The sequence below is a fragment of the Larimichthys crocea genome, unplaced genomic scaffold (assembly GCF_000972845.2).
Source record: "Larimichthys crocea isolate SSNF unplaced genomic scaffold, L_crocea_2.0 scaffold374, whole genome shotgun sequence".
Taxonomy (NCBI): domain Eukaryota; kingdom Metazoa; phylum Chordata; class Actinopteri; family Sciaenidae; genus Larimichthys; species Larimichthys crocea.
This window is the reverse complement of record NW_020854910.1, coordinates 64,297-135,409: the sequence shown is the minus strand read 5'-3', so window position 1 is coordinate 135,409 and position 71,113 is coordinate 64,297. Positions and strand designations below refer to the sequence as shown.

General features: G+C 42.4%; 4 protein-coding genes across 9 annotated transcripts; 1 reads left to right on the top strand and 3 right to left on the bottom strand.

The window, feature by feature from the left end:
* Positions 1-1,606: 1,606 nt before the first annotated feature.
* LOC113745017 (uncharacterized) lies at positions 1,607-4,985 on the bottom strand. The gene is made up of 4 exons (XM_027276399.1): positions 4,862-4,985; positions 4,058-4,675; positions 3,617-3,916; positions 1,607-3,295 (listed from the first exon to the last, which is right to left on the bottom strand). The coding sequence occupies exons 1-4, from the start codon at positions 4,940-4,942 to the stop codon at positions 2,243-2,245; spliced, it is 2,052 nt and encodes a 683-aa protein (XP_027132200.1). The 5' UTR covers positions 4,943-4,985; the 3' UTR covers positions 1,607-2,242.
* A 13,667-nt stretch (positions 4,986-18,652) lies between these two features.
* LOC104937814 (trichohyalin) lies at positions 18,653-21,050 on the bottom strand. Of its 2 annotated transcripts, none has more exons than XM_027276396.1 (4): positions 20,916-21,050; positions 19,706-20,599; positions 19,444-19,591; positions 18,653-18,704 (listed from the first exon to the last, which is right to left on the bottom strand). In XM_027276396.1, the coding sequence occupies exons 1-3, from the start codon at positions 20,961-20,963 to the stop codon at positions 19,469-19,471; spliced, it is 1,065 nt and encodes a 354-aa protein (XP_027132197.1). In that variant the 5' UTR covers positions 20,964-21,050; the 3' UTR covers positions 18,653-18,704; positions 19,444-19,468. The 2 variants fall into 2 exon arrangements, with proteins under 2 accessions (XP_027132197.1, XP_027132198.1); XM_027276397.1 differs by having other exon boundaries at positions 19,706-20,445; positions 20,916-21,029.
* Positions 21,051-27,102: 6,052 nt separating this feature from the next.
* On the bottom strand, positions 27,103-39,128 carry LOC104937813 (chloride intracellular channel protein 4-like). Of its 3 annotated transcripts, XM_027276388.1 has the most exons (7): positions 36,653-39,128; positions 30,496-30,605; positions 30,253-30,378; positions 30,005-30,111; positions 28,964-29,145; positions 28,821-28,879; positions 27,103-28,280 (listed from the first exon to the last, which is right to left on the bottom strand). In XM_027276388.1, exons 1-7 carry the CDS (start codon positions 39,038-39,040, stop codon positions 28,277-28,279), a joined length of 2,976 nt encoding a protein of 991 aa, XP_027132189.1. In that variant the 5' UTR covers positions 39,041-39,128; the 3' UTR covers positions 27,103-28,276. The 3 variants fall into 3 exon arrangements, with proteins under 3 accessions (XP_027132189.1, XP_019119136.1, XP_019119137.1); XM_019263591.2 differs by having other exon boundaries at positions 27,103-28,879; XM_019263592.2 differs by lacking the exon at positions 36,653-39,128 and adding an exon at positions 31,514-31,892 and having other exon boundaries at positions 27,103-28,879.
* Positions 39,129-40,542: 1,414 nt separating this feature from the next.
* rcan1b (regulator of calcineurin 1b) lies at positions 40,543-56,466 on the top strand. Of its 3 annotated transcripts, none has more exons than XM_010754124.3 (5): positions 40,543-40,713; positions 40,973-41,125; positions 52,569-52,742; positions 53,049-53,208; positions 53,934-56,466. In XM_010754124.3, the coding sequence occupies exons 1-5, from the start codon at positions 40,639-40,641 to the stop codon at positions 54,116-54,118; spliced, it is 747 nt and encodes a 248-aa protein (XP_010752426.2). In that variant the 5' UTR covers positions 40,543-40,638; the 3' UTR covers positions 54,119-56,466. The 3 variants fall into 3 exon arrangements, with proteins under 3 accessions (XP_010752426.2, XP_010752427.1, XP_010752428.1); XM_010754125.3 differs by having other exon boundaries at positions 40,571-40,879; XM_010754126.3 differs by lacking the exons at positions 40,543-40,713; positions 40,973-41,125 and adding an exon at positions 48,813-49,967.
* Positions 56,467-71,113: the final 14,647 nt, after the last annotated feature.

Here is a 71,113-nt window from a genome sequence, read left to right as displayed (position 1 = left end):
GAAACTTTTTAGTGGGCACCAGAAACTTTCTAGTGCGCACCAGAAAGCAGACCAACTGCAGGTAACTGTCCAACTGAAGGTAACTGTTCAGGTAGACCATACAAACATGACTGTTCATGAACTAGTGCGTCTTTATTTTGATCTAGGGCTTCATTACAAAGACATTGTTGCATTACTTGCAAGTCGCCATGGTTATATCTTGTCTGAAAGACATCTTAAACGAATTTTGAAGTTTCATGGTCTGTTTCGACGCAAGGGATACTCCACATTGGATCGTGTTGTTAATTTCATTCATGAACAGTTACAAACATCTGGCCAGCTCTGTGGGTACAGGTGGATGTACACAAAATGCAAAGAGAATGGACTACACATCAAGAAGGAAACAATACGCTTAATCCTTAAAGAACTTGACCCAAGAGGAGTTGAACTAAGAGGAAGGAGACGGCTCCATCGCCGCAGCTATTTTGCAAAAGGACCCAATTACATTTGGCATTTGGATTCATACGACAAACTGAAACCCTTTGGTATCTGCATTAACGGCTGCATTGATGGGTTTTCCCGAAAAATAATTTGGATGAATGCATATACCACCAGCAGTGATCCAAAAGTCATTGGAGGCTACTACATGGAGTCAGTCCAGAGATTAGGTGGGTGTCCACGGATTGTCAGAGGTGACCGTGGCACAGAGAATGTTAAAGTCAGAGACTTTCAACGTTTTCTCTGTCGAAACATCCACGATGGCTCTGGTATTGACAGCTACATTGAAGGGGCAAGCACAGCGAATCAAAGGATAGAGAGTTGGTGGGGCTTCCTCAGAAGAGAATCAATGGAATTCTACATCTCCCTCTTTACTGACCTGAAAGACCGTGGTTTGTTCAGTGGTACATATTTGGACAGAAATCTAATTCAGTTCTGCTTCATGGGCATCATTCAGGTAATCTAGAATTGTCATAATATTGTGTTAAGCCTATTTTAATCATAAAAATTCTTCTTTACATAATATCCAACAAGCAGGTTACACTGTAGCCTATGTCAATACTGCATGTTCCTGCGTGTCCCGTCATGTTGCTGTCCTGTTCTAACCACTGTCATCCATATGGAGATTTTGTTAAATAGCTGTCAACAGTCTCAGTGACAAAGGCTGGGCATCTAACTTTCTGCTGTTCAATATTTTACTTCCAATAATTTCTCTTAGAACTTCATCCAGAATGTAAACATTCATCATAATTTAGTCATCTCATCTCATAACTTACCTAAGACCAACATGGAAAAAAATGCTCATCACTTCAGTTGTTTTCTTACTCTGTAATATATACCCCTTTTCCAGGACGAATTAGATGAAACCATTGATGTATGGGATTCACATGTCATCAGACCATCAAAGAATGAAAGGGTACCCAGTGGTCGGCCCCGAATCATGTACATGTTCCCAGAACTCTACGGGAGTGATGACTGTGTTTCACCAGTGGACAGAGCCGATCTGCAGTTGTGTCGGCATGATTGCACATTTCGACAAACAGTGCCATGTGACCCAGACATCTACAACATCTGCAACTTTCTGATGGTAGAGTCACAGCTGCATCTTCCAGATGATGCTTATCAAGCATTGGATTTGTACCTGCATTTAAGGAATGACATAACATCGGCTCTCTAATTTGAGATGGACTCTTTGAGTCTATCCAAAGTGAATACATGATCCAGTGATTACATAAATGTTCTGCAGTCCACCATGCTTTATTTTACCATTTAAGTTGTAATGTTTTTTTTTCCAGGAACTAAGACATTTTGCATTTACAACAGTATACAAAATAAGGCAGGAAAAGGAACTGAATCAACACAATACTATGCTCTGACAGTAACTGTTACAATATGTTTTCTACATGAGGCTTCAACAAAAACAGCCATTTGCAGTTGTACTGTGTATAACAAAAGGGGTGTTCAGCTATGAGACCCAACCTTTCCGACTTTTTAAAATCAATAAAGTTCACTTTTTTGTTGAACGAAAGCAAGATATACTCAAGATATATAGCAAGCTATGCTGACATTATAGGTTAAAGCAACATCTTAAGCACTGAAAAAAAGAATAAGATAGATGAGTAAAGAAAATTTAACTATTGTAGTAGGAGTTACTGTTAACTGGACTTCTTTCAAGCAAGTTGGTTCCTTTTTTACAGAAAATAAGAAAATAACAAGAACAGCAAGAACCTGAAACTGTTAAAAGAAAAAAAAAACTGTACATTCACTACACTATATCCATGGTGAAGCAGTCACCACACAGGAGATTGTCAAACTCTTGACGAAACTCAGGGTAAGAGCTGTAGGTGCACGGCAATTCAAGCACTGCTCCACATGTGTGTGCAACTGGCCTCCGACTCAAACCAGAGAGTCTGTTAAAGGTGAGTTCAATTGTGTTTTCGCACAGCACAGTGGATCCAGTGCAGAACCGCAAGAAGGTCTCCAGCTTTCTTTGATCAATGCTTCTTACATACCGAAGCAGGTGGTTAAGGGCTGTCTGCTCTTGGGGAGTAAGGCTTTCACAGGATGGCTTAATCATCTGGGCCACTTTCCTGTTTGTTGGCCTTTTAGATTTGTAGACCTCGATTATACTGTCCTTTGATTTAAGTTCTGGAACAGCATTGTGAAGAACTGAGTGGAAACAGTCAATTATGAATTTTTGCTCTTGAAGAAGAGCTTTGTGTGCAATTTTTACAATGGTGGCCCGTAAGTTGCTTTTAGGCGGCAAGCAGTGTGAGCCCATTCTTACGAAGACATCCAGTAGGTCCTCTTCCACAGTTTCATCAATGCTGCCCTGTAGTGCTTTTTCAAGTGATGCACGCTCATTCTGTGAAATAAATCTGGAAAAAGACATAATCAAGAGTTCTTCATCCACTGAATCAAGTCCTTGACAACAGGCAAGAACAAAAGCTGGAGACAATCTGATGGGTAGAATTTTGTGGTCCTGGTATCCTTTCAACCACACCCTTCCAAGAGCTTCCCACTTCCTTTGAGAAAAGTCTGGCCGTAGTCTGGGCACTCGCTCATCTTCCCCCTCACACTGTTCCAAGAAACATTCCCAGAATGCAGAGTATGCTTCTCTTGACACCCCATTACTGTCCACAGCTTTTTCATTTGCAAACTCAATTTGTAGATCACTGTGTAGTACTGTTGGTTCCATGAAAACCTGAAGCATGTCATCCACTATGTTTACTCGTCTTAATGTCACAAATAGTTTGTTGTCCTTAGGGTCTGGTGATGGTGGAAGGCTGCTTGACAATTCATCATTCAGTGTAGAATGCTGAAAGATTTTTAAAAAAGGATTAATCAGTTAATCAGTTACAATTGATTTTTTTAACTATTAAAATAATCAAAAAAATATTTTATTTACAAATATACTTATATGAATGTATTTATATTTACATTTACTCAATATATTAGCTACCATGCATTACCATACATTTTCATTTTGAAATTTTTGAATAAAAAAATAATAACAAAATATATGACAGAATTTAAGGTGACAATTTGACACTGTTTTGGTACATTTTATAGAGAGAACAGTGAATGGGAAAAATATCAACATAAATCAATAATGGCAGTGATGTTTTTCTTACTATACCTGAATACTGTTTAAGTGATGTGGATTCCAGGGAAGGGTGTCATCTTCGTTATCACCATCATCGCCAAAACCAGGACCAAACTGCACTTCAAAGTCCTCAAGAGATAATTGGATAGCAAGGGCAACATCAGACTCGCCACTTAACACTTGGACAGTTTCTTGACTTGACACAGACGCCGAACATTCAGTTCCTGATTGTGAATCATGACTGCCAAGGTCATTGTCAGATGGGGGATGCAGGACATCTGTGATACTGATGTCAGGGGTTGCTGGTCTTGAATGGCTAATTGGTTCTCCTCTCTGTTGACAGAAAACAAACAAATAATAATTATTATCTTATCTTTAGATACTTCTTTATATGCATAACAAACTTCAAGCAATCATGTAAACTATTGCATTCATGTATAGAAATGTACTGACACCAAAGATATAATGCATTACCTTCGTTCTCTCATCTGTGGACTCGACATCTGATGCGTCGGAGAGAGCAATCACAGTTTTGGAGGTGGTGTAGACACGGATCATCCGAAGTTTAGTCTGATCGTAGAGCTGGCCCACAGTGATCTCTGAGGGCAGTATATTGTGACTGTAGTCACGAATGTCAAACTCGAAATCTTCAATGGGTCCTTTGGACGAACGTCCATTTGGAAAGAACAAGGTTTTCCCAATCTCTAACAGTTCCCCCATAGTTACTGATTTTTCTACTGTTAAGTTCCGTGTTCCACCTCCATGTCTTGTTCTGATTTGACGATATATGCCGCTCTGTGTAGAAAAGTGGAGCCATCCCATTTCAACTCGGCGAGTAACTTTGGCAGCATGTTTATTGCCGATACGGTGGCCTTCCATGTCTGGAGTTCTGGCAGGAGTTCTCTGTTGTTCCCCTAGCCTGTCTCTTACTTTCTGCATTAGAGCAGACCTCACTGTCTCCACTCCTCCGGAGGTTTCATTTGCCACTGCTCTTTGACGACAAAATGCTCTCAGTGCAAGTCGGTCCCCATATCTTACGATATACTTTCCTAATTCTTCATCTGTCATGATGCCTATGACGGTGATGTCGATCTGTAGAAGCAATGCAAACATCTTACCTCAACCTACATTAAACTTAAACTACATTAAAATGACATACCTATCAAGAAAGATAGCAATGTATGCTATAAGATAGACAACACTAGCAATGTAACGTAGCCCACTTTAAGGCTTACTTTAAGACTGAAAGAATGTCTAATGTTAACAGTTAATCTTCACCTTATCATCCTGGAGTTGTTTAATTACACTCTCAGCAATGTCCCTACTCCTGAGAAAAGCAAACACATCCTCTGCTGCCATGTTTCACGTGTGCAGCCGACTGCTTCCAGTTTGAGGACCAGAACGTTTCTAGTGCGCACCAGAAACGGAAGTGTTTCTAGTGCGCACCAGAAAGTTTCTCGTGAGCACCAGAAAGTTTCTGGTGCGCACGAGAAAGTTTCTGGTGCGCACGAGAAACTTTCTGGTGCTCACGAGAAAGTTTCTGGTGCGCACTAGAAAGTTTCTGGTGCGCACCAGAAACACTTCCATTTTTTTTCTTTCACCATGTCCCTTTAGGGGCTCCGTAGATTCCTCTTCCGGGGAAAGGTGTTTTGTTTTCCCCAGTTTTTTCCGGGGGGGCTGAAGAGAGAAAAACAATAATTGATTGACATGATTGAGTACTTTGGCCTTCGGCTAAATGATTACGGCACTGTATCACACTAGTTATCTTCTCACCTCAGCGGGGGCGTCTGGTGACAACAGCCTCCTTTTGGCCGACTGCTGGGGCCGGGCGGGCTTATCCTCCTCCTCCCCGGGGTCCTCCACATCTAAGGTGGTGGCCATGGGTGGCTGAGGGTTGGTGGCCCTCAGCCTAGCCAGGGCGGCAATGGCCGTCGCCTTCTTGGCCCTCTGCAGCTCCTCGTCCTTTCTGCGGCCGGTGATGTCCCTGTGGCTCTTTAAGTGCTTGACCACATGCAGGACGAGCATCCTGCAGCCAGGCATGGGGCAGGGTCCCGGGGGGATGGTCACACGGCCAGTGGCCAAGTTGTTCAAAATGGCCCTCTCCTCGGGGGTTGGCCACCATGTGACGCCCTCGGATGTGCTTTGCCAGCATGGCAAGCACCTGCCACACACGGGGCAGATCCCGCCTTCTTTTGATTTTGTCATCTTTGAAATTAAAAAAAGAAAATATAGATTCACTGACCAGGAAACTGCAGTCATAAAAGTCACCAACACAAAGTTCAGCCCCAGAAAACATTAAAACAGTTAAATAATGCATATTAAAGTCCCGTTTTGAGAAACACCGCCTCGTGATGTTAATACGCTCCAGACGACCTTAAAAAAGCCGGTTATCTGACGCTCAACCCGACAGTCAATTGGGCATAAGTTCAGCCTCAGAAAACATTAAAACTGTTAATAATTGCAATATTGGAGGCAGATAATGCATATTAAAGTCCCGTTTTGAGTCAGAAACACCGCCTCGTGGTGTTATTACGCTCCGTAGAGGAGCGCCAAAAAAGCCCGTTATCTGACGCTCAACCCGACAACCCGACAGTCAAAGTTCTGCCTCAGAAAACATTAATTATATAATTAATTATATAATTAATATAATTAACATTATTAACAGTTAATAATTACAATATTGGAGGCAAATACTACCTTTCACTTGCTTCGATTCAAATAGACGGACTTCTCCCGATCACACTCTCTCGTCCTCTGACCACACTTCCGTTACGCGCGCGAAATAAGCACGTCCTTAAAGCATGGTCAGGGCGTGTCAGTGCGCACTATTAGCCCTCATCACTGCCTGACTCAAAACCGGACTTTAATATGCAGTATTTGCCGAAAATATTATGATATTAAGGATTAATTTTGTGGCACCTAGGGTTTCTTCATTTTTTGGGCACCTTTAAAGGTGCCCCAAAATGAGATTTCGAAAGACCCTTTAAAGGTGCCACAAAATGAAAATGCGGAAGAAAAGAAGAAAAAAAAAAAGGCTAACCGCCCATCCCCCACACCCTGAACTGTCAGAGAGGGACACCTCTCTGTACTTTTCGGGTGCACGTTGAACTTTGAACGCATGTCTGATCAGGGTCCCCGTTTTCACCTAGGGTCCCTTTTCTGAATCCTTCATTTTGGGGCACCTTTAACACCCTTTTTTGTTAATAACTCGTCAAGGCTTTAAGTTGGGAGGCTGAAATTCGACTATGTTGCATGCCGTGGAGCCCTCTCCTGGGATTTTTTGGTCCCGTCGCGATCGCATCACCGTAGAGCTAGTTGGCTTTGCCTGAGGCCTAGACACTCGGGACTCTGGGAGCCTGATCTAGGCCTCAGGGAGGAAAAGCACAGCTAGTTTCGTGCGGTTCGGTGCGTTTTTGTGGCCGCGGCGAGGGCTCGGATTCGCCTAACGGTGCGCCTTGCGGGCCCCGCCCATCGAAAAGTACTGGGCCGACGGGGCCGGGACTGACGTCTCTCCGCTCGTCTGGCGCCCCCGAACAACATACTAAAAATTCAGACCCGTGCGACTTGTAGAAGTACATGTCCTCCAACACCTCCACGCAGGTCAGAGGGTGTGCGACTGCATAAGCCTGACAGGACCCCGATTCTCAGGACTGGAGACGGGGCAAAAAAAATTCTAGTGAAAAAGGCTAGCATGTACCTCGTAGCGAAAAGTGTGAGCATGTACCTCGTAGCTAAAAACGTTAGCATGTAGCTTATAGCGAAAAAGGCTAGCATGTACCTCGTAGCGAAAAATGTGAGCATGTAGCTCGTAGCTAAAAACGTTAGCATGTAGCTTATAGCGAAAAAGGCTAGCATGTAGCTTATAGTGAAAAACGCTAGCATGTAGCTTATAGTGAAAAAGGCTAGCATGTAGCTCGTAGCTGCCTCGACGTTGGTCGGACAGGGAGAGAGAGAGGGAGCGCAACACACGCAGGCACGTACACCCTGACGGCGCCTGATTGGTTACCTCAAATCATGTGAACTCCTCATGTCACCTGAATCTCTCACACTTCTAGAAAGGCATATTCATCACATTTGAGATGAAACAAAATACGTTTTTAACAGACCTAAATAAACATGTGTACATCATTTATTTTTTATTCTATTTATTTGCATATTTAAATCTCATTTATTTTTTATTCTATTTATTTGCATATTTAAATCTTATTTATTTCTTCTAGATAAGATCATTTTAATTAACCCTATTTATTTATTTATCTGTCACATTAAAATATGAACCTATCTATTTATTTCACCAATAACTGAGATGACCTGGACTACTTAGAAAAAGGCCTGGTAACCTGGGTTACATTATACTTTCATAATACCCAAACAACACGAACCTGAATTGTGCTCAGTTCCGGCCCTTGACATAAGCATAAGCTTGACCCCTGTGAGGGGGTGGGTATGTTTGGTGCGGGACTGTTTTTGTTAAACCCTGCTCTTTATGTTTGTTAAAATAAGAATTCATTGTTTTACTCTGTGATCAATATCGTATGTACCTGTCTGAAAAATCCCCCTAAAAATATTTGAAATAAAACACTACAAAATCAAGACGGATAGCAAGCATCAATTCTAAATATTTTAGTGCAAATAACAGCTGAAATAAGTGCCCTTTTTTAAAACACAGGCGATACGAGGCAGATTCAATTCACAAACAAATTAACTTAAGGATATAAACGAAAAACTTAAACCTGTTCAATGTCGACTTTCAAGATGGCTGCCATGAGCATGGCTGTGTAGTAAGTGAGCTCCCACAGGCTAACGGTTTAAAGTCCGCTTAAACTCGATAGAAAGGGCATTGAAAGTAATGCAGTAGTTTAAGTAAACGCGGATAATGGGCGGAAGAGCTAAACCCAACAAGAATACTGATAAATCCAAAGGAAATTCAAGTCAAACTCAGAAGCCAAATTCCAGCATGCTAGCTGACAGCAACACAGACCCAATCGCTTCACTTCGGACCGGCATGGAAGGTATCAGCAAACAGATCCAGGCCTTACAGAACGAACTGAAAGCTGATCTTAAATCGTTTAAAGAAGAAATAACAACTCAGGTGAAGCGTGAGATGTCGGATCTGAAAGCAGATATAGACCAGAAATTTGCGACCGTCTCTAACGACATACAAGAACAGAACGAGAAAATTGATGCTATCCTGACTCGAACCGAGGAGGTGGAAGCCTGGAGCTCGGAGGCTAATACAGTACTCCTAGAAGTATTGCGAGAGCAGAGTAAAACCAGAGACAAATTAGAGGACTTGGAGGCAAGGTCTAGGCGAAATAATCTGAGGATATACGGAATTCCAAAAGACACAGAGAAAGGACAGACTCTTGCGTTTGTGAAAGAGTGGCTTAGCACTGAACTGTCAATTGATACAGACCTCCAAATACAGCGAGCCCATAGAGCTCTGGCTGCGAAACCGAAAGCGGATAAACCCCCACGGTCAGTGATCGTCAATTTTCTTCAATACAATGTGAAGGAGCTGGTTTTGACCAAAGCATGGGAGAAGAAAATTATTAAAATCGTGAACAGTCGGATATATTTCGACCATGACTACAGTGCTGGGGTATTGCAACGACGTAAGGATTATGTGAACGTGAAAGCAGCTCTCAAAAACAAGGCATACGCTTCCAGACACCGTTTACAAAAATGCATATTCACTTGGCCAGCGGGAAGAAAACCTACGAAAATACACAGGAGGCGGTGGCGGAGCTACGCAGGAGAGGAATAGAAGTCGACAACTTAACGAGAGAATCAACAGGTGTGTCCCTACTGGAGCGGCTACAGTCTACTGAGGTCTCATCTTGGCACCGCGTTGAAGGAGGCAGGGTTGCAGCGGTGGCAAGCAGACGGGCCAAACAAAAGCTGCAGGAATTTCAACACAACTCCAGGGGGAGAGGACATAAGGAGAAGGACTGAGTAATGATGTTTGGTTGGCAATTAGACATACATTTCAAAGGGTGTTATTCATAAGTCTACTGCTTGGGTTGGGCTTCAAAGACAATGTAGAGATAAAGGGTTAAGCTTTTTTTATTTTGTGGCTTGGGGGTGGTATTCAATGAACTCAACTAGCATGAGTAGGTCATTCCCCTGTGGATGGACTCTCATTGCTGGGTGGGGGCCCTTTCCTAGTGAAAGGTTTTTTCCCCCAAAACAAAAGAGACGTCAGCGTGTCAACTATAAGCTATACACTTCCATCCTAGCTCAACGATTACAAACAATAATACCAGATATTATAGATAAGGATCAAACAGGTTTTGTTAGAGGACGTCAAACTCAAGACAACATTAGGAGAGCATTACTTATAATAAACAGAATTAATAAAAACAAATTACCAACAGCATTGATAAGCTTGGACGCTGAAAAAGCATTTGATATGGTCAATTGGGAATTTCTTTATATGACTCTGGGAAAATTTGGATTTAAAAAGAAAATCATACAGTGCATTAAAGCTATTTATAATGAACCCTCAGCAAGAATAAAAGTCAATGGCTCTCTTTCAAGTAAATTCACTCTACAGAGAGGAACTAGACAGGGATGCTGTTTAAGTCCCATCCTATTTGCTATCTATATAGAACCTCTAGCCCAAATGATCAGGGAGGATTCACTATTGAGCGGAGTAGAAATTAATAATAAAGAACATATAATAAGCCTGTTTGCAGATGACGTATTGATATATCTGAATGACCCAGTTAGACACTTTGATAGACTACTACAGACTTTGGAAATATTTGGTGATTATTCTGGATACAGACTCAACATGCTAAAAACACAGACACTCTTATTTCACACCATACCTTCACCAGAACTGAAAGAACATAAATTAAATTGGGAGGCAAAATCTCTTAAATATCTTGGTGTACATATAACAAAAAATCTATCTGAACTATACAGTAGTAACTATTATAATGTTAATGATACGATAAGATCAGATATTGAACGCTGGTCTATGTATCCCATGGATTTAACTGACAGGATAAATGCAGTTAAGATGAACATCCAACCCAGATTATTGTATTTATACCAGTCACTCCCATTACAAATTCCCCAAGCTCAGTTTATAAAATGAGGTAAGTTAATATCAAGATTCATCTGGGAGGGAAAGAGACCTAGAGTGCACTTTTCCACACTCCAGTTACCCAAGCACATGGGAGGACTGGCACTTCCAAATCTGAGGGACTACTTTTATGCAGCCCAAATACGTCCACTACTGAATTGGTGTAGTACCAACCAGTCCAATCGTACATTGGTGAAAGGGAGATTCCCCCCCAAGCCAGGGAAGAGATTGACCCAGTAACATCTTTTACCCTAGATATATGGCATTCGGTTGCTAAACAATTGAAGTTTGATAAGGGGTTAAGTCTTCTAAAATGGATTGCCTTTGATGAGGAATTTATTCCAGGAACCATGGATATGACCTATAGACAATGGGTAGATATGGGCATAACTGCAATATGCACTATTATTAAGGAAGGGAGTATGAGAAGTTTCCAGGAAATGAAAGATATGTTTGGTCTAGGAAATGCAGACCTATTTAGGTATCTTCAAGTGAGAGATTACTATGTAAAGAAGATTAAAAAAGATGAGGTACATCACCTAATTAAAGTTCTTACAACATCTTATAATAGACATATTCTCAAAGCAATCTCCATCCTATATTCATGTTTATTGGAAGGTAGACAACACTCTACAGATAATGTTAAAGCTAAATGGGAAAAAGAACTGGATGAGGAGATTCCAGACGAGAGTTGGCTTGGAATGTGGAAATGCCATCAGACCACAACACAGTCATATAAATGGAGAGAATTTGCGTGGAAAAACCAGATTCGCTTTTACATTACTCCTCAAATCACGAGTAAACAAACTTCACAGCAGCAACAATGCTGGAGAAAATGCGGAGAAATGGCACCACATCATACACATATTTTTTGGAGCTGCAAGAAGATAGAACCATTCTGGAGACAGGTGCATTTAGTTCTGTGTGAGACTCTGGGTTACAGTGTTCCATTTACATGTGTGATACTATACTTGGGGCACCTGGAAGGAAATGTGTCTAGAGAAGATCAATATCTGGCTAAAATACTTCTTATTGCAAGTAAAAAGACTATCACAAGGAACTGGATGAAACCAGATACACCAGATAATGAGCAATGGTTGTCTATTGTTAAAGAAATACAAGGGATGGAAATGTTGACATATAAATTGAAACTGAAGGAAGAGTTGTATAAAAAAAAAACTGGGCGAAATGGAAAAAAGATGTAAACATTTAGTTTTGCAGATGCTAAGATAGGTGATTTTGGTCGTCCCTCTTAATAGGCCCATCTTTATTGTTCCTTTTTTTGTTCGTTGGTTCTTCACTATGTTTACTACATGCATACGTAAGATATACAGTATGAGAGAATATATTTGTATAAAGATCTGCATGTATTTGTTGTAAAATACCAATAAAAAATAAAGTTATAAAAAAAAAACCTGTTCCATGTCCTTGTTGCGCGCGAGAAAAACCAGCATATTTACTTTTTGAGGTTTAAGAGAGGATTGGAGTGGAGTTACAATATTTCCAGCGGCACTGAAAACTCTCTCCGATGGTGCACTTGTTGAGCAGATGCACATGTATTTCGGCCGACTTTGGAGAGGAGAGGAAATCTACTCTGGTTGTCACGCCACCATGCGAGCGGGTCTGCATTGGAGTCGATGGGATCCTCTTGGAGATAGCGTGTGAGTTCGGTGTCTGCTCGAACTCTCTTGGGTATGGCTGCAAAGGTGATTGTTTGTGGCTTCAGCAGGTCTCCCAGGGTTTTTCTTTTAGCCGCTGGTGGCATCACTGTTTGTGCCGACGACTGCTGTACAGTAGCTGACGGTCTTCTTCCATATCTAATATCTCCTCAATTAGCGCTCTCTTTGCCTCCTCCGTGTCTTGAGTGAAACTCGAGCAAAGGCTTCAGCTACTCCAAGTTGTCGGCTGGCACCCGCTGTTGCACGACTCGGTGTGGGTCTTGAGGGCGGTGGCAGCCTTGCGTCTATAGCGGGATGGTAGCTTGCTAGGTGAGACCTTAAATTTGATGTGTTTCCTCGTTTTACTTGAATTCTTTTGAGGCAGATTTGACAAATTGCCTCATCTAAATTAGCTGGTCCCCCCTTTTCATTTGGCTGAAAGCCGAAATGCTCCCAAAGGGGTGAAGTTACATTTGGCTTTGGAACAAGCACAGCTGCCATCTCTCCCGCTTTCACTGTAATGTGTCTGGTTACCTTGGTTATGCGGTGTCGGCGGTGGCCCAACATGCACTGCGGTGGGTCTCATAATATCGCGTGATTCATTTTTGCGGTTACAGCCCTAGGTATATGTTTACTGACATTGCCGGTAAACCCGTGTGTCTCATTTCTGGAGCTAATGTGGCTGTAATTTAAGGATTTAATCTAAGACGGCACTATGAGACAAAACATCAGGATAACCTGAAAGACCTGAATGCAGAGCAGAACATACAGAAAGCAGAAGAGTTAAAGAAGAATCTGACACTTCAGCAGGCGTTTTTTACCCGTGCAAAATCACAAAGTGAAGCACAAAGTTTTATCGAGGCAGAGGAGATCACCAAATCAGCCAGGCCATTTACCAAGGGAGAATTTCTGAAGAGCTGCATGATCGAGGCGTCGACGTCTTATGTCCAGACAAAAAGTAGATACTGGCAAATGTAAGCCTGAGTAGAAATACGGCTGCTGATCGAGTTTGTGAGATGGCCACTGATTTAGGAACACAGTTGAGTGAAAGAAGCACAGACTTTATTGCATACTCTCTTGCTGTGGATGAAAGTAATGATGTGACTGATACTGCACAGCTGGCCATCTTCATCCGTGGAGTGTGTAAATGACCTTTAGTTTGAGTATATATTTCTATAAATGTGTTGTGCTTACTTATTCATTTTCTGAGCTCTCGGTGAAGGCCAGGTTATTATTTCTTTAATTATAGCAGACGTTAAATTCTGGGCTTTTCTTTTGAAGGCTTCGCGCTGAAAACGAAAAATCAAAACATCCGGACTTCTTTGGTGGTGAAAAAGTGTGTCTGCCTAATACAAGAAAATTAGTTCAATTAGCACCTGGCTGATTCAGGCACAAGGTTCGTTTTTATTACTCTTTATGTGATGTTTACTGTCTAGAGTTTTGGTGCTTTTGAGAGTTCCATACTTTTCAAGATGTGTTTTGGCTAGCGTGATTAGCATTAGCTGACCGATCGTGTCGATCTATATTAATTGGTCTGTTAGTGCAACAAGATGTGTTTGTGTGTCTTATGTAATCTTTGATTAACTTTGGTTAAAATGTGATTTTCCATGATTGTTGCTGTAATTGTAGCAGTTAAAAGAATCATAATTTCATTTAGTAAATCTTGTAAGGCTATGATAAGTTTATTGCTATAAGGAAAAGTAACTTTATTTTTGTTTTGTCCTTTTCATAGCTCTTACGGTGTGTTCATATTTGAATACGGTTCACAAAATAAAGCAATATGAACCATCAGTTAAAGAGTACGACCATCATTCAGCCGGGGATGCTACAGAGTGGACTCCAATTTGCGCGTTACAGAGGAAATAATGGACATTAAATCGATGCACGGGACAACGACTGGAAAAGACATTTTTGAAAATGTATGTCAAAGTGTAACCGACATGAAACTGCCCTAGGACAAACGTATTGCACTTATAACTGATGGAGCAATGGCTATGCGTGGTGAAAAAAGTGGACTAGTGGGAAGGAAGCGAGTAAAGATGCAGGAGGAGAACTGTACTGGTGAGTTAATGGCATATCACTGCATCATACATCAGGAAACACTATGTGGAAAAGTCCTGAAGTTGGACAATGTAATGAGCACTGTAACACAAACCCTAAACTTTATCCGAGCTAAAGGTTTAAATCAGTTTCAGTCCTTTATGCGGGAGATAGATTCAGAGTTTGCTGACATTCCTTATCATACAGAGGTGCGTTGGCTAAGTCGGGGAAAAGTTCTCAACAGAGTTTTTGAGCTCAGCAACGAAATCTGTCAGTTCATGGACAGTAAAGAAAAGGACTCCACCAATTTTAGGGATGAAAAGTGGAAATGCCAGTTGGCATTTCTGGCTGACATAACAGCTCATCTCAATGCCTTAAACCTCCAGCTCCAGGGACGTGACCGCATGATCACTGACATGTATGACGCAGTGAAGGCATTTCAAGTGAAGCTGCTTTTATGGGAGACACAAATGCACCAGTGCAACTTGCCTCACTTTCCCTGTTGCCAAGTAATGTTGAACCAAGTCGGCACAACGGTGTTCCCAAATACGCACTTTGCTGATAAACTGAGCGCACTTTGAAGAACAAAAAAATAATTTTGAGTTTCTTTGCAACCCATTTGCCATAGATGTGGAAACTGCACCTGTACAGATTCAGATGGAGCTGATTGAGCTGCAGTGTAATGGCATACTGAAGGTAAAGTATGACACTGCAGGGCCCGCACAGTTTATTCACTCCATTCCCGCAGAAATGCCCCAGCTCCGTCTGCATGCAGCTCGAACCTTGTGCATGTTTGGTAGCACATATCTGTGTGAGAAGCTCTTCTCAGTGATGAAGACTAACAAAACAGCACACAGGAGTCGTCTCACTGATGAGCACCTGCAGTCCATCCTGAGAATCTCCACAACACAGGACCTCACACCAAACATAAACAAACTTGTTGCCAAAAAAAGATGCCAGGCGTCTAGCTCTGATAAAATGACATGAGAGCAAAGAAAGATGAATGACTGTTCATATGTTCATATTTTGAATTTTTATAATTTTGACAGGATATATTTTTATGGAGAGCAGAATCTTTTGGGATATTTAAAATTTAAGTTTATTTTTTTCTATAAAATGACATAAGAGTAAAGAAATTTGAATGTTTTTTTCTTTTAACGTTTACATTATTTCTAACTTGAACCTTTTTTGATATATTTTTATGTTAAGTTATTTAAGGTTTAAGTTGATTTATTACAGAATAATATTCTTGTTTGTTTTTATTCATATTTATGTTCAAAAAAGTTAAGTTTTAAAAGTTTAGTTTTAGTGTGTTCAATAACTGTTTATCCTGGTCGGCCCGCGACCTAAAGTGTGTTTTGGATTTTGGCCCCCTGTGCAAGAGTCACAATAACATTGTCAGCGAAGAGTTATGTTCCTGTTTTCCTATCTGGGTTGCTTTCAGATCGCCACTCTGTCTTATCATTTGTGCCAACGGTTCAATAAATATTGTAAACAAGGTAGGGCCAAGGCAGCATCCTTGACAAGTTCCTTGCTGTAGGCTAAATCTATCTGTTAGATGTCCATTCATTTTTATCCTTGCTTTTGGTCTTGGTAGAGGCCTTGGTAGTACTGCGCTCAGTCCCTGTTTTTGATCCATTATGTGTAGGACACGCCTAATATTATCCTGAGTCTGCCAACCTAACTGATCCTTATCTATCGAGTCAGACATAACATTTTCAAGTCTTTTAAAAATGATTGAGGTAAAAATCCTTTAATCCACGTTTAGATCGAGATGAGTGAACCTGCATCAATTAGGTTTCTGGTCATATGTAGCGATTCAATCTCATCACTCTTAAGCATTAAAAACAGAACAGCAAAAACACATCAGGAAATATTATATGAAATATTGTTGAGAACATCCACATTAGCACAGCAGGGGAGGCAAATAACATTCATGTGGGTACCAGCTCATTTAGGAATACAGGTGTAGGTGCCATATATGCTGGGATGTTGATGTTTATGTTTGTGTTGGACTCAGCTGTCAGTTTGACACCTTTCACGCATGTCACAGGGGGTGTGGTTAAGGTGATTGAGTGATTGAATGAATGGACGGCATGGAGAGGGGGTGAGTAGGGAGAGCGTATTTTTTGTTGACCGCGTAATTTAACTGCAGACTGAGTTTTAGAACGTCTTGCATTGCCTTGCCTGGATTTGTCTGTTTTGTTACGCTGGAAATAAATACGGACACAATCGAAAAATACGGAGATGGCTTTATTGTTTGTGTACAATGCTCCCTCACTTAGCCTCTCAGTGACTTCGCTTTTCGTTTGGGGTCACTGTAACAGGGGAATGAAAAAGCAGATCTAATGGCAAAGGAGGCAGCAAAGAAAGAGGAGGTGGAAATGAAAGTAAAATTATCAAAAGCAGAAGGGAAAAGTTTAATATGGAAAGAAATAATGAATCAATGGAAACAATATTGGAAAATCCAGGAAAAGGGGAGACATTTTGTTACGACCATATTAAGGGGTATGAAAGAAGTAACATAAAAACCAGATTTTAACGGTTTTTAAACAAAAGTAGTTTATTAAATGAAAGTTTTTAGATTGTTTTAACAAAAGGAGGTGAGGCAAAAGGGAACTAAGGGCAAGCAAGTGCTGATAAACGAACAAACAAATATAACAAAAAGAGAACTCTAAACAGAGCCTATGTTATCTTACTGGAAAACCAAAACGAGAAAGAAAACCTCACTAACTAAGTCTATCTCTAGATAACAAAAACACATCAAAATCAGCACTCTTAATCTAATGTGGCTAACAGAAATCTTCTACGTGTAATCAGTAGCTATAAACTAAACTAAACCCTGCCCAGTCCCAATAAACCAAACACAAAACCTCCAGGTACAACACACAAGCAAACGACCGAGTATCATCAGATACGTATAACTAGGCGAGCTCACGAACACAACAACGAGTGAAGCCGCCACGATGCTCGGGCGGCTGTGGTTTAAATGCCCGGTGATGCTGCTGCGGGGGGTGCTGTCATTGGCGGCGCGGGAATGATGCCGCACCAATCCTGGCCCTGTACAGCTGACGACATGTTGTCCCCGCCTCCATCAGTTTGGGGCCAACCAGGGACCAGGAACCGCACACCTGTATTTACCTATTGGGAAGAAAAAAAACACTACACACACACATGCGTGGGGCGAGACGGCGGCAGCCGTAACACATTTATATAAACTACAAGATGAAGTAGGTGAGGTGGGGTGTTGTGGAGGTATCAGAGTGGAACAGGTGACAATGAGCAGATTAAGAATAGGGCACAGTAGATTAAATAGCACACTCAGTATATTGGGAAAACATCTAACTGGTCTATGTAGCTGTGCAGAGAGAGACAGTGGAGCATGTGATGGTTGAATGTCATGCATATGAAAGGGAGAGGAAGAGATGATGGCAGGGTTGCGGAGGACAGGAGCTTCAAAAGTATAATAGAATGTGGGAAATGTAGAGAAGGGAGGAACATCATACTGGGATATCTGGTTTTAACTGGGTTAATAAAAAGAATTTAAAAAGGAAAAGAAAAATGAAGTAGTAAAGAAGTCCAGAAGAGGGCAGTATATGCAACTATAAGGAACACAGAGCAGCAGGTTGTGGGAAGTTTACCTTTGTGTCATTACCATAGCTCAATCCACATATAATTCACTGTGTTTAACCAGTCTTCATACTCTTGTATTTAGTCTGTGTATCTGTGTTTTGTGTGTTCAGGCATTTAGCAAGCGGACTACGAGGCGGACTGGCCCCGCGTCCCGTGCCGTGTGTCTCCGCCCACACCTGAATATAATGAATCAATAAATGTTCATATGCGTGCTTCTTCAATAAGTGCATGCATATGGGGGGAACGGCCAGCCCGTCGTTACAGTCTCATTTACAAAGACAGGACTAAACAAAGACTATGTGCTACCAGAAACTGAATTTGAATATTTGAATTGCTTAACTTGAAGAATGGCTTCATTAAAAAAACTGCATTTGAACTGTACTGTGATTTGAAATTGAATTTATTAGTTTGGAACTGAACATTCAGTTCTCATTTTCTTTTTCAACCAATCTGTATGACATATTCTAGCCAATCAAGGGACTCTGGGGTCTGTGGGGGAGGGACAACAGAGAGAGAGAGAGCTGTGTGCGTCTTCTGTCTCCTCTTCTCCTTCTGATTGTCTCCTCTTCTTCTCCTCCTCGTCTCCTCTTCTTCTCCTCCTGATTGTATCCTCTTCTTCTCCTCCTGATTGTCTCCTCTTCTCCTCCTCGTCTCCTCTTCCTCTCCTCCTCGTCTCCTCTCCTCCTCCTCCTCTCTCCTAGATTTAGTGTATTGTAAAAGAGATGTTTCAACTGTTAGAACAACCTTACCACCTGAAGCATGGTTGGATTGCTGACATGTTGTATTTCTTCATCATGGCCATATTGGACATAATGTTCCCAGCATTAAACAACATATTGATAAACTATTTTGGGTTGGGGTTTGCCTGGCTTAGTTGATTATACAAGTTCAAAGGAATAGTTTGACATTTTGGGAAGCTTACAGTTAGATGGTCAGATTGATGCACATCTGCAGGTTGTAGTGTGTGATGACGTAACACATAACACATATTGGTACAACAGCCAAAACCTTCATCACGGTAAGAAGTGAGGCCAATGATGATTTGTGTTTGTGTCCTGTACCCCTCTGTAGGACTCTGGAGCAGATGCCCCCCCCCCCTGACATATGTCACATGACATTGATGTGTTCAGTCTTCATATTTTTTCATCCCCATTGGTCAGCTACACTGTTTAGATGGATAGATGCTGACAAAATAACTTTGTGGTCCACTTGTGCATTTTGTGCATATGTGTTTTAAAAAGGACACATGTGTAATGTGTTGGCCCAAAAGCTGTGTTGGTGGTCATAAAGTTAATGGTGACATTTAAAAAACATCAGATTTGGACTTTTCGACTTTTCTTTCCCATTCCAGCTTCCCCTCGGTCACCTTTCAGTCACAACCATTTCTAGCTCAAATTCATTTTCAGGAAGGAGAGCTCCGATTGCACACAACCTACCACTTTATGTCCCGTGCATCACTCCTCATGAGAGAAGTGGAGCAGTCTCCTCTGATGAATCCGCTGTTTTGATGCACCATCTCCGCCTCCTAAGCTTCCAGCGTCTCTTCCACCACTGCTTTCTTTTCTTCTTTTTACTGCCAGGCCCCTGAAAGCACAAAAATATATGTGTTATTTTTATTCTCAAGACCATTTTCAAGCGATCTAAAACTCCAACAAACCAAGAACAGAAGAAGAAAGGTGACAAGATGAGACAGCTCACCTGAAGCTCTTTGTTGAGGCGTTGGATCTCGTCCTGCAGTGTGTCCGTCCTCTGTCTCCACTCTCCTTCCTTCTGGAGCCATGTCCTCTCCAGCTCATTGGTTCTCTCCATCTCCTGCACTCTTTTCTGCCAGCCTTCCTCTTGTTTACTCAGTGCTCTTCTGTACTTCTCCTCCAGAGTGTTCAGTTGACTTTCCCATCTCTTGCCATGCTGGTGGAAGTCTGACTTTGTGTTCATCGTGTTGTTGGTCAAGCTGTGAATCAAGCGTCCCTTCTCCGCCACCTCCTCCTCCAGCTGACTTATTCTCTGGGACTTTTGTTCAGATTCCCTCACAGCACCCTCCTCTCTGACCCGAACCACCTCGCTCCAGTAATGGTCCATGGCAGAGATCCTTGCAGCAGTCTCTTGTCTCTGCCTGTAGAGAATGTCTTCAACGGAGCTGATGTTTCTGTCCACTTGTCTCCTGCATTCAGAGAGCTCTTGTGTGGACTCTCTCACCTCCTCCTCCAGCTGCTGGTTGCGTGACTGAGCAGCCAACCACTTGTTCTTAAAACTATTAATTTCCTCTTCCATTAGCTTCACCTTAGCCTCCACCTCTTCCTTCTCCTTCTTGGCCTCGGTGTGAAGGCTTGTCAGCTGCTGCAGAGCTTCATGGTCGCTGAGCTCCTTCAGAGTCATCCTGGCATTCTCTTTCCTCAGGCTGATGTTCTCATGGGTCAGCTGCTTGATTGTGTCCTGAGCTGAGAAAAGAGCTTGATGAAGAGAGTGCACGAGCGAGTTGGGAGTCTTTGTAAGGTATCTTCCCTTGTGACTCTGCTCTACTTGTGCACGCTCTTTGCTGATCACAGTTGGATATAGTGGTGCACTGCACAAGCCAAAAACTGGCTGAGCACACTGCAAGTTGAAAGATAGGAAACATAATCATCATGGATGTAATGGGTGACTGTCAGGAAAAATATTGCCCTGAGCTCATATTTTTATATTTTGTCAGAAATCACAACCAAAATTCAGGTTTATTTTTATATTTTGTCAGAAATCACAACCAAAATTCAGGTTTTTCAACAATATTAATGTTAATCTCCTACAGTGTTGATGTATAAAAGCAAAAGGAAAGAGTAAAAAGAGAGAGACTGAAGGCACAGAAAGAAGGAGGTGCTTTGAAATGTCACAAATATCCTCTTAAACAAACATATAGACAGAAAATTCTTACCTCTTCTTCACTTTCTACGTCTGAATACATATTGTATGTGGGATACATTGATGTGTTGTTTCTTGTGCAGAAAACAATGTGTCTCTGTTCAAGTTGTGTGTAAGTGTGTAATGTGGTGGATTTTGGAACTTGTGTGTTCTAGAATCAGATTTATGCAAATGAGGGATCCTTTTATGTTTCCTCATTTGCATAAATCGGAATCTAGAACAAAGTGTTTATGCAAATGAGGGAACCCTAATTTGCATAAATCTAGAACACACAATTCTGGACAAGTCTAAGATACTTGAGAAAGCTGTAGCTAATCAGCTGTGTGACTTTCTCCATAACAATAGTCTATTTGAGGATTTCCAGTCAGGATTTAGAGTGCATCATAGCACAGAGACCGCATTAGTCAAAGTTACAAATGACCTCCTAATGGCATCAGACAAAGGACTCATCTCTGTACTTGTCCTGTTAGATCTTAGTGCTGCATTTGACACCATTGACCATCAAATTCTTTTACAGAGACTGGAACATCAAATTGGCATCAAAGGAACCGCCCTAAGCTGGTTTAAATCGTATTTCTTAGATCGATCTTTGTTCACGTGAATGATGAATCCTCCATGCATACCAAAGTTTGTCATGGAGTCCCACAAGGTTCTGTACTAGGACCACTTCTATTTAGTTTATATATGCTTCCTTTAGAGAACATTATTAGGAATCACTCTATCAATTTTCATTGTTATGCTCACGACACCCAATTATATTTATCGATCAAGTCTGATGAAACCAATCAATTAACTAAACTCCAAGCATGCCTTAAGGATATAAAAAGTTGGATGACCTACCATTTTCTTGATGTTAAATTCAGACAAAACTGAAGTTCTTGTAATTGGACCCAAACACCTCAGAAACTCTCTTCTAGAGACTTAGTTACTTTAGATGGGATCACCCTGGCCTCCACTCCACGTGTAAAAGAATCTTGGAGTTGTCTTTGACAGGATTTGTTCCTTTAACGTCCATATAAAAACAAATTCGAGGACTGCATCTTCCACTTACGTAACACGCTAAAATCAGACGCATTGTCTCTCAAGCGGATGCAGAAAAACTAGTCCACGCATTTGTTACTTCTAGACTGGACTATTGTAACTCTTTGTTATCAGGCTGCTCATAATCATCATGGATGTAATGGGTGACTGTCGGGAAAAATATGTCCCGAGCTCATATTTTTTTTTATTTTTGTCAGAAATCACAACTAAAATTCAGGTTTTCCAACAATTATAATGTAATCTCCTACAGTGTGGATGTAAAAAGCAAAGGAAAGAGTAAAAAGAGAGAGACTGAAGGCACAGAAAGAAGGAGGTGCTTTGAAAGGTCACAAATATCCTCTTAAACAACAACATAGACAGAAAATTCTTACCTCTTCTCCTTTCACGTCTGAATACATATTGTATGTGGGATACATTGATGTGTTGTTTCTGTGCAGAAAACAATGTGTCTCGGTTCAGGTGTGTGTAAGTGTAGTGTGTAATGTGGTGATTTTGGAACTTGTGTGTTCTAGAACAGATTTATGCAAATGAGGGATCATTTATGTTTCCTCATTTGCATACATTGGAATCTAGAACATGGTTTATGCAAATGAGGGAACCCTCATTGCATAAATCAGAACACACAATCCTAGAACAAGTCTAAGATACTTGAGAAAGCTGTAGCTAATCAGCTGTGTGACTTTCCCATAACAATAGTCTATTGTGAGGATTTTCAGTCAGGATTTAGAGTGCATCATAGCACAGAGACCGCATTAGTCAAAGTTACAAATGACCTCCTAATGCAGGGGTGTCAAACTCATTTTGGTCCAGGGGCCGCATACAACTATATATGAGCTCAAGGGGGCCAGAGCACAAAAATCACTGCATAAATATGAAAATCAAAAAAATATATATATAGAGATTAAAAAAAGTGCTAAAAACAAGTGCAATACAAAATCTTTTTTATTTAAAGAATTTTTCTTCAATAAAATAAAAAGTAACAACCTGAGGCTTTAAAAGTTGTGCAGTAACACATCACAATAGTAGTAAAACATGTGCAAAAAAGCTCAAACAATGTTTGTCATATCTCACAGCAGAGCTCATAGCAGAGCAAGCAGATGACATGGAAGGCATGATTTTATTATTATTATTTTAACAATACAGCTTTGAACAATAAAAAAAAAATATGTAAGAAATGTTCCAGGATGACAGAAATCAAAGCCAAGTTAGACCTCCAGTCTCCCCAAAATAATAAAAAAGTATATTTTTCCAAAACACCTGTTGTAGTATGACCATGATGAGACTGTTGATGTGTGGAGTCATTTTGGAGTCATAACACTGTATAACAGTGAGTTATTGATTTTGTTTGCAGCGTCCTCTTGGAAGGTGAAATTTGCAGACGTCCCCTGCGTACTCGTCGGGCCGCTGGCTGCTCGTAGAGATCAATGTTATGCGTCCAGCTCGGAGGAGGCTTGTTCTTTTACAAAACGTGTTTTTGGTTCTTGTAGTTCGTAGTATATGCTATTACGATGTGAAAGAGGCATCATTTGTGTTTGAACGTTTCGCCTCTTACTTATTGATCCCGGAAGTCCGAATCTGTGAATATCTTTCCAACTTTACCGAACTCGTTTAAGATTGTATTCCTTTAGCACAGACACTTGCTGCATGCACACCAAACACATAGGTTTCCATTCATCTCCGTGAAAAAATACGAATTAGTCCATTTTCCGTGAAGATCCGGCACTCAATGTCCACCTTTCTCTTTTTGGACAGCCACATTTTTCCAACGAGGGTGTCAAGATTGAAACAAAGTGTCTACCTGCTCTCAAAGAACCAAGCCTTCATGAGCGCCCTCTAGTGAGCCGCGCAGCGGTGCGTCACGATATTATAAAAAAATGGAACAAAATTATATTTTATTAAAAATGGGCCGCGGGCCAGATGAAAAAGCTAGGCGGACCGGATGTGGCCCGCGGGCTGCATCTTTGACACCGCTGTCCTAATGGCATCAGACAAAGGACTCATCTCTGTACTTGTCAGTCATTGTAATTGTACAATATGTTTGTGTTGATTTGTCCTGTACATGTGACATCCTTTGCACGTCTGTCCGTCCTAGGAGAGGGATTCCTCCTCTGTGGCTCTTCCTGAGGTTTCTTCCACCTTTTTTCCCTGTTAAAGGTTGTTTGTGGGCAAGTTTTTCCTCACTGGAATCGAGGGTCTAAGGACAGAGGGTGTCATTCCCTGTACAGATTGTAAAGCCCTCTGAGGCAAATGTACTTTGTGACTTTGGGCTATACAAATAAAATCTGATTCACATCCGGCCCAGCGTAGATCATTTTATATATCTTTTTTTAATGGCTTGGCAATATGAAGCGCCTGTAACACACAAACTACAAATCCCAGAATGCAGGGGGAATCTGACCTCACAGCAGATGTTTTTCACCAAGGCAAAATCACAAAGTGAAGCTGCTGTTTTATTGTGGCAGAGGAGACAGCCAAATCAGCCGGGTGTTCCGTGTGACCACGTTAACTGGGGTCAGCCAAATGCGTCTGTGGTTGTCGTAGATACGACAGATGTTGAAAACAGGGAAAAGAGACGTAGCTGTCCTCGTTAGATGCCTCTTTGTTTAGTTTCTTACCCGTTAACATTACAGTGTCAAAAAAAACACACCTGACTCGTCCTTGCAGTCTTATTTGTGTGAACGCATCATGTGCTACTGTTTGTAAACAGGAAGAGAGCAAGTCAGCTCTTCCTGCTAACGTCTCTAATAAATATCCAATAAAAAATCTTGAATACATTTTCTAAATGCGTCTATGGAGCCGAGAGTCACCTGGCTGCAGGCTATGCTATAGACAAGGAATTGATAGATTTTTATGTCATATTGTTTACTAATTAATGCATTTGGGAAGAAAACGATTCAACCAGAATTTTATTTTGAAAGGTACCCCCTGTGTTTCCTGTCCTGGCAGTGGAATGAATGAATGTGGCGACCTGTTGATGGAGCCTGCTCGAGTAAACGTGTCACCACACCACATTTATGTCCTTTGAACAGAGAAAAAAGAGGAAACATTTTACGAGATTTGAACTCATGCCATTGTGACAGACACTCATCACAGTTCACCACAAGCACACTGATACCTTGCCATAAAACACAGTAAATAAAATGCAGTATACAGTATACATATTCTGCCGTCTCTGGAACGGATAGCCAGGTTAACTTGTGACCACACCTGGCTCTGTTACCGTATGAGCCCTCTGTGCAAATTGCTGACAGGGTCTCAGAATATTTAACATAAAGATGTATGGTATAGTTGATGTTAAAAAACACTCTCCCTGTGAATGTCTATTTAAAAGGGATGCACCGAAATAAAAAATTTCGTCCGAAACTGTTGGCTGAATACCGAAACCGAATATGAAATGCGGTTGTTAAATATTTCACTATTTTTTTACTATTGCATAAATAGCCTACAATCAATTTGTAGACATGTTTTTTCAAAGAAAGTAAATGTTTATTTAATATCCTTCAAATATTCCAGTAGAATGTCCAGTTAGTATAATTATTATTTCATTTATACTGTTAGAAAGCCCATGTTGTTTTAATCACTGTTAATTTGTTCTTGAAAGAAATACTATTTAGTTTTATTATATTTCCGGTGAATTTCTTTTTTTCCCACGTTCATGAGCGCATCATAGTCATTCCGATGGTCATTGAACGCTCCTCACATGTGAGACATCGTAGTTTAGAGAGAAGTATATAGCTTCGCTAAAGAGCAGTGTATGATGTGTTCCTTGCCTGTGTTTTTGCATTGTGGGTTTATTGTGTGTGAATGAGAAAAGAATCAGCAACCCTGGCCAGATCACCGCACACGTTGTTTCATTGCATCAAATGCGTCACGCCACTATCTATTCGGCCACTTCACCGAAAGCCTAATGTGGCATTTTTTGCCGAATGCTTTCGGTTGCCGAATATTCGGTGCATCCCTACTTATAACGCAGATCAAGTACAGTCGCGATAAAGTGCAGAGGATCCGAATAGATCTCAGTGAAACGTGTGTTCACAGACTCCAAGCGTGTACTTTTCATTGCTTTCACTCCGTGGTCCGTCTCAACCTCTTTGCTTAAAAGATGCCTCAGTGCCGCAATTAACGGAATAACGTCTGCTACGAGATACTGAAATACATCCACACCGCAGACATGTTGACTCTTATCCAGATAACCGTGCGCTGGCTGCACTTCCTGCTTGCGTCATCACAATTCTGTTTCAGCCGTGTTGTTTCGGTGATGTGGGTTTTTCGGTGGCCGGATTTTTCGGTGCATCCCTACTATTTAATGTCTGAAACATTTCCCAAATCCATCTTTGGAGCCTGACTGAGTAAGCATGCATCGTGTTCAGCTCTTTCATATACAACATACAGTCTGTTGTGTCTGTTTTTCAGTCAGATCAACTTGTGACCACACTTGCAGATACGAATGATTTATGGTATTTCACATTTGGTTGTGTGAACAAATAAAAATAAAACAAACAAATTCAACAGCTACAGCTCCAGATTCAAAATGTAACCCTCAAATATGCATTTTGGAATACTTGTAAATGGCAGGGTCTGGGTAAAATACCCAAGTGGTTTCAGATGCCAGTTCATTTCTGTGCGGTTTATTTAAAATACTTTTGTGGAATAATATTTTCTTACATTCCTCAAAACAATAAACGTATTCAGCAAGGCTATATTGACAATAATTAATATATCCATATAAATCTGAATTATTGTCAACAATTGTATAAACAACTACACAAATACACTTGCGGCAAAGCATCTTTGTGTTAAAAATAGATCTCTGTACACAGCCAAATATGAAATACCATAAATCATTCGTATCTGCAAGTTCCAATCAATTCATAATAGCAACCAATGAAGCCAACACCTATGATAACACTACACCAGCAGTCAGTCACTCAGGTCCATATCACATCATAGGATTATAAAAATGACTGGGTGAAGGGCTGGGTATAGGGTTATTATGGGTGACATCTAAAGCTCGAAAACAGTTTTCATTTTCAATAACAGACAATAAATAATAGTACAACATGCATATATATTCCCATGAAATGATACCAACATAAACACAGAGATATAAAAGCATTGAAGACAATCCACATAGTGATAAAATCAGTTTAATAAAGATTCTCCGCAGAGAGGCTATAAGGCCAAAGACTTTGAATAGGTGGAACAGGATTATAGACCACAGTGGTGGTCTGAGTGTTTTGAACTACATCATTTGTCAATCAAAAAGTCATCATCAGTTAAACCAATCAGCACCGGGGTCCGCCCACACTCCAATCAGCCAATCAGATACAAAAGAAGTATGTCCGAGAAAATCACAATGAGTAAATAAATCCCATTACATGTGTATAGTACACGTGAACTATTTATAAAATGTACAAATAGAAAAGGCTCTAACTGCTTTAACTTTTATTTTAATTGGACTAATGATTCATCATTAACATGAAGACATCTATAATAGATATCTAATGAAGAAAATGGAATCTGGTTATGTTTTATACACGTTTGGGAGTTTGGGAGAAGCAGGATCACAACATGAAGAGAGTCCACTGAACTCAAGCAGTCTTTAAAAATATATTTGTTTATATTTATTACTGATTTGTTATCATTTTTTTTTCTAGTTTTTATCTTCATTTCAACAAAGTGCAACGAGTCAAGAAACACAAGCACTCAGCTGAGCAGACAGGTTGTAGGCCAAACATCCTGATTATTCAAATGACTTTATTTATCAATAGCTTGGGTAATAATTTTACTATGCTTACTGTTTCCAAACTCTTTGGTCATCTGACTTTTCGATTTTTTCAGACTTTCTTTTTTAGCGGTAAGGCCTTGATAGCAGATTTTTTATTTTGACTATGGATATAAGACAAAGTTGTAATAAATTGGAATAATCTTTGAAATTGTAACAAATAATCTCACATTTTTGGGAAAATATGTAAGTCCTAAAACATGTTTAGCCATGTTTAGAGTGTTGCTCCAAAATATGTAGCAATTTTGGGAAACATTTGTACTTTCTCACGTCTGTAAGCTGAATATGGAGCTAGAGCTAGCAGGCTATTACCTTATCTTAGCATTAAGGGGCACTACTTGGCAGAACAGTGTCTGTAATGTTCTTTAAGGATTCAAAAGCAGATTCCTGTGTACATTTATTTATAAGTGTTAACTACGCCCTAGTTGTTAGATAATCTTTGACTAAAACAAAAACATTGACTAAAAGGTCTAATACAGTAATACTGAATAGTAATGCATGTTCGTTTTAATATTTTTTTAGTCTTTGCAGTGAACTTGGCCCTGCCATCATCTGAAAAGTGAAAAGAATAACAAGAAATCAGAAATTAATCATGTAAGACCTCTAATTATTTGTTTTTCATTTTGATTAGCATAAAGATATGACTGTGCAGCCCAACCGGTGAGCGCACACATATATGCATGCATACACAAATAAACAGTAATCATTGTTCCACATCCACGCCGATGCAGAGATATTAAACTTAAAAAGGAGTTAATAAATGTTTGTATAAGTTTGGATCGGCCTAGTCTACATCCCGGAGTTCGTCATTTAGCCTCCTCCCCTGTATCTTCATGAATATTCATCAGGATTAACACACAAGTTGGATTTCTTTCCCTCATCAACTTGTTGCACCACCTACAGGCATGCATGATAAATATCTCCATGGTCAACCTGTTTTATCTCATTTATTTACCCCCCATGCATTCCTTCATTCCCCGCTCTTCCTCCTATTTGATTCGTTTTGCAACATCCAAATAGGCAAATTGGATCTCCCTCTCAGCGGGGCAGGTGCTGGTGAACTCCTCCCTCTGATAGGCGCAGTTTAAATACCTCCACACCCCTTCCATCTCCGCTGGGATCTCAAAGTCACGGTATTTCTTGGCTACGACCTGCAAACAGAAAAATATGACCAGGAGTGAGTTCTTTCAGCATCTCTTGTGGCAATCTAAGGGGGGAACAGCAGATGAACGAACCTTGAGGATGTGTAGTTTAGGCAGCAGATTGCAGTCGGCCAGGGTGAGCTCGGACCCGTCTAGAAAACTCCTGGAGGACTCTGGCAGGTCTCCTGAGGCATCAGCATCTATCTCCTCAGACAGGGGAGTCCTCAGGAAGTCATCGAGACGCCGGAGAGACTTGAGCAAGGCTTTCTCTAAGGCTGCACGTAGACGTACAGAGACAAAGAGTAGTATAGATGATACGATAGCTCCTTCAGGGAAACTAATGGGACAAATATCAATGTCACATGACCTTTTTGGCCATGTGGGGGCAGCATAACAAGCTGAAAACACAATGCTGAGACATAAATGGAGTGTTATAACTAGGTTCAGGAACAAGGACCATGCCTTGAACTCATTTCCATTTCACATGTACTTAAACACACCTTATCCATTTCACATCCCTCCCCCCCAAAACCCTCTTTCTTTTGTTATCGCTTTCTTCTCTTCTCTCTTTCATTCAAACACAGAAACCATGCAGCTCTAAGACGTAGAGCTATGGAGACGGGTCCCCCACCCAGAGTCTCAACTCCCAGGATCCATCCAGTCTTCCCGATAATGGTCAACCTGCATCTACCAACGACCCTGTTCTCTCCTCCCTCCGACCCTCATCCCTTCTACCCTCATCTCATCATACCTTTGACCCTCACCGCTTCATACCTCCGACCCAACCCTTAATAAACCCGTCTAAACTTAAATCTATATGGCCGTGGTCCTTGTTAGTGAATCACCTCATAAAGTTGATGATTTTGTGTAATTTGTATTGTATGAAAGCACCCCGTCAAAAACAAGCGTCAAGGGGTTAATCTTTATGAATCAGCATCGATGAATGAAGGATTGTTCACGTTCCTTTTAGCTCTGGTTTGGTCTCCACCAACTTTTGAAAAACACCTAGCTGCTAAATGCTGCACTACATTCACCAGCAAGTTGCTAGCTTTGTTTTTCCGATGTCCGGATTTATCTGAGCTTTTTAGCCTACCTCGCGGGAACGGTTGGCAGCACATTTGTGCTCTCCCTTACCGTCATTGGTGTCTTTCCGTGCGTTTTTGATGTAAGCTGAGAACTTGGCGAACACATCAATGCCAGCTGTGTTGGCTTCAGGATGTTTGGGAGCCAGTCTGGGGTAGCTGAAGTGAAGACACATAATACAAGTGAACTGAACACACACACCAACATGTCCGAATGATTATGTGCAGCTTGGAGAAACTGGAAACTTGGAGTAATTCTAGCTTAATCCTCCTCATAGTGGTTTGTGTGTGTTTCTTTACCGTGGTGGGGTCAGTTTCTCCTCCAGGAACTCCTCTATCTTGTTGACATCAACCTTGACCTCGCCATTAAAGGTCACAAAAGGAGGGTTGGTTCCTGGGGCAAGGTCCTGCAGGTCAGCCGGCTTCCTGACAACAGCAAAAAAGACAAAAAGACGGCAGTGAGAATGAAGTTGATATCACTGGTAGTCTTTACCAAGCTCTTTCCAGTATAGAAATGTGTAGCATGTGTGCGTGCAGTATTACCTTTTGAGGTCAACAGTGGTGACATTGAAGATGACTCCTTTAAGCCACAGGATCATGAAGAGTCTCTGAGAGAATGGACAGTTACCAATGCTCTCCCCATCACTTCCAGCCTGTACACACACACACCAGTGCAGGAATGAGAGAATGTGTCAGAATGTGTTATATATAAACCCTGCATGAGTGTTAGTGTCTAAAATGAGCTGTAGAATAAGAACAAACTCACAAAATCATTTCCAAAAACAATACATATATTGATACATTGATGGGATTTCATCTCCACTCCCGAACAACAAGACCCTATACAATTCAGAAGGTTCAGAAACTTCAGATCACTTAAAGAAAAGCTTAAGATCTCTGCTGAGAGTGAGTTTATGATGTTGCTTGTGAGTTTTTATAATCAAAAGGTTACAATGGACACTAGACCAAAGAGGTCAGAGGTCATTGGACAACTAGAGAAAGATCAGCGATCATTCATTCATCTACTATCTCAGCTTTTGAAGAGAGAATGGGGTTACCAACTTACGACCTTCCCCTATCCCCACCTGTTGTCACTGTGAACACATGATCACAACTGAACTATTTCCAATGGATAATAGATGGATAGTAATTGGACCTGAGTTAAGGTTATTTAACTCAATAGGATGGAAGTATTTGCCTTCTTGGTGTCACATACCACATCATATGCTACTTCTACTACTTCATACTGCTCAACACCAAACATCTATCTGCTAAAGAGCTACATATGTCCCTCAAGACTTAGTGGTGACCAAAACAAAAGCTAAAAGGAGAGTCAATATTGGGATTACATTGATCAGATTGACAGGAGTAGGCAATTTACCAATGATTAATGCAGCTTTAATGTGACCACAATCTGTTCTTAACCTGAACCCTCAGTTCTTTTTTCCACCCTGAACCATACCCCAAACATACTGCCATGGATACTGTATGAATGCTCAGTTTAAAGGCATTGGCAGTGAAAATATTGCTACAGTAATATGATGTTTACAGCATCACTTACCTTTACAAATAGTTCAATTGTAGGGAACCCCAATTTTTTAACTGCAATGTCATATAGTGACATGATGAACAATCCGGTTCAGCATTCCAAATTTCTTGAGATGTTGAGTGAAAGCTCGCCTAAAACGGCTCAAAACAGCTTCTTACCGCAGAAATTAAAAAAACTAAATGATGTTTTCAGCTCAGGACCAATATAGTGTAATCCATGTTTAGTTAATCCATAACATCAGCCCTGAAAAAAAGCCATGATAATCACACCAGCACCAATTTTGTCTGTCTGTCTGTGTCCGCCTGACTTTTTGTCCATCTGCCTGCTCCTCGGACTGCTCGTTTGTTTTTTTCTGCTTTCTCTGGTATGTCAGTGTCTCCACCACACACAATCGCTCTTTGTCAGAGCAAATATTAAACACAGTCTCAAGTTAAAAAAAATGTGTGTGTGTGTGTGTGTGTATTAATCACATTGTGTGGGGGGAGAAATCTGTTCACACGAGAAGCTAAGCATTAAATTTGGTTGCGGTTATGGTGAGGGTTGTGGTCTGTAGTGTTATCATGTTGGATTAATAAAGGTGTTATCATATGTCATGTTGAGGATGCCAGAAGCTGATATCATGTGGCAAGATTTAACAAGTGATAACTCACAAGATCTGTTTCTTGATTTTAGTAATCTCTTTGCCGACAAACACTGTGGTGCTCATGGCTAATGGTCTTTTATTACTGTTCTCCTTTGTGGGTCTTTTTCAGAATAAAGTCCCAGTCACACCAGAATTTAAGTATTTTCAGGATTGTTTCAATGTTGACTGCAACCTTGATGAACTATGACAGGCGAAGGCACTTCTTTAACCAATAGGAAGCTGTCTTGACAGAATTGCCACATCATTGTTCAAAATTGTCCAAAACTCCAATAATCTCATTGGACCGAAAAATTGTCTGACAGAAGAAAAAAAAAAGCCTGCTCTGAAGGCCCATTGTTCAGGAAATACACATAACTAATGTAATTATTTCACTGTTTTTTTTCTAAACCTAACCAAGTAATTTTGGTGCTAGACCAAACCACACATGTCCTTTTCTACACGGCCAAATATACAAAGATATTAAAGGTGGAAAAAGTTCAGGGAGAGTGTGTCTTTTAGGAAAAATGGGCCTTTGGAGCAGTGGGCGCCAACAGGAGTATAGTTTATAGACAGGAATTAATGGTAAAAAATTGTGTTTGTGTGACCTCCTGGTAGCTGCTGTTAGTTAACATTAGTTAACTGGCAGTCAGTCCTTACAACAGAATGCCTGGGTGAAATAAACTTCACAGTACAGAGAAATATAAGAAAGCTCAGAGATATGCTGCACAGCATGTCCTCTGCCTGCCGTTCACTGTGCCACTCTCTGCTTAACTCACATAAACTTTATAATCTGACACGAGGTCAGTGTTTGTGTGAAGTTGGGAGGCACAGTACAGTGTACGAGTTCCTTCATTTTTTTTTTCAGAGGAGTGGGCAGCGGTGGAATCTCCGCTTCATCACAAACACACACAATGTGTCCAGTGTGAGTGTGTGTTTGCAGCAAGGATGAAAAGATGTTTTCCACACCCACGGCAGATGAGATGTCTCTTTTGTTTTCACTCTTTTTATTTCCATGCTGACATGCTTACATGACACATTGTACATGAAGCTGCCACTAGCTGTAATTTCACCCCAAAGTCAAAATCCCTGGTCTGTTTTTTATCTCAGTACATGATGGTCTAAATGCTTTCAAAGCCTTTACTGCACTAGAAGGATGTGGTTGACCTTTAAGTGTTATATTTTCTATCCTCACACACCACTTTCTTGGTCACGTTTTTGATGCAAGGAATCAAATCCCAGAAAAACTTCTTCCAACTTATCTTCCACTTATGAGAGGTCCTTGTGATAGAAACATTGACATTAATAAGTTCATGTAGCGGTGATAAATGTGTGCAGGAATTGCCTTTTTTTCTTTGTTGTTATGTTTAATCTTAGTCTAATTGTTTGTGTTGATTTTTCTTTTATCCACGTTAAGTAAAATCGCACTAATCCGTGTTGGGACCTTGGCTCAAGCGCTCTATGCCTATAAATCTATCCGATCGACAGGGTCAGCATCGGTCAAGCTTTTTAAATAAAGCTTCTGCATTCTTGTGAGCTTGTAAAACCCACTAGGTGTTAAGACTTCCCAAGACAAGAAACTAACTAAGAGTAAAATTTAGAATAAAGGTTGTTTACATCGTTCAAGTCTACAGGAGGGGGTACCTGGTAGGGGTTGAGGCTGAGTAGGAGAGTAAATTGGCAGGGGCAGCTCGGCTCAACAGGTCAGCAGTGGGCCACAGTGATTGGAATAGATTTTAATAGATGCCCTACATCAGCACTATAAATGAAAGATTCAGTAAACCTTCATCAGTTTGACCTTGGTCCTTGTTGAGATTGATTGAAGCATAATGTACATACAGTATTTAATTGGGGTGAGTATGCGCTGTGCCCAGAGCTCTCAGCAAGCTAATCAGCTTACAGAGTGAGAATGCAGAGATTAACCCTGCATGCTACTGGCAGCAGCACTGTTATTCACTCGATTGTGCCACGAAACTAGCTGCATTACAGGAGGATGACAGCAAGGAACTATAGTTAGCAGTCTGTATTGTAATCATGTCATTTTGGAAGAACTACTCAATGACATTAATTGGTACATACTTGTGTACGTTGAGTGCCAGCGACACTAAGGATGCTTGAACCTTTCCATGATATTTCAATCTACCTCTGTCTGTGCTGCCAACAGAGTCCCTGACAAAGGAAGCCATTGTTTGAATGTGAGCTCCCACGGAGAACAGGCTTGTTGTGTGTATGCGTCAAACGGCTCTCGGATATTAGTGCATTTTGTTACTTGGCGTTAAACCTCTCTGCTGGCCGTCAGAAGGCTGCCCTCTTTTATTTTCACCTCAGTTAGGAATGTGCTGCTGAGCCAGAGAGCAAAATTAGCCTCTGTGTGTGTGTGTTGCATATATCCTTATTAAAGTTTCAGCACACACATGTACAGCGTGGAAAATGGTGGAGTGGAGTGTAGTGTTTTCCTATCAATTTGGCCACAACCTTTAGAGTTGCATGCATGGAGCAATGTTGCCTCCCATGCCTGATGGATTAGGATATCACTGTCTTAATGGGATAAGGTAAGAAGATCAAGATGGGGTTCCTCTCTCCCTTGCTTTCTATCTCTGTATCTGTCACAGACACACACACACAAACACACACAAGATTATGTGCCAGTAAGGACAGCAACTATGCCAACGACATCCCCCATCACACTAATGGGTTTGTAAGGCAGAAATAACTGTGATTCACACAACCATTGTAGCAATTGACAGAGTCTTTCATCGTTATGAATTAAGAGTTCCCTTCAAGTTTTGTGTGGATGTGTACTACTAAAAATTACCAAGCAGCACATAGTGCCATATGAGATGGATGCAGATGTACAGTACTTAATTTTAACAGTTACATGCATTTTGCATTGTGTTGCTTTGCTCTGTTGTAGGTTACAGTGACTTTGATAGCCCATGTGTTGCTACTATTTGTTTTTCCAACAAGCATGCCAGCATCTTAAATCCTGCTTTCGTGTTTGTCAAAGTCACGCCAGTCACCTGTTGAATGACACTCCAAAACTAGTCCAGGTTTTCTGGTCCAGAGCTGTTCATGTGCTGCCAATTGGAATATTTTGGTCATCAGCCCAAATTGGCCCAAGTCAACATTTCTCTAAAAGTTGGCCTTGGTGAAGCACACAGGCTTACATTTGAGCCTCCATTGCCAGAACATGCCACTCAGCTGCAGTTGGCTTAGCTCAGTTGACTGACTCTGGCCAAAATATATTAAGGCTGCCATGGCCTCACTCTTGGCTTGCATTGGTAAATTACAAATCAAGGTCAGACTTGCACAAAGCCCATTTAAGAGGTTGTTTCTGTGTCAGTGATAAATTATTAGTTACCGTATTTTCACGACCATAAGGCGCATATAAACGTCTTATATTTTTTTCAAAATGTGCGGCGCGCGCTATAGTGCAGTGCGCCCTATGTGTGTTGTTAAACCTGTGTTGAGAACAACGTGCCCATCTCACAGCCGATGTGAAAAAAGAAGTGAAACAAATGAACGCTGCACTTGCTGTTATTCCGGGAGGTCTGACAAAGGAACTCCAACCGCTGGACATCGGTGTGAACCGGCCGTTCAAAGTAAGGCTGCGAGCGGCGTGGCAGCGATGGATGACCGATGGAGACCACAGTTTCACAAAGAGTGGCAGGCAGCGCCGGGCAAGTTACGCCACAGTTTGCGGATGGATTGTAGATGCGTGGACTAACGTGTCTACTGGCACTGTTGTTCGAGCTTTCGCAAAAGCCGGCATCATTTCCGAGGGGCCGCACGGCACGGAAAGTGACTCTGACAGCGAAGAAAGTGGAACTGGCATATTTGATTTAGCGCAGCTGTTTAACTCAGAAACAGAGGATGAGGACTTCGATGGGTTTGATTAATGACGATTACCGGTAATGTGCTAATGTGTGCTGTGGTAATGTGCTTAAAAAATGTTAGTACTTTGTAAGAAAGACTTAAATAAAGCACAATCAAACTCAGTTTTGCTCCCGCTCTATTTTTAAATACGCACACTTGTATGCTTGTGTGTGTGTTGTTGTAAGGCGGTGCGCCATATGTGTGTGTAGACTGCGCCTTTTCGTACGGTGGCCTTATGTGTGTGTTAAATACAGTAATGGCACACATAACTGAGACTGCGCCTTTTCGTACGGTGCGCCTTATGGTCGTGAAAATACGGTAGTTAAACTCCAGAATCAAAACAGAGCTGCATTTAAAACCAAATTACAAGCAGATCACACTGCTTCAGGTACCAATAAGTCCAGTCTGAGTAAAGGGCCACAAACACACTGACAGTATCTTAACATGTCCCTTTATTGCTGCCTTTTATACTGTGTTTGAATTTAAATTGCAAAGTTGTGCTATTATATTTTCAGCCTGTTACCTTGACCAAGGAACCATGGAGGAACCAGGGATTCCTCCATGGTTCCTTGGTCAAGGTCCTGGTGCATGGTTCCTTGGTCCAAGTTACTGACTCAGGGTGGACATGATATGTGTTGCTTCTTATGGTTCATTACCTTGACAAAGAGTGCAATCTCATAGTCCTGGTCTAGAGGTGTTTTTCTTTTCCCACGCCCAGGAGGGAAGGGGCTCTCCACCCACCGATAGGAGATCAGTTTGACCTCCTCTCTCTGTTCATTCATCACCTCCCGCTGGGGGAAATACGAATGGCCATCCTCCAGCAGCACCACTCTCTTTTTCTTCACCTGTCCATCCCTCTTTTTGGGCAGGGATTCGTCTTTGATCACTGACTTCAGCTCATTAATCCAGTCCTCATTCCTTGGTGGACTTTTCTCTTCAGATGATGTGTCCTTCTTAACCCATTCTTTTCTTCCCCTCTCAGACTCCCAGGTATCTTTTTTCACAGGTTTCACTTCTTTTTTCCACTCAACGTCTGGTGCATTCTCTTCCTCTGGTTGATCTTTTTTAATCCAGTCATTATCTTTTCTCCTGGATGACAGCACTCTCGTCATCCCCAATTCTTCTTTCTTGAGTAGCTGCGATTCAGGACTCAAGATGCCATTCTCCATGGCTTGCTTTAGTCCTTTAACTCTTCCATTTATATCCAACTCTACCTCTCTGTTGTTGTCTTTTGGTTTCTCGTCCGCCACTACCTCTCCTTCTTTTGTTTCCTTATCATTCTTCTTACAGAGTTCTACCTTCTCTACTTGTAGTTCTTGATACTCTCCAAACTTTGTCTTGTCTATCGTGTCTTCAGAAGGGCCTGTAATGGTGGCAGGCTTTAGTACTTCAAGTTCTGTACTTGGACTCTCCTCTATCTCTTCAATCTCATCATCTAAAACTGTCACAGGCTCTTCTGCCAAATCCACCTCTCCCACTACTGCTTCTTCTTCTGCTCCACCTCCCTTCTCATCTTCTACAGGTGCCTGCTCTCTTAGTTGATCTATCAAGTTTTCTCCCCAATCTGTCCCTGCTTCTTTGAAGAGCTGTGAAGGATGTTCTTGCAAATCACATCCCTCCTTTGTTGCGGACTCCTCTAATGTTTCCTTGACTCCTGGTTTATCAAGTTCAACATCACCCCCTTCTTCTAGTTCTAAAGCCTCCTCCACCTCATCCAAATCCACATCTTGCTGTGTGTCTACAGGTACCTCCTCCACATCCTGCAGTACTGGTTCTACTTTAGCCTGTTTTTCAGTTTGAATAATCTTCTCTTCTTGCATTTCTAGATCACCTCTTCTGCACTCTGTCTCATCCATTAACTCTCTAACAACATTATCCCCTGTCTTCCCCTCCTCTTCTGTACTCTGTCCTCCGCCATCCATCATTGTTAGAGTATTAACCCAAACCTGTCGCTCTTGCTTTTTCTGGTTGATCCCTGACATTGTTGTTTCCTCGATCCCTTCTGTCAGAGACTGTTCTTTAGAGCGTACATTGGCCAAGTCTGGTTGCTCTACTTTCTGATTTGTTGCCTTGTCTAGAACATAATCAGAAATGGACGTTGAATCTTTCACAAACTCCTTTGGTCCTTCATCCTCACCCTTTGCCTCTATGCAATCATCTTCTTGCCATGTGTAATTGTGATTAATGGATTCAAATACCTGTTTGCTGGATTCTGAGTTGTCCTCATCATTGTTTCGCATTTTTAATTTATTCTCACTGGTTAATTGATTGGCTACCAATTTGATTGTGCCAATTGTATCAAAGGGTATGCTATTGTCACTAACAGTTGAGGTTTGGTATACATGACTTTGACTGTTGACTTGTTCATTTATTCCCATGGCATTAGTGGCCACATCTATCGGTGGACACTCAACACTATCAGTTATATCACCATCAGAGGGAACAGTAACATCCTCTGTTTTGTCTTTTGTGTCATCAGTAGGCTGCATACACTCTTCTGACCCTTCTACAAGAGTACCCGAGTCCTGAACATGCTCTGCATCATCAGTTCTAGTCAGTACCTGGTGTTCTGTTTCTTTATTGCTGCCTAATATCTGCTCTTGACCTTTCTCAACCTCCTTCAGTAATAAAAGGTGGCATGGATTGTCAGTCATTGCCTTTGACTCTTCCTCTCTTGTCTTTTCATCTTTTATTCCATGCTCTTCACCCCTTACTTCTACCCCTCCCTCACAGTTTTTCTCCAGTCTTTCACCTCGTCCTTCTCCATCTCTTATTACTCCATTTGGTAACAGGGCCACTTGGATAATCCTTACTTCCTCCCTTTCACTATGCTCACTGCTTACTCCTTCATCCTCCTGTGCTCCAGCCATCATCAAAACATCCTCCCCTACCTCCTCGGCTAGTTCCACATCCTCATCTTCCTTGTCTCCCTCCTCATCCTTTCTTCCTCTCTGGGTATCCAGGTCTGAACAAATACCCAGTGGGCCGTGGATAATGCCACCATTTGACAGGTCTGGGCTTGGGCAGGAGTCTGACTGAGCCATTGGTAAAGTTCGAGGAAATTATGGGACACACTTAGGAATAAGTGGTGCCAAAGTTTCCAGGATCAGTGTGAAGTTCTATAAGATATCAAGTTTGTGGAATGGGTGTAGTTTCACAGAAGGGCAAAGCCAGATTTTGGAGGTACTAATACTAAGACTGCAGATTGGTTTCAGTTTCCAGATTAAGTCCTCTTAACTCAGCGTTTCTGAGGACGTAATTGTAAAATAAACACAGTATACCAGAAAATATTCAAATAGGATCTCACAGTGCTTCTAATGTTCCAAGGCAAACGTAGCAGGTCACAAGAAGACTCAAATCCTGGAAAGATGATCTCCGATGTGTCCGGGTTTCCACACTGGTACAAGGTAGATCTCAGAATGCCTGTAAGATTCTCAGGAAGTTCCAAATTTCCAGATGCACAGGGAAAATCCAGATTTTCAGATTTCACCCACAAAGATCACAAGAAAATATTATACAAGCGTGCAGATTTGGGGTTGGTAAGAACACACCCTTTTTACGCCTTGCTTGTGGCTGTGAGGCTCACGAATCAGTAGAATCAGTACTGCACCTGAAGCAGATTTAGACATCAATAAATACAATCTCCCTCTCTCTCTCTCTCTCTCTCTCTCTCTCTCCAGAGGATTAAATGGAGGCTGATCCCCACATGACCATGGAGCTTAACCCCCCTCTGCCACCCAGGGACCAGCACCACTATTGAGTTGAAGTTTTTTTTACACACCACACACAAACACACACATATACCATTACAAACATAACACATACCTGTATCAGACACATAGCAGCTCATACAGTTGCAGTCAAACTCATTTTTCAGTACCATTCATAGTTTTGCATACACTAACACATTTATGAATACTTACTAGTCCTTACATAGTATTACTATCTCTACACTAATTGTGACAGTAATTGTGTAAACTTGTGTAATAATAATAATGATTCTTATTATTATTCCGATTAATCCAAGCAGGGCATCATGATGAGTACCTATGAGAAAACACTTTTCAGTCAGTTTGATACATGCTAGTCACCAAAATAACTATTGTTTTAATGAACTGAAACATTTCTCTCTTCACATTACACGTACTATCTTCCAAAACTGCAGACAACTGTAATAAGCAGGATCTGCCTCAAGAGGGCAGGATATGGACTTCAAATAACACCACAGAGTCAGCAGAGCAGCAAATTATAAATCTGCAGAATATGTTGAAACTGATGACACTGATTATGAGGTCAACTGGAGTGAGACGTGAATCAAAATTTTGCTTTATTATTGTGGCAAGTTTTATTTTGAAAATCGCTGCATCCTAAATGAGTTATTCTGTACGCTTTATGTTAAGTATTTAAAGTATTAATTATTTAAATATTAATATTTTGTTCATGTGGTCCAAAAGTAAACTGGAAACACGAGAAACATCATTAAAACAGATGTAAATTTAATAATAATAATAATAATAATAATAATAAAAACCGGAAACGCGTTCGACCTACGTCACTTCCTTTATCCTCTGCGCCAGGCTAACACATTCACCCTCGAGCTTTATTTACAGTAAATATTAGAGAATATGAAACATTTTCGTTTATGACAATAACAACCACCGATCCACCGCCACCATCCGTATTTAAGCCGGAGAAGATATTCACGACATATCGCGAGGTTTGCGTGTTTATCAGCTCTAATTCCTGGTTAGCATAACGCTAGCCAGCTTAAGCTAATACACCCAAGAGCTGCTTTACTTCTGCTGGCTGGAGACCACACAGAGACACATAGAGATATATATATCACACTGTATTATCATGAAATAACCTCACAGATTTTACTGGTACGTACGACACTAAATGTGTCCGTGTAACAGCTGCTGAGCTGTGTGTGGTGGGCGTTAGCCTGTTGTTCATGTGTGTGTTTGTGTTTCCAGAACAACTCTCTTCAACGTTTCGAAGTCGCGATGCAGCACGCGGAGAACGGCAGCGAGGAGGAGGCGACCGTGGACGTCCAGTTTACTGATTTACCCAACGCCCTGATAGCCTGCAAAGTGCCCGAGGATCTGTTCAATGAAGGCAGCCTGAAGGTAAGGACGGACTGATGAGCACCGGTGCTCAGCCCAGCCGACCTTCACTGCCTCACTCTGAGTCAGGGGTGTCCAGACTCCTTCTAAAGACAACGTGAAGATGCCAATACTAACATTTTAACATGTTAATACTAACATGTTAACATGTCTGTGTTCATTGTCACAATTATCTGTAACCAAATCTAAGCCAATCAGGAGTCAGATAACAAAGAATACATTGTACTGAATACGATACACTTGCATGAAGTTAATACAAATCTGAACCTCATGTTTATTTTAAGTGGACTGTACTATACTATATATGTGTGTATATATATGTGTATATATATATGTGTATATATATATATATAATATATTATATATATATATATATGTGATATGTATATTATGATGTGTGTGTGGTGTATGCTATGATTATATATATATGTATGTGTGTGTGTGTGTATATAAATATATATATAAATATATATATATATGTATATATGTATGTATGTATGTATGTATGTATATGTATATATAGCGCCTTTCTAGTCTTCTGACCACTCAAAGTGCTTTCACACTACATATCTCATTCATTCCCACACCGACCAGCAGTAATGTCCTTAAAGGTTTAAATGATTTATTATGTCAACTAAAAAAAGCCAGATCTTCCAGCCACACACTATCTGACAATCCTAGCTGGTCATAAATATTATGTTATAAAAATGAATCTTGGGGCCACATGAAATCTGAGCACGAGCCGTGATTGGCCCCCAGGCCGTACTTTGGACATCCCTGCTCTAAAATATATAATGTTTATGTCTATGACACTATTAAACACGGACATTTTAGAGCATTCAGCCCACTAGATGGAGTTCCTGTTAAATATTACTATGGCCGTGACAACACAAACTCTCATTTCCTGCTTCCTTAGTCATTCTGAGTTACTTAATCGCTGAACTGGGGTCGGTTTATTTTGTCCCAGCAGATGAGACACGAGAGTGACATCAGGCACGGAGATGCATCACTGAGTTTCCAATAATATTCAGCTGGCTCTCACTACTGCTCTTGTGTAACACGGCTGAACAATAGATTTGGAAACAGTCCACAGATAGGTTAACCCAGGTGTAAAGTGCACAGAGCATATGGATCTACTTCAGGATGTGACTGTTGACCTTTAGATGGTGTTGATTTATGTTCGGGGAAGTTGGAAGGATTTAGTGTTTGGTGTGAATAGCTCTTGGTTATTTATCCTTCCTGATATAAACCAGAATTTTCTGAATTCTCCTGATGAATGAATGTTCCTCTCTGACACATGTGTCAGTAAGTCACTGCAGTCCACAGTAATGAGTCTCTGAATGGAATATAAGCGCAACTTATGAGTCACTGGAAGGTGACAGTGGAGCGCTGCAGCACAGCCTGATGGAGTCTCTGTAGACGCAGTCTACCTCACCCTAGTGGACGAGCGAAGTCAGTTCCATGACTGCAGCAGTGATCACTAGAGATTTTACATGCAACTTATCAGCAGGGTTACAAACAAGTCATGTTTGTTGGTTTACAGTGGAGACAGCAGTAAATGTATCGTGCAGTTGTCATTTCTGATTCTCTGCCACAGCCCTCCAAAGTTCCTGCTGAATTCCACCGGGCACTAGCTGTGCCGCAGCCTGGTCTAGTCAAAGTTTGTAACCCTACCACATTTCAGAAGCATCCCAGAAGTGTTAGTCGAAATATTTCCTGATTCAGCTGCAGTAGTAGTGAACTGAACTAATATCTGTGGCAGTATAAGGCCATTACTTTAAGTTAATACTGGATTTACAGGATATTTGCATTAATGTGACATCATGAGATTTCAGGTATTTCATCGACTGGATAAACGTTCACATCGGCCTGTTGTGATGTCTAAAACGTTGAGGTTCATGAAAAGGCATGCTTTCTTTTATTGTGAGTAAGCTCTGTAGAATTGCTGAGTCAATCATTGTGCCACAGTCATTGAGGGTATTGCAGGGTGGCACTGGTGGCTTGAGCAATGACTAAGACTGTGTTGTTGGTGTGTGTGTGTGTGTGTGTGTGTTAAGGTGTATCAGTAGAGAACAATAGTCAGACAGTGGAAAAACAGACTCAGTGGAAAACAGCCAGCGACTCAATAGGGAGCTCATCATGCTCTTTAAATCATTAGTTTGTTTGAGGCTTTAAATGAGGGAAAGACACAGAGTACTTCTTCAACACAGTTTGACTTTCATAGTATTGACAAAGAAAATACTGTGAGGACTGATACACTCATTTATATATATATATATACACACACACACACGGCTGATTTAGCAGCCACATGCCCGCTCCGGGGCAGCGAGACGAGCCAGTTTATTGTGGTGTCCTATAGGTGCTGACGTTGATGGAAAAGGAGACAACAGTGGAGAGGGGCAAAGGGCGCCTGGTTGAAAGAGTGACTTGTGTTGTTCTTTCTTTCCTTCTTCCCTTCCTTCCATACTTACTTTTCCACTGAGATCTGCGAAGAGTTGAAGTATCGTATGGCACAATGTTCCACTGAGGGTGTGTGAATGTTATCATGGATTCTTCAGAACATTCAATTGTCTTGCTTCTGTTAAGGGATGAGTGTACTTCAGTTAGGAGGTAAAGAAGGAAGGGAACATTTCTGGCTCGGGCGGTGATGAAGGTCAGGGCGGTCCCAGCTGCTTGAACAATCCTCAGATTTGTCTTTAGTACATGTTGGATATACTGTTATACATAACGTAGTGGTTGTGAATACTTATAAGTTGTATTTGCTTCTGCCATTTTTTAATTTAAAAAAAAAAAAATTGGCACTGCATTTGTTGGCGAGATTGAAATTGCAAGTTTCTTCCTCATCAGTCACACAGAGCAGTTCCACCCACCTGCTATCTTGGCGCTGGCATAACAAACTACGGTGGCAGTTGCTGGAAAGCGTTAGCGGGCGTGCTGTGATTGTTCCGCCTCTGTTTGACCAACTGAAGGACGCTCCCTTATGACTAAACAAAATCAAACTGCTAACGCAGGCAGGAGTGCTGCGCTGTGTTCACGGTGCCCTCCAGACACCGTGGTAGATGCTGTGATGACGGAAATAGGAAGCATTTGGTGGTGCCGCTATCAGTACATTTCACTGTAAACGCGCCGTACTGATATGTCTTCATTTGTATGCTGTATCTGCTCACTAATGTTGGATTTGTGTTTGGCGATCAATAATCAAACATGTCGTGGTTCTGAGGATGTGACGTATTCTCTGGAGAGAGCAAATAGGTCACTTTACAGGAATGAAGCAGCATGTCTTTTCCAATGCGTTGTGCAAGTTAAACTGCTCTCAGCCCAAGTGGAGCAGAAAGCCGACTAAAAACAGCATTAATAAACCAGCATGGAAGAACAGATTTAGGTCAGGAAGAACTCCGATGTAGGTCTGGAAAGTCTCATGGACTTTTCCAGCAGCACACACCCGGTGGCAGCTATGGATGAGATCATAAAAGATTGTCCTAAAATACACAAATAATCACGATTCTAGATGTGTGATCAGAGTTTCCAACACAGTAATTAGCGTTACTTGTCTTAGACTACAGGGTAAGCAGGTTCCACATGGATGGAAGGATAAGAAGCATTCATCTGAACCAGTATCAGACAAACAAGTTTTAGGCCAAATGGAAAATGTGACTAGGTCTGTTTTGTTGAACATGCACTGACTCACAGTTAGTGTAACTGCACGGAGCTGTTGTTGTTCTCAGATCGTCCCAAAAGTTGAGCGGTAGGCGGATTTATCTGGAAAAGGGACAGATGTGTCATCGTGCCATCAGGCTCTCTTTTCCTGCTCGGGTGTGGAATATTGTTAAAGCCACAAGGAAACAGCCTGTCAGTGGAGCTTGGCTTTTGTAACTCCACGTCCTTCTGGCTGAGATCACAGACCTGGAGAGTTAAAAATAAGGATTTGTCACTGGAATTTGACTTGAAGGAACTGGAATCCACCGAAAAGTACAGAGGGTTTAATCTGTGAGTGGAATGGAAACAGCCTGTGGTTAAAGGTAGCTCATCAACCTGTCAGCCAGTGAAGATTAATGTTCACTTATCACGCATCAGTCAGTGTTAGAATACATGTTGGCAGATACTCATCTACCTACAGTGCTCATTTACCAATGTACTGGCCATAAAACTGCATGACTTAACGAATAGTTTTAATCCTTTTTGAATCATCTCAGGGATCCTGTGTCATTCAGACGCAGAAATGCAAACTTTCTCTCTTCGTCTTTTATGTTTTCGTGGGTGTGGACTCGCACTGGAAATGTGTCGCCTCATCTCTGAGTATGTTTCCTGTGTAGAAAGCATCAAGTAGTAGAATCCGCTTTGATTTGATTAGCTGAGGTGCCAACAGGTCAGTTTCTCCCAGCACAAAACCTGTCTATGCTCTCTACAGTTTACCTGTCCCGACCTTGATCTGGATTTTTAGATTTTATATGTGCAGTTTCTTTATACTAGTTTCTTTATACAGCTCCTATGTATTTCTATAAGAAATGGTGAGTCCCTTAGGCCACATTCAGACAAGATCCGGCTCTGCAGCGAAAACACAAGTTTTTCCATTTGTTTAAGCGGCTCATCCGTTTCGGCTGTGGCCGAGAAGTTGCCGGGTCCAACTTTTGGAAAAACGCAGCCCAACGTCACGCTGAGGCGGCCAATCAGACGATCAGATTGGGCAAACCTGAAATGTCTCTGAAAGTGGGACTATCCAGGTGGATCCGTGGACTAAACTCTGATACTCTACCATTTCATGTACCCAACCTCTGGATCTGTGTCTGGCTCGCATTTAAAGCTGCAGAATAACACCTGATCCTGTCTGAATGCAGCCTGAGGAGGTGCATGAAATGATCGCAGGCAGAGCAGAGGTCAAAGTTCACTTTGTCTAACATTCAGATGTTTACCTGGAGAGGGTGCATGGCCACGTGTCAGCAGCTTCTCTTCACCTGTCATACAAGGGGTGAAACATAGTACTAGCAGCTCAGCTCTTTTTGTCCTAGATATATTAGCGTATCGCAGATATAACAGTATCAACCCGATTGGTCAGAAATGGCACTACAGAATTGCCAAAGAAATGTTAGAGATCTAAAGTTGCAAACAACAATTCAGTTTTTCAGACTGAAACGGATCTGCTGAGGCCACGTGGCTTCACGTACCGGAGAGACGGAGAAATATGAGCCAGGAATGTTTGTTTGAAGGTTCATCAGACACCACAACACCGGTGTTCTGTAATACTATGAGACAGGATTTTACTACTGTGGAAAATGACTGAGTTGGTGCCAGGTAAAAGTAGAATTGCACCTTTGACATCACAGGAATGTGCCCTTGGATGCATCAGACTGACTGGCACAGCTCGGATGGCTGCCGGCTGATGTACAATTACGTAAATACAGTAAAAGCAATTTGTAGTTTTTCGTGGTTATGCCATATAAACCTCTCTGTTCATGTTCTGTGTTTCACTCTCGGGTATCTATATTAGTGTTTCCCTCGAACAACTCCAGTCCCTACACCACCAGCATGCCCCAGTATCTGTTGTTAGTCGAACCATATAACTTTCACCTCGCCTTCGGAAAGACGAACACGATGCAATAAAAATGTAGCAGCTGGTTAGTAACACACTGCTGTGTCCAGTATGTGCGAGGCAGTCAAGATCTGTTGGTGTGTGCACACCTGTCTGTCTGTCTGTCTGTGTGTGTTTGCGTGTGTGTGTGTGTGTGTGTGTTGCCTCCCCTGCCTATCTGTCTAGTGAGGGAATGGAAAAAATGGGAAGATGAAACAAAAACATGGGGATGGAAAAAATGCAGGGCTGAGCGTGCACACTCCTTCTCACACACCAACACACACTCGCATAGCGGCCACAGCAGGGTGAGGTTGAGGTCTGGAGATGATTAGCACCTACACACACATACTCACACGGTAATGTTTAACATCAACAAACAACACTTACATGAGAGCATCAGCTTCACCGTCGGGAAGCTCGCCATTTTATTTTCCACACACGTATTTTCCATCCCACGCGAATGCGGGACGACGCTATTTCGTCGTTTTACCGCTCATTAACACCTGCAGAAATCGCGTACGGTGCCGTGGTGGTTTAAAAGTTTATGACGGGCACGTCCCAACCAGACCACCAGCCAGATGTAGCTGCCTCGTACACGGCTGAGATTGTGTTACCTGCCACCTCACGGCCACAAGGTGCCCAGCGTATTAATGTTTAAGGTCTTTCTTAATCTTAATCTTAACCTCTATGGTCTGTGCATCGCAGAAAGGTAGCATAGCCATAGCCATTGGATTCACTTGGTTCATTTTTCCGTACGTAACGCTTTACGACACTAAGTCACACAAAAAACAACTATTTGACTGATTCTGGTGAAACTGGATCATATTTTATGGAGGAAATGTTTTCTGGTTTTAACTCTGATGTCCTCCGGCTGCTCCGCCTCAACTCTCTGTGATTTACAGAGTTTATGATGGGCAGTGAAGTAAACTGCTGACAGCTGTAGCTGCTGTTAGCTCAGTTTGTTAGCTGGGCTGCCTGGACTGTGAGCTCAGAGCACCGGGGAAGTGTTAGTGTTTGTGCTACAGATGTTTTGCACCACCAGGAAGAAGAAGAGGCTCAGCAGCCTCTATGGACATGATGGCAGAGGTTGAGAGTGAAGAGGATGTTGACGGCCCTCAGTACAGTTGTCATGAACGGGGAAATTAGCTATAGAGACCAAAACTGTTTTTTGTACCAGGCTGTAAACATGTTTATTTCTGCATTTTAACATGGGGACTTATGGAGACTGACTCACTTCTGGAGCCAGCCTCTAGTGGACGACAAGAGGAACTGCAGCTTTTGGCACTTCCGCATTAGCTTCATGGTGGTTGCAGCTTGGGTCCAACTGACCCCCCCCCCAAACATGAGTAACATCATTGTTATGTAACGTACTGTATGTCTTTGTCTCTGAGGGGTTACATATGTTTATGCAGAGCCTGTATATTGTATAAAACATGAAGCATTTCTATATTTGGTGTATGATAACAAAAATAACTTCAAATGTGTTAAACAAGCTCAGAAGAAGAAGTTGCTAAGCAAATGGTTGTTTTGTTGTTTTGTAACCGCGTTATATCTTCTAGTGTGCAGACAGTTTACAGACAAACCACGTTTAATATTAACTTGCCCTTCTGCGGCTATTTACTGCTGAATTAATGTCGCACTAAAAGTGAGCAATAAAAGCTCTTTGTGTTCGTCAGATCAGCAAGTGGAATAATGCACCGCTTCGGATTTTATTGTCCAAAAATAAAAGCTTATAGTTTGATCTTTAAACGCAACAAAACACGACTGTGTGGACCTCTCCCCAACCAGGAAGTGTACTCACACACACACACGCGCACACAGGTGCAAATGTTCATGAATTTGCTGCACAGTCTGGTCTTGTTTTTCCAACTGCCGGCTGCGCACACACTCACACACACACACACTCTCTCTCTCGCACACTTCCCCTCCACTTCAAGCTCTCTGCTATTTATACCTCATAAAAGCATGTTATCAAACTGCATACTTTCCATGAGCACCACCTCTCCCACCTCTTGCTTTTCATCCCCTCATCCCTCCATCCTGCATTCTTCCTACCAGTCATGTCTCTCTCTTTTTTTTTTTCTTTCCTTTTCTATTCCTGCCTATCTCCTATCTCCCCTCTTTGTCTGTCAGCTGTCCTCTCTCTCTCCCTTTGTCTGTGTCTGTCTCCTTCATCCATATTTACTAAGAGTGACATGTGTTTTCCACGTCTTGCTCTGTGCACCCGAGAGTCAGGTGATCCGTCTTTGGCATGTGCATGAAATCAGGAGGTGAAAGGCTCATTGTCACATATTTTCCATTCAACAAAGGATTTTTGTCTCGAGCTGAACTGCAACAGAAAGCAGATTAATGCGTCAGTTTGCTCAGTGGTTATGTCATTACTTTCCAGTGTCTCTCACTCACTCACTCTCTCTGCACACACACACACACACACACGCTGCCTTTCTTGCCGTCTGATTAGTCAGCATTGCCTAGTATCTATCGGGATAGGAAGGAGGAAAAAAATAAAAAAAGGAAGCTGTCCCTCCCTCTCCCACAGCTCATTGGCCTGCAGTGAACGAACGAATGAATGAGAGCAGCACGGGGAGAGGGAGGAGATTGTTGGTAATGCGTCATCGGCTGGCAGGGGCTCATTTAAGAGGCTGTGGAGCAGAAGAAGAGGGAGAGAGAGTGAGCTTAAAAGAGGCTGAATGACATTTTCAGCTCTCCACACCCAAAATCCTCTGGAAAATTCCTTCAGTTCGCTTCAGGTTGCTGCAGGGCTGAGCGCCGACACCGACTCCAGCACCGAATATTAAGTGCTCCACACGCTGAGCGCTGGATTTTGTCTCTCAGTTTGCAAGTGTTGCAGCAGGAGATCCGGATAGATAACCTTGGAATGTGGGTTAGGAGGTTATGTGTTGACCGAGACGACGTGTAGCACAAGAAGAGAAACCGGTTCACCACAGGAGAAGATCCACGTGTCCCACTAAAAACTGACCTGTTTCCTGTTAAGGACCATCTATTATTTCCTTCCCGTCTGTCACCCTGGGGAAGGCAACGCTCCTCCGATCCCCCCGATTTCCCCCTTCCTCTTCATCATCATCGCCATCGTCATCCCCACCGCCGCTGAAGACCGTCTCGACATCCCGTTGCGCTCTGACCTCGGGTATCAGGTGGAAAAGGCTTCGGCTCTTCGGATCGCCCGTCATGCACATCAAGACCACCAAGTGTAACCGCTTCTGCCTGGTCGCCTCGGTGACCAACCAGGAAGTGTTCAGCCGTCCTGAGGCACAGGTAAGACGGCGGTCTAGTTCTATTGCTGCTTTTGCAAACCGGGTTCCTTGAAACGCAGAAACCTACGTCGCACTGTGGGTACATTGAATATAGCAAATAACCCTGATGATGTCATAGTGATGTAACGCTTGCGTTTGGAGGCTGCAGATTTACAACAATAAAGCTGCACCATAAACCAGGGCCATGGAGTTTTGAAAGACGTGGGCGTTCAACAGGCAGGGGAGGGTTTATACGAAAAGATGCTATTGGGTTGCATTATGGGGAATGTAGGATCCAGGTTTTGCTTGGAACCTGACCCTATTTGGGACTAAAAGTCAGGATATCAAGTCTTCTGCTGCCTCAAATTTGACCCCTCTTCTTTAAAAATGTCTCCCTCTTGAGACTCTGCAGAATTTATGAATGAGTTCAAGGTCCAAATATACCGAGTGTAATGTTCATACATTTGAGAAGCTGGAACAGAACATGTAACACTTTTTAGAATGAGGCAAATTTTGCAGATTAATTTGATGCCAATTCATCGTTTCAGCTTGAGCATGAACAAAACCTCCCACATTTGGACCATCACATGATCAACAATACACGTCTCTATTCAAACTTGTAGTGAATTTGTGGTAACAACAAGATGATGTCACATACTTGTGGTCATCATGTTGCAGTAAAATCAGTCCATGAAAACTTTTAAAGGGACAAACAATGTTGGATTGTTCCACCAACTTGATTTGGGTACATTCATAATACAAACATCAGTTCAGCTCTTCATGTTAACGTCTTGTTGATTTTCTTTGGACGCCCTGCTGAGCCTTCTCAAGGATTCTGGGAAGGGAAACCGTTGATATGGACAAACAGAATTATCAGAATTTCTCAGAGAGAACAGAACCACATGGGGTTAGGTTAGTTGCGTGTTGTGGGTTTTGTGCCAATAATGAACAGTTTGAAGACCTCCTAAGGCCAAGCTGAGTACTCCTTCCTCCTTTTGACTTCATCATGACTCACTGCACTAGTCCACAGCCACTGATTGCTCCTGTGCTGCAGTGCAGTCCAGTGGGTACAATACGCTGACTGTTCACTGCAGGAAGCAAGAATGACTCGTGAAATGCTATTTTTATCTGAGCATTCAAACTGTGATGAGTGCAACAGTTTGTTTGATGTGACGTGATCTGAGAAGACGGAAGACATGTGAATCTGTTGTTGTTGTTGTTGGGACTAAAGAAACACTCAAATCTTTGGCAGAGTACAGACAAAACCCAGGCTTATTTTGACCACATATCAAGTTAGTAATCTCTTTTACTCATAATCAGAAAGAAATGTGGAGGTGATCCAATCAAAAAAGGGAGCCAAATGTCTTGATTAACATATCTATAATTAATTCAAATAAACATTCTAAACAATGTGATACATGTATATATGAAATATGAGGTAAAATATCTCTATTATGGGGTTATAAATTTATATCATAATATTTCAATGCACTAATAATAAATAAACCAATGGCAGTATAAAGAATGTATCCGTAAGCCATGTTGCCTACATTCACACCTGAGCATCCATGCTCGTAATCCTGCATAACTCTAAGCCTTAATATAACCTGAACAGGTGAGTTGTATATAAATTCACCCTCAGTACAGTTGTCATGAACGGGGAAATTAGCTACAGAGACCAAAACAGTTTTTTGTACCAGGCTGTAAACATGTTTATTTCTGCTGTGAAACATGGGGACTTATGGAGACTGACTCACTTCTGGAGCCAGCCTCTAGTGGACGTATGAGGAACAGGTTCCCCCTCCACTCTCCAGTCTCTGCACTAATAAACACCTTTATGTGCCAGAGACAAAAATGACATTGGCGCTGTCACCTGACTCTGACCCTGATGTTTATTGCGGTGGGTTATAACAAAGGCTTTTTGCGTCACAGCAGCTGAAGCACAGAACAGAAAACAGCAGTTAAGCGAGGCCATGTAGACGTGGTCATTATGCGGGGAACCCTGCACTCCGGCACGAGTCTGCCGGGGCGCTTTGCAGCTCATCATTCAGTCTTGTTGTGTGCACACACTAACCTCACAGGCCTCACATTGAGCAGACTAAGTGGTCTGCCTTTGATAGATGGTTTCCACAAGGGCGACCGTTTGATTAAACAACAGTGTGTGTCTGTGTTAATGGACTTCTGTCAGCCGTGTGTGTGTGTGTGTGTGTGTGTGTGTGTGTCCTCATGGAAATAGTGGCCAAGGTCAGCCGTCTATTAAATTTTACTCTCTTAATTAGCGTCGGTGACAATAATTGGTCATCTGAAATTGAGGCCATAGCTCTGCTGCTCTGACGCACACACACAGGCTGCAGGCTGCTTTGAGCGAAGGCGAGGGACAGATATAGTGTCTGGTTATAGAAGCTATTTTTAAAATTTTTATTCATAGCAACTTCAAGTCTCATATCTGTATTCATGGCTGCCTCTGGCCCACAGTGTTTAGTATTTATAGATAAGAAGAGGAAGAAGAGCAGAAGGGAGCAAATGGAGTGGAACTGGAGGAGATGGTGCAGAAGCTGCTCTCATTTTCCCGCTTTTAATCATCACTCCTGTCCCCCCCCTCTCTCCCTCTCTGTGTTTCCAGGCCAGTTTTGAAGCCTTGTTCCGCTCATTCGACCCGGAGGTGCAGTTCCAGTACTTCAAGTCGTTCCGGCGGGTCAGGATCAGTTTCAGCGATGCTCTGGCTGCTGCCGAGGCGAGACTCCGACTCCACAAGACAGACTTCAACGGCAAAGAGATGAGACTGTACTTCGCCCAGGTGACGTCTCCTTCCTCCTTGTGTCTGCACACACACCATTCTGTATGGAAGTCCAAAGTTTTCAGTATTATGTGCATATTATGAAATTATTACATGAACAGGTTGTATAAAATATATACAGTAGATACAGTACGTAAAGTATGTTACAGTAACAGTTGGTGGAGTGATGGGCAGCCCTGGGATCAGTTACGGGTTCAGAACCTTGCTCAGATATGTTTGATTTATAGATTATTTAATGAATATTGAATAGCTTTGGTATTTTTGAGACACCTACATTCAAAGTCACGCCTGTCCTTCTGTCTGCAGTCTGTCCACATAGGGAGTCCTCGTCTAGAGCCCCCGAAACCAGACAAGCAGTTCCTGATCTCGCCCCCCGCCTCCCCTCCAGTCGGCTGGGAACAGTCTCAGGACGCCACGCCGGTCATCAACTACGACCTGCTGTGTGCCATCTCTAAGCTGGGACCAGGTATGTTACGGAGTCTGACACACACACACACAGCATCCTTACATTGTAAAAGATGTGCTCTCTGTGCAGGTCTGATGTGCACAGCCCGTCAGTTCCAAAGTGAAAATTGATTAAAGGATTACTCCACTTCTTTTTAGCTTTATCTCCATTTCTTTAATGATATCGATCAAAAAAAAAAATCTCACTCTGTCTCCAAGGCAACCCGTCCAGACCGCCCAGGATTGTCTGCACAGACACAGACATCAAAAAGTTAATCCCTCTGCCTGTGCTTGTGTGGCCTCTGAATGTTAGGCTTTATTCTAAGATATTAGCTATTCAAAGCTACCTGGGGGGCACGTAGCTGTGCGTCAGTTCACGTGGGGGGGGGGGCCTGTACGTCTGAACACAATGTCCTCCATGAACACGAGTAGTGGAAACAAATAGGAGCTCGCCTGTAAGTAAACAACCGGGCGTGAGCTTTGTTTAAAGAAACTAAAAATACCTCTTTGCATAGTCAAAGTGTGATTCTTCAGCAGTGACTCCTCACTGATGTAAGATAAAGACTTCAATTATGTGTGCCCACTGAATCAGTCAATATCAGGTCTCCATGGCGACGTGTCACAGCTGCATCCCAGCTTAAGGAGCACAGCGCTCACCCGCTGTGACGTCTGGAGGCTTGATAATTATCAGAAACGCAGTCATGTGAAATCACCTGACGCACCGCTCTTCTTTGTTTCCATTCCCAGGAGAGAAGTATGAGCTCCACACGGCCACGCCCACCACCCCCAGCGTGGTCGTCCACGTCTGCGAGGATGAGCGAGGCAACAGCTCGGCCCCCGATGACAGCGACCAGGACGACAAGCCCCGCCCGGCCCGGCCGAAGATCATTCAGACGCGTCGCCCCGACTACACACCCGGAGTGGAGCAGTGAGCGACCACGCAAAGCGTTTCGACAGCCGTAACATTCATCCCGAAGTGATTGATCAAGAGCTCAACACGCTCTCAGAGGATTTGGAGAAGGTTTGGGGACTTTGGGAAGGCACCCGAGGGTGCTGCGATGACCTGTAGATGAGCATTTCATAAGACGGAGAGAGAAAACAGTGTTGAATGCTGCATTCGTGTCCGTGGGAAAAGACAGGAGATATGAACTTCCTGCTGTTCAGATTATCCATTAAATGATATGCTCGTGAATTTGAAGATGGAATTGAAGGAAATATTAGTTTTGAAGTGTAAGAAATGAAATGTCGTGTTTTTAGTGCAGCGAAGGAGACTTGGTGGTCTGTTTCTACTTTTTTTGAACTGTAGTTCGTGTATTCTGTAAGATGAAGCTGATCAGGCGCGAATAAAAATCCTGTTCAGGAGTGATTTAGATGCTGATTATTCCCACGTGACATGAATGCAGCATCATTCTTACCGAGTCATGTTGTGTTTTCCTCCCGCAGAGGAACGGACTGAAGGGAAAACGACTTTTAAATCCATTTGTCTGAAATGTTTCCAACTGTTCATTTTTGCGAGGGTGCTACATCCGTCTGTCTGTCAGCTGTAGAGTTCACACACACCGCCGGCGTGTACTTCGGTCCCGTGGTCATTTTGACGCCGTGGCTCCTCATTGCTCAACTGCTGTTTCATGTAGCCAAGTCAACGCTCGCCTTACTCGCGTTTTCACAGGCGAGCCTGGTGTGTACTGCTTACATTGAAGATGAGGCGTTCGCCACAGTGTCGTTCCTGTAACTTCTAACAGTGTTATCCGGGATTCTTTCAGTTTTTGTACTCTGCCTGCTCGTCTGCGTTTTGTAGTGTAGCTAAGAACTGTTGTTGTTTGACATTTACTGAAGCTAAATAAATGCTTCTTCATTCTGATTGTAGAACACACACTCTGCCCGGGTTAATCTGAGGGCTTCATCTTCACCATCCATTGTAAGTTGTCTGTAAAAAATTTAAAAAAAAAAATAAAAAAACAAAACAGGGCTAACTACTTGGGCTATCTGAACAGAAGGAAAATCCAACTGAAGCACTGTTATTTAACCTATGACTCAGGCCTTATCCGGTGGGTCCCTTCAATAAGAGTGCTCGTGTAGTTTAAGGAGATTAGTGTGTCGCCTGTTCATGTCTTCTTGTATTCATACAGGCTGTTAGCTTGTTTAACACTTGTACGTATGTGAGTCTCTTTTTTTGTCCTGACAGGTAATACTGTCATTGAACTGCTCATATTAATGTTACATTATGATGTTGTTACACACCTACTTTTCTCTTTTGTAAAACTGTATAAACTGAACTTTATTTGGTGAACACACACCTCTGAAGCCCCAGTGTTAACAGATGTGTGTGTGTGTGTATGGTGATTAATGTATTTGCCATTTGCAATTAGCTTTTCTGGCTCTTCTGCATTCTGTATTCTCCCCATCTGTCGCTTTATTAGCTTCGAGCTAAATCTTAACAAGAGTTCAGTCTTAACACTCAACTGTCACCTCAAAAAAACAAACAAGTGATGAACTTTAATTTCTACATTTTCAGTCAGTTTCTTCGGTGCCTCAGGAGTTGTGAAGTTTCTCTGAGGGCCCCTGACATACTGAACTGATCAGGACTGTGAGACAACAGATGCATTCATAACCAGGCGGGGTAATAATAATAATACACAAAAGGTACTAGCAGGACAATCCTCTCCAACTCATCACTTGACATAACTGTTGGATATGAATGAGAAACCACACGCATGTGCATTAACATGGCTTTTTTCTTTCTCTGTGGCCAGTATTGTCTGTCGTCGTCTTGGCTTGAGGAAGCTGTAAATTTGTAATTTTGAGACTCGCAGTAGCAACTTATAACAGATCAGATAATGTACGAGTAAAAACTGTTATTGAAATGATGATACAGCATCTTCAAAGAGTTCTACGCATCAACAGATACATCCTGTACAATGTAATAATGGTTGGAATTAGATGGTGGTGAAACATGACATTATTTGTAGTTATCAGTTGCTACAGGTTCCTGCTCTGTTTTTTGTTTTGTTTTTTTACTCTTGGGGATCTCATTGAAGCTCGCGTTCAGGGTGACGAGAGAACATTAGCTTGTGGAAGCAGCACTGTGAAGCATGTGACGCACTGCCAGTAGGTCAGAAAGCTCGTCTGTCCCACATTAGAGGACTGGAGGGTTGCATAAGGCTCTGTCAGTTTAGCTACTTTTTTACTACTGGTATTTTAAGTTCATTTATCTTTTGAAAACAAACAAACAAACAAAAAAAACATTATTGAGTTATCATTAAATAAAGATTTGACCATCTGTGTTTGTGTGTCTTTTTGTGTTCATTCAGTGTAATATATGTATCAAAAACTCTGCAAGAAATGTGGTAGGAAAAGAAGTGGAGCAGAGAAATGTACATCTCTAACATCAAGCATGAACCTTCCATCTTATTAGATGTCTAATGTCTATTCTAAATACTAATTCTTTTAATAATATACTAATATATTGGCAAAGATTTTTAGTAATCCACTAGATTTTCATATTTCATACAGCCCGTTTACCTAAATGAGGTCAAGCTGCATCACGCCATCAAAAGCTCACATGGTTGTATCAGAGTTGTCAGCAGCGCCCTCTGCTGTCTGCTGTAAAGAATTGACAAAAGACTTGTAGTACCTGGTCTTCCCAGGTAGTCTCCCATCCGAGTACTAACCAGGTACGGCCGTATGCAACACTTTTAACCACAGTTACCAGGAACTTTTTCACTTCTCTTCTTTTTTTTTGTTACTTAAAGATCCAGTGTGTCAGATTTAGGGTCTCAATTTACAGAATCACCTGAAAATAAAAACAGTCATATTACAAGCCGTTTACACGCCGGCTCTTTTGCACGTCTTCATAGTTGAGGATGGGGTGGGTTGAAATCAGCAACTAGCAGTGGCTAGATGGCTCAAAATTCTAAAATACTATCTCATAATGCTGATTTCTGAAATCTAAATTGCTGTGACGATTTGCAAAGTAAGTCAGAATCCGTATTGTTTTTGTTTTCTTTGCAGAAATGAGCTTCCATACAGCCGTGTGTATAAAATGAGAAGGGTTTGTGTTAGTTCAGGAACTCAGCGGTTGACTTTTAGGTGTCGTAGGCCTGCATGTTGACAGTTGTATATCAAGGCGTGCTTACATTCATAGTGCAGGCGGGGGAATGTGAGTGAAGGGATGGTAACAAGTGGGGGTTGGATTGGATCCAAAAGAAAGAGTGGAAACTACAGGTGATCAGCTATGTGGACCTATAGCTCAGACTGATAGAGCGCTGCTTGTAAGCAGTGAAGTCGTGGTTTGAATCTTATGAGGTGCAGTGGCTTTTGTGGGCTGCGTCCAAAAGGAAGAGTGTAAACCACGAGAAAAAACATCACCACCTATGTGGGCCAATATCTCAGATTGATAGAGCGCTGCTTGGAGGTTCTGAAGTCGTGGGTTTGAGTCTTATGAGGTGCAGTTGGTTTGAAGGCCAACACCCAAAGTTTAGACTTAAGAGTGCTCACAGTGAAGGTTTGACCGCAAAGGATATCCTGGGGCGTGGTGGGTTTGTTTCACAACTGCAAGGTACAAGTTGTAAATGTGCTGGTTCGAATCCCAGTCGGTACCTGGAGTTGTGTGGTGGTGGTGGGGAGTGTGTGTGTATATGTGTATGCACACTATATACTATTCACCGGGCTCATGTCCCACTAGCTTGATAGCCTCATTGAATTTATTCAAATCCATATGAAAAAGCTCTAACCCTATCAATATTGACTGGATAGCTCAGTGGTAATGACTGCTGGCTTTGACTTGGGAGGATTGTGTTCAAATCCAGGTGGACCCTTAGGCAAGGTCCTTCAGAACCAGCCTACCCCATGTATCCCACATGGGGTAGGCTGGTTCTGACATGGAACATTGTCTGGGCTAACCTATAAACAGCCTAGTGTTCCTAAATATGTGATTAGAAACTGATATCATATGCTTCAGATCAACAGGTACAATAAATGTGCTACAATGAGGGGGGAGCCAGGATGACAGGTCAGACGGGGGATGACATCATCCCTGCCAAGATTTTTGGGTACCAAGCCCCAACTGCCAACATAGGGGGCAATCCATGACCATGACTGACACCAAGACTAACCTAACCTGAAGAGAGTGTTAAAGTACCAAGTCCGTCTGCTAGGATGATGATCGCAGTTTACGGTCAGTAAACTAGAGATAGGATAGATAACTACTGGATTATGCCTAGATGATGCTTTCTGAAGCAACCGTGTTACTTTTTACGCGTAGAAGTAAAGGAAGTCTCTTACTTCTCTTACACGTCTTACTTCCGTTACGCGTCTTACTTCCCTTACTTCTCTTAGAGAAGTCTTACTTCTCTTACTTCTCTTAGAGAAGTCTTACTTCTCTCTCTTCTCTGGTCTGGTAAGTAGCTGGGGGGTTGTTAATCATTTTCATCTGTTTTGGTGTTAATGAAATTAATAACAGGTACACTAGAGGGGCAACAATGAGACAACCTCCAAAACAGGAATGTTTTTACAGGTGGAGGCTGCTGACATTAGTTTTGAATTAGGCTAGAGTCAGTATCACTACTGGTAGCATGGTGCAGTACCTGGACCCTACAGAGGTTGCACAGGTAGTCCAACTCCTCCAGGGTGGACATCAAGAGTGTAGAGGAGATGGTCAGTTAATCTAGGAGACCTGGACAGGGCCGTAGAAGGTCCTTAAACCATCAGCAGGACCAGTATCTGCTCCTTTGTACAAGGAGGAACAGGATGAGCACTGCCAGAGCCCTTTTCTAGGGCTCCAGGAGGCCACTGGTGTGAATGTCTCTGACCAAACAATCAGAAACAGACTTCATGAGGGTGGCCTGAGGGCCCGATGTCCTGTACTGGACCCTGTGCTCACTGCCCGGTACCATGGAGCTCGACTGGCATTTGCCACAGATCACCACAATTGGCAGGTCTGCCACTGGTGCTCTGGGATTTCACAGATGAGAGCAGGTTCAACCTGAGCACAGGTAATAGACGTGAACAGGTCTGGAGATGCCGTGGAGAACGGTATGCTGCCTGCAACATGCAACGAGTGACCTAAATCCAATAGAACACCTCTTGGTCATTATGTTTTGGTCCATCTGATGCTGCCTGGTTGCACTTCAGACTGTCCAAGAGCTCAGTGATGCCCTGGTCCAGATCTGGGAGGAGATCCCCCAGGACACCATCCGTAGTCTCATTGGGAGCATGCCCCGACGTTGTCAGGCATGCATACAAGCACGTGGAGGCCATACAAACTACTGAGTACCATTATGAGTTGCTACAAAGACATTTTGGCAAAATGGACTAGCCTGCCACGTCATTTTTTTGCTTTGATTTTGTGTATAGGCATATATTTTTTTTTATTGCATTTAACTTTTATTCTGTTTTATCTAGCTATTCTTTTACATTTGAATGAGTTTTACTATCTTATCATTATTCCTTTTAATGGATTTTATTTTTATTCATTTATTTTTTGTTCTATTCTATTTTTATTTTTTCAGTTTAGTGTGTTTTTAACCTGCCTCCGATGTTTCCTCACTGCAACATGATGACATGGGCTTCCCCAGTTTGCATACAGTGCTTTGTTTATGATAGGGTAGGGTGGGTGTTGAGGTGGAGGGTCGGGGTGGGCGGTGGGAGGTGTCAGAGTTTTATTGTGTGAAGCACTTTGTGTTACACGTTTTGCATGAAAAGTGCTGTAATGTTTCAGGTTGTGTTGTCACTGTCAGAGAGGTATTAATTTCACTATTCTGTTTATTATTGAGGTTATAGTTTGTAGTGGTGTTCTATATCTATAGTGCTACTGAGAGGTGTTTCTAATATTGTGGCCACCCAATATTATCCATTTACATACATGAGAGGGCGATAATATTAGAAACACCTTTCAATGTAATGTACTCCTGTATAACAGCACACTATGATCATAATAATACACATAATAATTAAATGAATTCCTAATTACAGCACTAAGTAGCACCTCACCCAATATTTCGGTTATTTTAGTGAAACTGGATCAGATTTTATGGAGAAAATATTTTCTGCTCCAGCTGCTGCACATCAACCCTCAGTCAAAATGATCACTGCTCCTCAAACTGTGGGACAAGTTTCACTGGTGATATGCAACAAGCTCCCCTGCGTGAAAGATCTATTGTTTTGATGAAATACATGGATGTAGAAATATTTGATACGACCTTAATACTTAGTTTTGAATGAAAATAGTTCAACTATGAGGTCGCAGGAGTGTAACTTAAAACTAGACTCCTACTCATGTTATTGCTTGGCCTCTGTTATTGTTGCTTCAGCACATAGAAAAATGAAAACCATTGATGTGATGTGTGAATGAGTATACCAACAAGGCAAAAGAAACATTTACATCATACACAGATGTTAAATACTGTTATAGTTCATCTTTTCTCATATTAAGTGTAGTGAGGGCTAAATAATACATAACAGAACGCTTCTGCATCCTAAAATAAAATGGATTGATTGACTATATAATATCACAAAGGATTTGTGCTTATTTGAAACATACTGTTTTTGAACTGCTTGCAAGTCTGGTCATAGTCCATTCTTCATTCAAAGCTGTTTTCCTGTCTACTTTTCACATTTCTCTGATATGACATGCAGCCAGTAGACTAGCATGTGGAAACATGTCTACTTTAACTTGCAAAAAGTTCGTTTATCTTCAATTGACACATTAACTGCATGTTCACAACCTAAAAACTAACATTTATACATGCATAAAACAAGGTTTGCATTGTCCAAAAACCCAAATAAATGTTCAAAAGTGACGAGCAAAATAATACATCATAGTCTGGTGCGAACTGAGAGAAGCACCGGGATGAAGGCAAGAGTTCAGGTATTAACACTTTGCTCTGAACTTAACATTCAGGCATGAATATAGGCAATAAAACACACCTAAAACATATAGAAAACAATACTCATCAGGATTTGGTGACATTTCAAACATAAAAGTAAAGATATAATTTAAACCTGGTTACAAGAAGAAGAAGAAGACGTACTGAAGTTCTGTAGATGGTTAATTATTTGAGTAAAACTTGAGAAAATCTTGGCAAAAAAAAACAACTATCAATTTGATTTCATAGATTAAAAATTACATTGAAATGACAATAAAGAAAAGTGTGAACAGAACAGCTCGTTAAAGCATCCTGCTGTAAGATATTTAAACTTGATGTCTGCATTAGAGAACGTGGTAAATCTTATCTTATTTTTTTAGCACATGTCAAAATTCCAGTCAAAAGTCCGCTGGCAGTTTCCGCCTCCTGTGTGATCCCGGTTAGCTTCCCGTATGACCATTTTGGTTGCCCGTTGTCAACGCGGGAAGTGTTTGGTGGAGTAGCACAAAGGTGGGGGGGGAATAGGTTCACTGACTCAGGAAACTGTCGTAGGCCAAATTAGCAGATGGTAATACAGATGAATTTAAGCATTTATTAATTAACGGCAATTTCTGGCCAAGTTCAACCTCAAAAACATTAAAACGTTTAAAATTACGTTATTTGAGGCAGATCTGCATAAAAAGTCCACTTTTTTCAGTCAGAAACAACCGCCTCGAGATGTTACCTACGCCCTGAGGATGATGAAAAATAGTTTGTAGATGCGACCGCTCAACCAGAACGTTAATTGAACGTCAATTTCCGGCAAAGTTCAGCCAGAAAAACATTAAACATTAATAAGACAATATTTTCGGCATACAGTGCATCCTCCTCGCTCATAAGCGGTGTCCGTTTTCACGGACTCCGCTTTTCTGAAGTTTTTTTTAGGATTCCGTTTATTGCGGGTGTGATGTTTTAGAACGTACCCCCGGCAGATAAACGAGGGACCACGGTATACTCAACTTTTACATTGCTCTCAAACTCAAATATAGGACTTGCATACCGTTCAGTCTTCTCCAGGTCCCGCTGCCGCCCTCACTCCCGTACGTCACGCATAATAACGGTGAGGGGAGGGGGGGGGGCGAGAAACACCGCCACTTTTAGCAACGTAAACAACGCGTGATCAGCGCGTGTCATGGCACATTTTTTAGTAGGTCAATTGACACCGTGAGAATTGGGCCGGATATTACCACGGTTTCCAGCACATGTCCAGCACGTAATCAGTGGGCACTAGTTCACAGATTACGGCAAGCGGTGTGACTGAACATGACTTGAATATAGCCAGTTTTGGCCAAAATATAGATTATGAAACATATTATAACTGTTTGTAATGTTTTCGGTCGGAGACTGAGCTGTGTGTCGGTGAAACCTTGCGATTGTTGCCAATATATCTTACTATATATATATGTGAGCCACTCTGCTGTGATTTTTTTTTTTTGTTTTCTTTGTCACGATCCCATCACCAATCACGTAGTTTTACTTCTAGAAGGCCTAAGATTGACATATCCATGGGAAAAGAGAACTGGAACCAGAAGTCGTGAATCTGAACAGTCCGCACACCGTGTGCGTCTCCATAAAAGCCAACGCACACATCACGTGACCTCAGTTATCACAGAGCTTGACACTGCTCTTGTGCTGTTGTTGAGCACATCACATGTCATACGCTGAGCTTGACTTTCTAGAAGCCTACAGATTATAAAAAATCTGACTGACCCGCTTCTTTACTGTCACTATCCTCCTGATATTTGGGTATGGGCGTATCAGGACGCAGGGTCTGATCAGGGCCCCCCGTTTCACCCCGGTGCCCCCGTTGGAAAGGTCAAAGGACAGCTGTTCTGGGCACCTGTTTGTAAATCCACAACCGTTTGACAGGGAGGATAATTTGAGTATGTCGTACGCAGTGGAGCCCTCTGCTGTGATTTTTTTTGGTCCCGTCACGATCCCTCAACACCGTAGAGGCTAGTTAGCTTTCTAGAAGGCCCACAGAGTTGGGACTTTGGGGGGGGGTGGATCCGTGGCCCCTCCCCCTCGCTTAGGGGAGACTTTTGTGGAGGAGACGTTGTATTAGTTCTGTGTGTGTTTATTACTGTCTGGCTGCTGCTGCCCTTAACGGTTAAAAGTTGAAAAGGTTAAGTTCATACATAATCATAGAGCACAACGGCATTGCGATGGGCAGTACAAATTAACAGTACTCCAAGAAGAGTGCACACTCTGGAATACAAGGAAAACATATTTTGTAGAACAGTTGAACATAACATTATGATTATAAAACATTTATGATTATATTAATAACAGTTAAACAACAAACAAATTTACTTTAATACAAAACACAAATTACTTACTTACTATAGTTATATAATCCTATACTACCTATAAACTAATATGAACGTTTTTTTATATATATATACACCTGAAAAAAATAAACCATTTGAAAATGGAATGTAATACAGTCAAGAAGAATTATAAATTGCAAAAAAAACAACCTGCAAACGTTGAGGTAGCTAATGACCCTCTCTTGTCTAACAATTTAGCAATAACAAATCAGTGCTCTCCAGTTTTTTCAGCACAATCCCACTGTGCCTGTGAAAACTTAGGCAGATTCTTTTGTCAATACAGCAGCAGAAATGCAGTTATGCAGTGTAAGTTTTGAAACACCAACCCCAGATAAAAGGGTACAAATCTTGGTTAGAAATGCCATTAAATCAGGCCAGACAGTGGAACTCAACGGTGCCACTCGTGGTTGTAAGTTGGGTACTCAGCCTATAGTTTTTGGGGACATCTTTTTGCCACCAAGCTCCACAGGACTTTTGCACAACTCAAGGGTGTACTGCAGATTTTTTGGATATTTTGTTGAGGTGTAGGTGTTTGTGGAGATTGCTGAGTCAGTACTGGTGGGTCAGGAGGGAAAGTGTTCAGGAGCCCTGCTGTCTTATGCTGTATTATTTATTGCACTTGCCAAGGACAGAGACACTCTCAAAGTACACCTGAAGTGCTTGAGTCGGTCTCGCATTCTGACAAACTCGTGATGGTGGATAAACTTTAAACCCAAAGATCACACCCCAAATACTATACGCCCCAGAATTAGTCAAAGAGAATGTCTTTACTCTTGGAGGTGTTATTGTCAAAATATTCTAGTCTGGGACACAGATGCCGTTTACGCAGATTGGAATGGCAAACGCTATCTATTATGGCTAGGAAAGCCACAACAGGCCTCTTCGACCCTGGACACCACAGTGTTGAGATATGGTGGCACCTAGTCAAAGACAAACATATTAATGCAGACTCAAGCCAGTGACTCACAGGATAACCACGCGAGGACCACAAGGCTCACACGTGACATCAAGTAACCTAAGGATAGAAAATTCCAACAACTTTCACATATCGGAACTTTTTAATTCAATACACACTCTGAAAACACATAAAACAATTTTATTACAAAAAATGTAGAATTGTACATTTTAAAATTTACGATAAAACACACACATCACCCATATAAATATATGAACTCTGAAACACATAAAAATATATAAAACACACGTAAATATATAAATTCTTAAACTCTTAAAACTTTTTTTTTTTTTTTTTTGTATACACACAAACACACAGATATAAATATATAAACTTTTGAACTCTGAAAACTGTCGACAGAGGGAGAGAAGAGGAGAGGAGAAAGAGGATGAGGGAAGAGAAGAGGAGTCGAACAGGAGAAGAGAAGAGGAGAGGAGCGACAGAGGTTTGGTTTTACAAGTCCCTTTATTAACACAATCCCAAGGAGAAAACAGGTCAGTTCACATTATCAGTTCAGGTCAAAAAACAAAACAAACCCCAAAAAACTCAAAAATTGAAACCAGCTCCCCTGTTCCCCCACAGAGCACACACACACCCCCAACAGACCCATATGCAACTGAAAGCCTTGGAAATTTTGTCCCCATCATATGATAATATGCATACTCCACCCTCAGACGGGCCTTCCAGCAGCACGCCAAACAGCAACAGCTGAACAGTGAAACACCTGAGTCCGGTTTACGACGTCAGCCAAAGGGCCAGCTTTGCAGTAAGCAGATAAAAATTCATCATGTGTGCACAGCTTTTTCTTTCAGCCACAGTATTTTGGACCAAAAATGAAAAAATCAAAGCAGAAAAAATGTTCCAGGGTCTCAGCTATGAGAGCAAAAGACACACTCTCCCCAGCCGGATCCATGTGCGCCCTGTATCTGTCGTAGCTTTATGTCCATGTACAACCTCCACTGGAGGTCTGCTGCCCTTTTTCAAACAGGCAGCCGTGTACAGGGACGACACCCAGCTGCCTTTGGGAAATATCTGAACCAAAAAACTCAGCCCACCTCAATCAGTTTGTCCCAGCCAGGAGCGCAGGTTCAGAAACCTTCACACAGCTCTGATAGACCTCCTGCTCCCTGAACCTGGAACCTGTCCAAGTGGGAGTTGAGAAGGACAACAGCTGACCACACCCCTCCGCCACTCACCCACAGCTGGCAGTAATAGATAAAGAGGGAAAGTCTGTACTCACCCTCTTCACTCCCACTGGCACATAACGCGGGTTCTTACAAACTGTCTCTGTGTGATGAGCAGGGCAGCGCAGACTACCTCCACCACTCTGCTGATTAGTCTTTTGAGGTGTATGGTTACTCCTCTCCTTTAAGGTGTCCCAGAGCACTGCCGTCATCCTCATCAGGTGGCGGTTTGGTCCAGCGCAGCCTCTCTAAGGCTGACTCTCAGGCTGGCAGACAGCATGTTGGGCCCTTATAAAGTTATAAAAAACAATGGCTCCTGCTCAAAGCAGCCACTACCTGGAGTCTCGTTTTCCACACGAGCACCCGGAAAATCTGCCATGCCGTAACACAGCGCTGTAAAAGACGTTGAACCCAGTGAGATCCACGTCGCCGAGCGCAGGAGAAAAAAGCGTGTTGTATATCGTCAACACAGCCTCCCAAGCTTTCCTTCAGCAGCCGGGCTCTTCCCAGACCAGAAAAAATCCAGTATGGCTCTTTGACTGTCTTCCACTAGGCCCTCTTGGTTGGGTTAGAGCTGTGATGGCTATGCCAAAGAGTTGAGGCGACCAGATTATTGGCAACCAGAACACATTCCCCTATATGACAACTGGCGGTAGCAACACCTATTACCATTAGACAACGGGCCACACTTTCTCCTCCCTCACCCGCCCAGTTCTTAGCTTGAAAGCCCTCAGTCCCCCAAAACACTCCCAACACTCTCAAAGCCTTCCTTTCCCCACTGTAAGACTCCAGGCAGACTAGGGATAGTGTTTCCGCCCTCCACTGCCCCCACTAACAATGCCGCACTTTTTTGACCCCAGTTTACCCGGCAGAGGAGGCCCTTTCGTAAGTGACTCGATCTCCTGCAAATGTTTCACGTCCCCCTGATTCGAAACAAAAACATTGACATTCATCTGCATAAGCAGAGACAGTAGGTGGACGGTCCGGCGGGGGGATGCAGGCAGTGGAGAGACCACCGAGACGACTCCTGTTTGCACAGCAAGGGCTCAATACGAGGCTGTACAGCTGCCAGAAATTGGGCACCCCTCCTTATCCCTCTGTACAGAGATTGGCCCACTCACAGCCCTCCCATCTTAACCAACATTGTGCACCCTTATACAACAAACTAACCCAGTCCACGAACCCAATCACCATTACCAAAAGCAAAACCGAAGTGGCAAGAAACAAATAAGTGATCCACCCTGTCAAAAGCTTTCGCGGCCAAAAAACAATACCAAAGTCATCTTACCATTTAAGACTTTCAATTACATTTCGCTCAAGAAAGATGTTGTCCCAATGGCCTGTCCGGAACACAGTAAGTTTGGTCATGGCCACAATTATTTCAAGATGTCCTTGAGTCTGTTTGAAAAATCTTGAAATAATCTTGTCGTCTGTGCAGAGTAGGGAAAACTGGCCTCCCATTCTTAAGTAAGGCCAGATTGTCCTTTCTTGGCACAACTCTTCTCTTCTCCGACAAGAAAACAGGAAGGGATCCGTCCTGCACTCCTGCAACACAAGATGAAGGTCAGGTCCAAGAATTCTCCAGAAATGTTTATAAAAGTCAGTGGAGAGGCCGTCAATCCCTGGTGCCCGTCCCCAATGTCATCTGATTCACTGCCTCGGTCAGTGTCCTCCAAAGACAGCTGCAGTCCAAAGCACGCCCTCTCCTCTGGACGAGCTGTGGAAGCCCTTTCCAGAAGCTCCTCAACGACATTCCATACTACACTGCTCCGCCCCAAACAGGTCAGTATAGAAGTCTATAGCATGGCTCCTCATCTCCCCCAGGACTGGTGGTAATTCTGCCCTGGAAGTTCAAGGCAACCAATTGCCTCTTTTGTGCCACAGACCTCTCCAGATTAAAAAAGAAAGAGCTTGGGCATCCAATGCTTAGATGGAGGAACCGAGACCTGACGAGAGCTCCCTTCACTCTCTCCTGCAGGAAGAGCTCAGGCCAACTCTTCTCCCGAAGCAGGTCACCAACAGTGGGATCAGTATGCTGTGTGCATTCCTCAATGATCTTAATACTGTTTTTCTAGGTCTCTGACAGCTGCCTTAATCCTAGCAGTGGAATGGGGGGTGTACTGCGGGCAGAAAACATGAAAAAAAACACGAATCTGTGCTTTACCCACTCCCCCATATCTTCAAAGAGCTAAAATCAGGTTTCTTATTTTTCCACTGCTGCCCAAATGTTCAAAAGTTTTGCAAAAGCGGCTGTCCGCGGAGTTTGTTGTTAAAAGACCAGTGAGACCTGATTCCTCGCGCCTGTGTAATCAGTAGCTCTGCACTGACCAAATGGTGGTGCAGTGAAACCAACTGGGCTGATGTTGCCCTGCACTAGTCTGGAACTAAGAGCTTTGGATATAAAATCCTGTCCAGTCTAGCTGCACTGATTCTGTTATTTTTTCATCTGACCCATGTGTACTGTCTGGACTGTGGATGTTTGACTTCCATGTGTCCCAGTAAGTCCAAATGTGTAAGGTGCTGCATAGGCTCTGACTTGACTGTGGGTGGGTTCCTCGCTTGTCCTGTCTACAGTGAAATCTAAAGTACAGTTAAAATCACCAGCAATGATGAGCTGATCTTGAAGATGATTCTTCAGTTCATTTTAAGCAGGTTGGAAGAATCCACTCTCCTCTTCCCTGATTGGGGCGTATAGGCTGAAGCAGAATACACTCTCTATTTCTGCCTGGACAATCGTAGCCGACCCTTCACAATCTCAGCGAAGAATAGGATCGTTACATTTGCGCAGTTTCTTTAAACATACAGTACTCCTGCGCTGAAATTAGTGCCATGGCTGAGGAAGACTGAACCCTCCCACCATAAACCCCAATCTACCACTCGTCGGCTGCAGTATTGTGTGTTTCTTGTAAAACAGCACATCAAGTCAGTTTTGAGCAGAGACCTCAGAGATTAGAGCCGTTCTTGTGCCTGTCTCTCCCCCCGTTGATGTTTTAAAGACCCTTTAGGCTCGGCATGGAGAGGACAGAAAAGAGAAGCAGACAAGCGGAACAGACAGAGCGCAGTAAGAAAAGAGCGCACCTGTGATAACTGCATGATGTTTACTTCCTGGTTCTCTAACAGGTCTACTCTGTGCTGCCTTTCTCAAGATGTCATGTGCTTTTTTAAGACGGAACCGTTTCTTCTCATCAAGGAGGTCAAACCACACCTCTCTCAGTATGCTGACAGATCCACAAACTTCTCAGTGTCATTGAAGTAGTCGCTCATTTTACAGATTTTTTATACGTTTCATCCAGAAACTGGTTGATCTCCTCTAAAGAATAGAGTTCAGCTCCTGTTAGAGAAGTTCCCAACAGAGACTGTGGTCTGACTCTGGCTCTGGACAGTCCTCCTCATGTGAAGCCTGGCTGTTCCCCACAGACTGTCACTGCACAGCGCACTGTGGAACTGTTTCCTCCTCATTCCCTGCTGACTGTGGACTGCACTCACTGCGCCTCACTGAGCCTGCTCACAGTCTGTGCAGTCAGCAGCTGCTTCTGTCCCTGTCACATGAGCATGTGAGCTAACACCCTAGTTTCTGCAGCCACAACACCGCAATCCATCTCCGAGACACCGCCCGCCCCGCAGGACGAAGCGCCCGCCACCGCGCTCACCGGGACGGCACGTCCGCCACCGCCACGCACACCGGCCCCATCCACCTGCTGTTTGTACGGACACGCAAAACCGTTTATGCCCACGTCCCCACACTCAAAGCATCTCATGTGCCCGGAGCTGGCATAGACCATACGAGCCATCACCATGTTTCACTCCTAAAACATGTGCAGGTGATTGCAGGAAACATGAACACCTGGCGCCTCAGAGACTGCGCGTGCTTCAGTTTGGGGTTCCTTACAGCCCAAACTGATCGTTTTAAAACCGCTGGCAAATTTACCGAACCTCCGGAGCTCATCTCTAGCAGCTCGTTCGGTATGAACACGCACACGACCGGCACGTGATCCGCACAGAGGGGACAGACAGCGGGGGACACCTGTCCAAACAAGTCCCTGATAAACACAGCGCTCTCTATCAGCTGTGAAAAACATGCGCTTCATCTTTCCAGGAAAAAAACCACCGCTTTGTTCATCCGTGATGCGGAACAGAGTTTATCATGCCCTACCTGCTCACCGACAGCCAACAACACCTCCTCCACACTGACGCTCTGCCACGGCGGGACTATCCTCACTCCCTGCCGGATGGATGGAGGTGGCGTCTCGGTGGACGCCATTCCTCCCGAAAAACACCTGGTAGAGACAACCGGAGCCCTCACCGACACTCGACAAGAAAGTATCAAAAAAGCCCTGACCTGATCATGCACGAAAAACAGATGGAAAACCACCGAACAGAAAACCAGTTTCAAAAACTCCACCACTCACACTCCACACACAAACCAGAAAAGGAAGGGAGCCGCTACTGCCCTGGCAGCGGGGCAGTCCAGCAGCCACTGGCTAACTTAGAAGAAATAGACCACTGGTCTCAGCCGCCCTCCATGTTCCTGCAAAAGAACTGATGTCATACAACCATTCTCTTTCATCAATCCCGAGTAAAAGGCCTGAGTGGGTCGGGAGGCCTAATGTAGGAGTTGACTGCAATAAAAGCTTCAAAATCAATGAATGCCTGTGTTGCATCATGAGTCCAGGCAAACGGTCTGAAGATTGTAGACCTTTACCATAATTAGGGGGTTAGGAAACTGTCGACTAAGACAAAAAGGACATAGTTGTTTTTTTGTCAGAGGTTTGGGCAATTTTTGAATAGCTTCTACACGTTTGGGTGAGAGGATTTACCCTGCTGTTGATGTCATATACCCAGAAAAACAACTTCCTGCTGTACAAATGAAGTTTAGACAACTGGCCTATGCCCATGAGCACAAATGCCTTAACAGATCACTGTATCAGCCTCACACTGCTCTTTAGTGGGGCTACAAATCATCAAATCATCAACATACTGCAACAATGCTGTCCCGGGAGTCAGGACTAAAGGCTAAGCTGTCCTTAAGAGACTGCATTGTAAATAGTTGGACTCTCACAATAACCTTGAACACAAACGAGTGAATGTGTAGGTTTGCCATTAAAGGTGAAGCGAACCAAAACTGACTATCAGGGTCACTGGCACACTGAAAAAGGCATTTGAGAGATCAACCACTGAGAAAAACTTAGCATCTGCAGGCACTTGTGATAAAATATTGTAGGGATTTGGAACATTGGGAGCATGTGGCTGTACTGGCACATTCACAGCTTGTAGGTCTTGTCAAATCACCATTCACTGGTTGGCCTTCATCCCTAACTTTTTGACAGGGAATAAATGTGTGCGAACCCGGAGCAATCCTGTGTGTAGTCCCGTGTCCGGCCAATTTACTACCGCCCCTACGGCCGAGAAGATTGAAGAGTTGTCCGACAGCTTTTGAGAGCAAGTGAAAGTGAGTATTTGCCGAAAATATTGTAATTATTAACTGTTTTAATGTTTTCTGAGGCTGAACTTACTTACTTACTACTTATGACTGTCGGAATGACGGACTATTTTA

Coding starts and splice junctions, on each gene's coding strand:
- LOC104937813 (XM_019263591.2), bottom strand. CDS start 39,040: ATGGCTCAGTCAGACTCCTGCCCAAGCCCAGACCTGTCAAATGGTGGC. Junction 30,112..30,252: donor GAGAAACTGACCCCACCACG/GTAAAGAAACAC, acceptor TCTTCACTTCAG/CTACCCCAGACTGGCTCCCA. Junction 29,146..30,004: donor ACGGAAAGACACCAATGACG/GTAAGGGAGAGC, acceptor GTCTACGTGCAG/CCTTAGAGAAAGCCTTGCTC.
- LOC113745017 (XM_027276399.1), bottom strand. CDS start 4,942: ATGGCAGCAGAGGATGTGTTTGCTTTTCTCAGGAGTAGGGACATTGCT. Junction 4,676..4,861: donor AACAACTCCAGGATGATAAG/GTGAAGATTAAC, acceptor TTGCTTCTACAG/ATCGACATCACCGTCATAGG. Junction 3,296..3,616: donor ATCACTTAAACAGTATTCAG/GTATAGTAAGAA, acceptor AAAATCTTTCAG/CATTCTACACTGAATGATGA.
- rcan1b (XM_010754124.3), top strand. CDS start 40,639: ATGACAATAACAACCACCGATCCACCGCCACCATCCGTATTTAAGCCG. Junction 41,126..52,568: donor TCAATGAAGGCAGCCTGAAG/GTAAGGACGGAC, acceptor CTGTGTTTCCAG/GCCAGTTTTGAAGCCTTGTT. Junction 52,743..53,048: donor TGAGACTGTACTTCGCCCAG/GTGACGTCTCCT, acceptor TTCTGTCTGCAG/TCTGTCCACATAGGGAGTCC.
- LOC104937814 (XM_027276396.1), bottom strand. CDS start 20,963: ATGTATCCCACATACAATATGTATTCAGACGTAGAAAGTGAAGAAGAG. Junction 20,600..20,915: donor ACGTAGAAAGTGAAGAAGAG/GTAAGAATTTTC, acceptor TTCAACTTGCAG/TGTGCTCAGCCAGTTTTTGG. Junction 19,592..19,705: donor GCCTCAACAAAGAGCTTCAG/GTGAGCTGTCTC, acceptor TTGTGCTTTCAG/GGGCCTGGCAGTAAAAAGAA.